We start from the raw sequence: 71,457 nt of genomic DNA, 5'->3' as shown, positions 1-71,457 counted from the left end.
TTAAAAAAATGATTTGATTCAAGTGAAGTCATTTTTCCTGCCACCCAGCGTGTCATCACTTTTCATACTATTCCATGTGACAAGCAATCAAGGAAGCACCTGCCAATCGAGCACCTACTATCAGCTCCTTACCGAAGTCTGATCAGCTGTCACTGAAAATGACAGCCGTCACAATTCTTCAGGTGTAGGATTCAGTATCAGATCTTAATAGAACTGCATGTGTTAATAGGATATTGAGGACATATTTAAAACTGTACTTGCAGATGCTAAAGGGGATAGTTGGCCATAGTGATTCACTTTTATCCAGTAACTACACTGAAGCTGAAGCTATACATTTGCTGAAACACTAGTGGTTTATCAATATTATGCAATGTGATTTCAATTTAACAGGTCGACTACCTAATGTTGGTAAGATTAGTGCTAATTAGATCTGTGAAAGCAGTCACCAATATTTTTTTATTTTATTTTTTATAGATATTATTAATATGTATTTATTTATTTCAATGCAGAAAAAACATGCAGTGAAAAAAGAGACTAAAAACACTGCAAAATTATAAGACAAATGCACTGGCCAATCATCATTAATGAGTTGTTTCTGTGGTGGAAGACCAAATACTCTTCCTAACTTCTTAACACTGATGAAGGCTGATTTGTCTTGTGGTACTCTCCATTCAGCAGGGCTTGAGGATACTGACTCACAAAGCAATTACCTATTGATTTTCCATCAAGGCTCGGGACCTGAGAGAGAGAGAGTGCTCTGTGAACCATTATCTTCAAACAAGGACACTTTCCTAACATGCCTCAACATGTAATGTATATCACAGAATTTGAGCAATTGCCTGAGGGTCAAACAATGTTCCCTTCTCTGGTAGTGACTCCCTCTGTCTCCCTCTGCAGTGGAGGATCCTGCATGGGATTATTGCTACAAATAAATTTGTGAGCAAAATATATCCTACAATAGTAGAGCAGTGCCCTTTTTGTATTGAAAGAGCCACTGTTTACCATGTATTTTGTGACTGTTCAAGGCGTATTCCCATTTTTTTATTTATTAGGGAACATACTCACTGCTTTGGGTTTTGTTTTTACAAAAGAGGATTTTATTTTTGTAATTAAATACTAGGCCAAAAAAAGAGCCGTATGTTGTTTGGCTAATTTTATTGTGGGCCAAACCGAACTTGCTATTTTAAAATCCCACAAGGCAAAGAGAGGGGGGCTGGGCATTCACAATGCATTGTGTATTTTAAGGGTACTGGTCGTCACTAGATTAAAAAATGAATCTGCATTTTATAAAATGACTGGTGACTTAGAAAGTTTTAAAATACAATGGTGCATTAAATGCCCTTTGTGAACTCAGTGAAGAAAATGAATTATATATACATTTTTAAAAGGTTTTTTCTCTGTATCTTTGATATTTATTAAATTTTGTTTTTGTTTATATGATTTATTGATTTAATAAAGAACTTTAAAAAGTAAAAAAAAAAGTCTCAGGAACCTCTCTCTCTCTCTCTCTCTCTCTCTCTCTCTCTCTCTCTCTCTCTCTCTCTCTCTCTCTCTCTCTCTCTCTCTTTTGAAGAACTCTGCATGCAGGGTTTCTGTGGGGTGTTTGTCCCATTGTGTGTAGTCCTTGTTGGTGATTGGACCCCACACTTCATAGGGCAATTGGCTGAATCACACTTTCAAAAATGTTAAGACACATTTTGACGTGGGGATTTATATTATAGAGCCTCCTCTATGGCATAAAAAGCCCTGCGTGCCTTCTCCTTTAATGCATTTACTGCCAGGTTAAAGCTCCCTGAGGCACTGATGGTCAGACCTAGGTATGTGTAGCTGCTGGTGTGCTCTAGGGTGGCGTTGCCTAGAGTGAAGTGGTATTTATTTCCCTGAGATCTGGCTTTCTTCTGAAATATCATGACTCTGGTCTTGTTCATGTTTACTGCCAGGGCCCAGGTCTGACAGTACTGACAGTACTCTGTTGCAGACCCTGCTCTGTTGGGGACAGCAGGACCAGGTCATCTGGGTAGAGCAGGGATTTTATTTCAGTGTCATGTAGAGTGAAGCCAGGGACTGCAAACTGCTTCAACACTGTGTCCAGCTCGTTGATATAGATCACAATGCCTCCATGCTCCCCTCCCCCTCCCCCTCGTGGTGACGTTATATTCCTGTGACAGACAAGGACCAATCAAAACGCGAGACTGTTATGCGGTCAATAACCGGGCGTCTTCATACCTCGGTAGGGATGTGCAGCAGTGTATTCTATCATGGCAGCTGTTTGAAATGTATTGTTGCATATCGTTGCATATCGTGCAGTGTCTGCTGAAGATTTAATTATTATAAATTAAGAAAGGTAAGAAGGCATATCAAGTATATTTACTGTGTATTCGGTACCGTAGCAAACACATTGTAAACAGCTGTGCCATATTGTATTTTTAGGGTTTCAAATTTACGGAAGTTGGCTGTATATATTTTTTTCGTGCGATGTTAAAAAACAACTTTTTATTTATTTTATTATTTATTTATTTATTTTACATTGCTTGCCACCACCACCAGAATGAATTGAATTAAAAAATTTAAGATGGAGAAGGTGAGAACAAAACCTAGATAAATGACTCGCTGACTTTTTTTGTTCCCTTTTCAATTTTACATTTAGTTTTTGTACTGTGTCGAGTAATATATCCCTGAGCTGAGGCTGTTTGCACATGGCTGATAAAGTGAGCACATTTTTACCCGTCGTAAATACAAATATTGCTATATGCATATTGGTTGGGGTTTTCTGTTTCTCTTTCGGAAGGTTTTACAGAGCCAGTTGGATTTGCATTATTTTGCAATACAGCGATACTGTCTTGTTGTTGCCAGGTTGGCTACACGTCACGGTAGTTAGTTTATGCTGTGATCCACGTTCTCAGATGACCGGTATTCTAAGTTGCATGGGTTGTTAAAATAGTATCAGATGTTAATTATAAACAGACGGCACAGTAGATTAAAAAAAAAGTATGTCCCTATAACAAAGTTAGGTAACTTTGGTAATACTGCATAGATTATATTTTTTATTTCTATTTTGTTTTTTTTTATACGACTATATTAAAACGGATTTGAAACAATTTGACATCGAATGTAACATTGCTGGGCTAGTAGGCTATGAATGGGAGCTATTCTGAATCATTATCACGAGTCAAAGTGACGTTGAATAAAACTTGTGACAGACCACATTGTTTAGTAAACCAAACCCATGCGATTCAAATGATTCTTGAAAATACGTGAATCTAGTCCATTAGAGACGTAGAGGGCGCATTTATTTCAGTATCTCAATGTAGTGCAATGCAGAGTGTCTTTATTACAGTCACGCACCTTTTGTTATTTAACCCTTTGTAAAGTGTAACAACAGTAATCTTTTTTGCAGGGATTCTTACACATTTGTGAAAAACAACAACAAAAAAATAGTATCTTCTTTCTGTACCTGTTATATACCTATTTTGGTGATCCGGAGCTTTGTTTTGTATAGCTCACATTATAACAGATTATGAAACAGTGATGATGTTTTTGCACTTTTGTCTTCCAATTTGAAATCAGAGGTATTATGCCAATGAGAAGACTGTTCTGTTCTCCAAAGTATTCTGTATTCAGCATGTTTCACAGAATAGTACAGGCAGATATCTATATTCTCAACACTGCACTGTCTTCCATTTCAGAAAGGAGTATGGAGAATGATGAACTTTCGTCAGCGGATGGGATGGATCGGTGTGGGGCTGTACCTGCTGGCTAGCGTTGCTGCAGTTTACTACGTCTTCGAGATTAACCAGACGTATAACCGGCTCACCCTAGAGCACATCAAGCAGACTCCTGAGGAGCCCCAGCCTGGGGAATCCTCGTGGGCTCACAGCCTGAAGAGCCGTCTGCTCTCCTTCCCCTTCTGGTTATGGACCACCATTTTCCTAATCCCTTACCTCCAGGTCTTTCTGTTCCTGTACTCCTGCACTCGAGCTGACCCCAAAACAATAGGCTACTGCATCCTCCCCATCTGTTTAGCCGTCATCTGCAACCGACACCAGACATTTGCCAAGGCCTCAAATCAGATCAGCAGGTTTCAGCTGATCGATACGTGAAGTAAATCATTAAAAAAAAAAAAAAAAAAAACGACGACCAGTGAAGGATTCTGGCACTTGAGAAAATCAACACCATGCTTAAAGGTCTATTGCAGTTACATTCTTGGATTATGCTGTGCTCTAACTTCTGGAAGACCAGTGTTGACTTTTGAAAGCCAATGAGCCAACTAGTGAAACTGCTTGGGAGAGGGAAGGGGATTTAAATATATATGTAAGGGGGAAGGGGTTACATCTTGTTCTCTGTAGTACCCACACTGAAACATAAGACAAAAAATGGAACACAGTTATAACAGGTCCAGAATTTAAAAGCATATTGAGCCTGAGATAACTACTTACTATCCACCAATTGAAGGTACTTTTGTCTTGTATGTTACAGCAACAGTGAGAATCATTGTTAACTTGTCTTCTGTTAAATTACCTGCACACTCCAAGCATCACATTACGTTTTACCCTTTTTTTTATGATTCAAATTTTTCAGAGCCTTTAAAAACAAAAAAAAAAGGTTTTTTTTGGATGAGCCAAGATAAAGGAGACACTGTCTAACCCACTAGTGTTTTTGATACAATGTAAAGCAAATTTAAAGTGAGGAACCTGATCACAAAGCTTGAGCAGTCTACTAGCCACACTGCAGTGTACAGTGTCATAACCACTAAGCAGACTCCCCAGAATCTCTGCTTTTATTAAGCCTTATGTTTATTTTGTGCTACATTTACTAAGCTTTTTGTGCATCATGCTCTTTCAGGTTAAATAGTTTTCAGCAAAAAAATGCTTTTTAATGAAACATTTAAATGATTTCCCACATCATCATTTTATTCTACTTCATAAAGGCAAATTAGCCTAGTAGCACTTCATTTTGAAAGGCAATTTACGTTGCTACTGTATTTTAGTTCAAGAATAGAATTTGAGATTTAAAATTGATAAAGCAGTTCATTTTTTTTTTAGCAAAAATTATACACTGAACTATTTATTCATTATGACTGCTTGAAACTGCTTACATTGATAATATGAAAAGTGGATAACGTTTGTCATTAAGGGATTATGAATATTTCTATCACTGTCAGTGTTAACTCACCGCTCAACAATTTAGATTTTATCCAGACGGTAGTGTATAATATGGTAAACAAAAAAAAACAAAAAACATAACCATGTTTGTTTTTCAAATTAAGTAAGTTTAATATTGTTTGCCTCTCTTTTCTGATTGCATTGCATTGGCAGAGAACGGTGACACATTTTGTAAAAGGGTGTTTTATCTGTTGTATAGTAGGGTATGGGAATTCTACATGCTGGTTTTCACAACTGCATTCAAACACAGGGACAACTTGTGGTATCATTAAAGGCAAAAGCCAGGTTTAAACCCTCAGTAGTGTTCATGTGAAAGCATCAATGAGTATTTACTTTTTAAATTTACAATTATGTTTGAAAAAATCTACATTCTCTTTTCTCCTCTTATTTTACAATACTAAAAGCATGAATGTATTGAAATGTATTACCAGTAAAGCAGAGCTATGATAGTTGTTGTTGTTGTTGCTCATTGGGTAAGGGTTCTTAGACATATGCATGAAATTCTGGATTAGCTTTTTTATGTCTAGTATTCTTAGGTGATACTGTTCCTGCTATAATAATTGGTATAGTGGCTGATTTTTCAGTCCCCTGATTCAGACTTATCTGGCTTAGGTTATGATTGTATCCAATTCTTGTGATTTAAGGAACATGCACTACCAAGCAAGCTACTGACTGTTAACCAAGGATGTATAGTTCCCTGAGCACATGGTCAAGGCTGTATGCCAAAGATAATGTGTTTCATCTTATAGTACCATATACAAGCTGCCATTTGCCTTTGGAGATATTGCCCTTTTTTGGTTGGGGGTGGAGGTTTACTGTGGGTTTTAAAGGAAAACCCTTTACCGTGTTGATGCAGTTTATTATAGACTGTCCAATAGAAATCAAACTTCTCTTAAGACTTTTAGAAAAAGGGTTACCAGCAGTGTTCATGATGATAAAGATATTCATTTTGGGGAACTTTGTTTTCTGCCCTTTAAAAATAATTGCACTGTGATCAAATAAAACTGCTTGGATTTCTTTTTAATAATAATAATAATAATAATAATAATAATAATAATAAAGAAGTTTCAGAAGTTTATTTTTTTCCTTTTCTTTTAAAGCAAAGATACAAATCCTGGAAATTCAATATAATACAGGACAGCCCAGTAGTACTCTTTCCTTCTGCAGTTTGGACAAAAAGTAAAATGCCTAACACTTCAATCAAAGCTTGGTAAAAAAGACAACAGGTCTTATTTTCTCAAAATGGCACCGATAAGCTACTTTATTACCCTATTCAAAAATGATTAAATACATGAGGTGCTACATTTGCCATTCCAGATTCAATGCGAGTGTGGACTGGGTGATCACAACATGTAGTTTCCATGTAAACAAGCAAAGTTCAAGAAATTGTGGGGCAAATATTGAAAAGTTATTTGATATCAAGTACACATGTAAAGTATAGAATATTGGTATTAATCAAAGTAAAACGATACAATGCACTGTTTGGAAAAGTTGCTACATTGACACTGCTTTAAAATTTCAACTTGAAACAATGAATGTATGTAATTCAATACTAGTAACTGCTATCTCTTGAACTTTGTTTTCAGGACACTGAAACTACTGTATTTATTGGAAATTACTGGAGCAAAGTTTGCGTAAAAAGGTGCAAATAGAATATTAGTCTAGAGACACTTTACATAGTGGGCCGAGCAAGATCACATTGACCATGTTAAGGTAGTTTCCAATATGTTGTCCAACTCAATAGTTTCTTTTAAATAAACAAGAACATCAAATATGTGTAGATTTGGATTCATGGATAAAATGTTATACATTATTCATGAAAAATGTTTCAGCACTGTGCAACATTAGGCCAAATGTAAATTTACAGGGTAATATGGCACAGTTACCATGGTGACTAGTTTAATTGGCCATTAATTGGAGTGTCAGTAACTAACTGCAGGAATGATCTACAGAAGCTTCTCATTACAGAATCTGAGCTCTTAACTATCCTATTTTTGTGTCCAGTCTACACCGCAATGCTTCTTAATTGAGTTGATGACTTTTGCTAGTCAGTCGTGTCACAATTTATATCTCTATTCAGGAAATGTCTTCATGAAATGAGTTCTGGAGGTCTCACTTCCAAACAGACAGGTGTCCAAAACAGGAGCAGCTATTATTACCCACCTTTGCTGGCATAGGGCTGCCTTCTTTATCCAACCTAACAGAGACACTCCTCAAGGACAATTAAAGCAAACTGACTGTGTACTGCACTTTGAAACAGCATGCACAGTGAATAAAGTGGGGGCATCAGTCTCCAGTGCTGAGTCCAGCAAATATTCAATACAGCAGTAAAAGAAACAAGTCTCCTAAGGCAGTCCCCTGTATGTGGCCACGGTTTTACACCTGCAGATTTTTGGTTCGTTTTGCAGGTGGCTCCAGACTAGATGTTTTGGTCTTGGGTTTGATTTCCTCTTCATCCTCTTCACTGTCACCCTCATTTTCATCTGTAATGGATTCGGATGAAACTGATGTTAGCATTAAATAATGCTCAGTTTTACATTGGATCTGCCTGTATTTGCTCTTTTTCTGGAGCACAGCTTGATCACCTTATGTATTCATTCATTCTTAGGTTAATTATGCACTTATATTTAAATCCCTGTTTTATACAAATGCAGATAGCATAACAGTAACTAATGCTTATTATATAACAATGTAGAGGTTTGTTTGAAGCAGGTCTGATACTGCATTACATAAATAATAAAATATTAGCAGCTATAATCATCCATGACAGGGCAGTGTGCAATGAAACAATGGACTTCCCATCGCAAATGTGGCTCCAAGTAGAACTGAAATACATATTTAAAGTAAGCTAAAGAAAAAAAGACAACAAATAAATACTGTTGTCATGGGGAACTAAATGACTGCTACTTGGAGTATGAACAGTATGAACACTGTGACATAGCCTATAGGATAACATCATTGTGACATCTGAACGGGTGTATTACATCATATTTATAGACAGTGTTTGGAAAGTTACTTACCAGATGTTGCATAATAATTAAACTGTTAATAATTTTCACTGCTTAAATTTGAAGTCGGTCGGTATTCCGATTGAGCACCCTCAGCTCGGAAGGTAGAAGGAACATTTCGAGGACTTCAGGAGTCTTCCCAGGTAGCACTAGTTCTAACCCTATGCGTTTTTACAGTACGTGCCATAATTCACCTTGATGATCACAGTCTTCAACGGCAATGGAACCGATGATAGATCGACACATTTAATATTCAATAGGGTCAGTTTTATTTTTTGTTTGTAAAAAAGGAAAAGAGCGTTAATGTTCATACTTTATTGGGGAAGTACAGAGTGTTGCACAGCAGTGGACTACTGTGGGTTAGCAGCTTGAGGTACCTTTTAAACCCCATACAAATCATTTAGAGCAATGATTTGATACAGATTTTGTTATCTTTTATTAAAAACGCATTATTTATTTATTTATTTGCCAGGTGAAGATAACCCTTGGTATTCCAAATACAATACTTGGATGAGACGTTCATGAAATTGCTAAGAATGTGGTAAAGAGTATTGAAAAAAATAAAATAAAACAAAACGAGTCGTTTCAATATGGGAATATAAGAGCCGTAAAAACGGCACGTATTTGATACTAATTCATTTCGTATCTCAACGTTTACATGCATCCTGTTGAAAAGAAATGAAAAAATGATGCAATCCAAACCTGTATGTTTTTAAAATGCTTTTAGGAGTCCTAAACCGCATGCACTTACCTTCTGAAACGTCATTGCCATTCCGAGAATGTGGGTTCTCGCGTTTTTCTTGAATCACCAAGTCACTGAGCACCACCGACACCTCGTCTTTTAACTGTTGTACCCCACTTAGAATTGACTTTATGTTGGTTTCAGCTTTTACAATGAACTGTTTGGTGTCCCCGTTTCTGTATTTCAGCTCCCCTCGCAGCTCACAGCCTGCCATGATTGTATCATGACCTCTCAACTCTGAACCTTAGCTCCAAAATAAACAGTCGTATTTTGTATTACTATTTTAAATGTACTGGTGTATTTATTTATTTGCAAACAGTATGCACGACGGGGTGGGGGAAGCTGGGGTGTTTTCGGACCACTGGCTGTAAAATGTAAGAACAAGTTTAATGTTCAGTTTTGCAAAGCATAAGGAAATAATGCTTATATTTAAAAATGCAAAAATGTCTAAAAAAGAAAATCCTTAGTTACAAAACACGCATGCGCACACCATGAAAGTACAGTAGTTTAACAAAAATAAAGTGAAATAACAGCTGTAAACTTTTACTTCTGACCTGGAAACATTAATTACAAAAAGTTGAGCGCAAAGTCTCTTCAGCTTAACCCTTGCTATTTTTTTGGTGCGCGCTTGTATTTCTGCGCATGCGCCACAATACGAGCCTGCGCTCTGAAAATAGCAATTTACATAATAATTACGAACTGTCATAATTTGCCAATGTTTCCGTTTTGTTCAAGAGACCGTGTCATAAGTGAAATTTACTTCAAAAGTTTGATGTATTTTTTAACAGCAAAAATCTGCAAAAATTGACACGGCTCCAAGCTCTCTCTATATCCCACAACCCTTTGCGCGCAGCGTGACGGAAGTAAAAGGGGGGAGTATTTTTGCAAATAAAAAACCTTTGATGTTCTCCCGTAGCAGGCTTGACCTGGAAGTACTAGCAGTTTTTTTTCTTTCACTGTTTTTTTAAGGATGGCGGTAAATGAAGGAGATGAGGTTGTTCTTTCTATGGTGGATGTCCTAGAAGAAAACGAAGAGTTAGAGAATGAAGCCTCTGCTGTGTTGGGGGGCAGTGATCCTGAGAAATGTTCATATCCTAAGGTACTGTATTTAAGAAGTTAGCACAAGTTGCAGTAGGTAAATAAGAGTATTTTTTTTCATCTTAAATAAGAGCCCCCTCCCGGCTCTGTTTGTAAACAAATAATTTCCTACTTGATGCCTTTTTATTTGTTTAAATTATTTTTCTTTTAATTTTAGAATAATAAATACACCTATCAGTATTTTATATTCTTAATATTTTTTAAAAAAAGAAAAAACTATTCATTTTCTGTGTAAGCAATTCCTTAATTCGGAATACGTTTTGTAGCAATAGCACACAGCTAGACAACAACTTAAAACAGTTTGGCACCTATTTTGGCGAAGGCACCTCGCACAGTTTTTTTGTACAGTAAAGCGTGAACATGAGGCCCAAGTCTGGTCCTTATACGTGTTGCACAGGAAGCAAACTTGGACTTGAGTGTTTGCTAATGATAGGTAACAAAGTGTTTTTAACGGTGTGTGGTATGCGCATTTTCCCAGCACGTTTTCTATTGGGGGTTCCCTGTGTTATTGGATCCCTTACTTTCTGCCTATCTTTTCTTAAGGGTTACGTTAAGAGACAGGCCCTCTATGCTTGCAGTACCTGCACCCCGAAAGACGAGGATCCAGCGGGGATATGCCTGGCCTGCTCCTACAAGTGTCACGAGGGGCATGACCTCTATGAGCTTTACACCAAAAGGTAAGCTTTACTTCTGCACTGTAGGGTGAGGTATCATGACTGTTATGCACAATGTCAGTGGAAACAGTGTATTTATTATTATATGAACTCTTGAGTAGTCTTTTTGTATCAGCATATGTTCAAATATTTACTGTGTAAAGCAAAACGAGACTAGTAGATATTTGAATGCTAAATTAAAGTTATTTATCTTTTAAACTATAGTATACCTTCTGTAACTACACAAGGACCACTGTAAAAAAAGTCACATTTGTTACACTTATTGGAATAATGGCAAAGCTCAATTTTATGTGGTGATGGGTCTATCCTAATGCATTACGATATACGACCCAACAAAAAAGTCTTGAGCTTGCAAGTAGTCCAAAATGTATAATGTACTTATCCAGTGACACGCTTTACCATGGAATGGCCCATGATCTAATTATACCGTCTGTGCACCAAGGCTCACTATTTCTTTGGTATTCTGAATATAATTTTGGGGTATCTGCTCAGTAGTTAATTTTGAAAGTTAAGAACTGATGGAAGACTGCCAAGGTCTTGTGAATGGCCCCTGCAATGCAGGCATTAAATTAAACTGTTTATTGTGGTGGTTTACAGGTTAAATTCTCCATCTGCAAGAGCCAAGTATGGTTTATCTTTCCCTAGTGTAAACTGTGTACATTTATAGCAGTATGTTGAAAGTACAGTAGGAAAATAAATGTTTGGTAAAAACACAACCCCTCTTGTTTTCTGCAGAAATTACAGTAATCGAGCTAACCTTGTGATCACTGTAATTGGATTGAACAGTACTTCTTAGCTTGGTACTTGTCCAATGAATATAGTGAGCTTGGACCAATGATTGGGGATTTATTTATTTTCTTTATAGGAACTTTCGTTGTGATTGTGGCAACAGCAAGTTTAAAGGCTTTGAGTGCAAGCTCTATTCTGTGAGTACTTTAATTTCCCCCATGCTGCATGCATACGCCAGGCTTTATTATGTTTAGATTTGATATGCTACTGTTATCCATATAAATACAGTTAAAATATCTCCAACTACATATATCAAATGTAAATACATAGATTAACTTGGATTACCTTCTGTTTATTTTTTTTGTAGGGAAAAGACACATTAAATACCAATAACAAATACAATCAAAACTTTGTTGGTTTATACTGCACCTGCAAAAGGCCTTATCCTGATCCTGAAGACGAGGTATGGATTTGTTTCTTATGGTACTATAGCAAGTCAACTGAACACAAGATTTTATATATACAGTAGTAGACCCTGATCAATTTTTTGTATAGGATGGAAATTGTCACATTAGGTTAGCTATATTTACTATTTTTATATACAATACAAATGGGGTGCAATAAGATATAGCGGGTACACCATGAACGATCATAGCAAACTGTAATTATTCCACGAACAATGAGCCTAATAACCCACTAGCCGACATCATATATATACATATGTATATTCTCATAAAATACTGGAACTACAGCACATCACACTATTCTGTTTTAGCACAAGTATTATGTATGAAAGATTGTATGTATAACCCTAGATTTAACAGCTGCGCGCTGCATCTGCTTAGCTAGATGTTTTTTGATGTAACTCAGCTTTATGTGGTGTCAACATTGAAGTGCATTTCTCTTGTCAGATTTCAGATGAGATGATCCAGTGTATTGTGTGTGAAGACTGGTTCCATGGCAGGGTAAGCAGGATTACCTTTCAAGGGGTGTATAATGGAGTATCCTGTTCATCCAGTTACGATGAAACTGATGCTTCGTTCCCCTAATTCCATGGATACAGTTAAACCGTTGATTTGATGTTGCTGCACTTAAGGTTTCTGTACTAAAGGGCAGGTTATGCAAACACAAAGATTTTGGATCAACTGCCAACCTCTTGGAAACTATCACTTTATACTCTTAACACTCACCCTCAAAGATTTACACAACAGTTTCTAATGTAAAACAAATAAATAAAAATAGAATGTTTAAGGTTTTCTAACCTCCTATTTCTATAAACATATTTGCTGCTACAGATGTATAATGAAATTGCATCATCATACTACAGTACATATAGATTACACAGTGATGCCTGTAATGCGTTATGTAAGTTATCGAAGATCTTTTAATTGATCTTTAGTGTCTTTTAAAGAAGTACTGTAACAAATGGTCTTTTACTGTTGATTTCTTGTGCAGTGGTGTTTGGTACTACTTTTAAAAGCTACTGTGATAAATATATATATATATATATATATATATATATATATATATATATATAATATATATATATAGAAATCTATATACACAGTGCCTTGCGAAAGTATTCGGCCCCCTTGAACTTTGCGACCTTTTGCCACATTTCAGGCTTCAAACATAAAGATATGAAACTGTAATTTTTTGTGAAGAATCAACAAGTGGGACACAATCATGAAGTGGAACGAAATTTATTGGATATTTCAAACTTTTTTAACAAATAAAAAACTGAAAAATTGGGCGTGCAAAATTATTCAGCCCCTTTACTTTCAGTGCAGCAAACTCTCTCCAGAAGTTCAGTGAGGATCTCTGAATGATCCAATGTTGACCTAAATGACTAATGATGATAAATAGAATCCACCTGTGTGTAATCAAGTCTCCCTATAAATGCACCTGCACTGTGATAGTCTCAGAGGTCCGTTTAAAGCGCAGAGAGCATCATGAAGAACAAGGAACACACCAGGCAGGTCCGAGATACTGTTGTGGAGAAGTTTAAAGCCGGATTTGGATACAAAAAGATTTCCCAAGCTTTAAACATCCCAAGGAGCACTGTGCAAGCGATAATATTGAAATGGAAGGAGTATCAGACCACTGCAAATCTACCAAGACCTGGCCGTCCCTCTAAACTTTCAGCTCATACAAGGAGAAGACTGATCAGAGATGCAGCCAAGAGGCCCATGATCACTCTGGATGAACTGCAGAGATCTACAGCTGAGGTGGGAGACTCTGTCCATAGGACAACAATCAGTCGTATACTGCACAAATCTGGCCTTTATGGAAGAGTGGCAAGAAGAAAGCCATTTCTTAGATATCCATAAAAAGTGTCGTTTACAGTTTGCCACAAGCCACCTGGGAGACACACCAAACATGTGGAAGAAGGTGCTCTGGTCAGATGAAACCAAAATCGAACTTTTTGGCAACAATGCAAAACGTTATGTTTGGCGTAAAAGCAACACAGCTCATCACCCTGAACACACCATCCCCACTGTCAAACATGGTGGTGGCAGCATCATGGTTTGGGCCTGCTTTTCTTCAGCAGGGACAAGGAAGATGGTTAAAATTGATGGGAAGATGGATGGAGCCAAATACAGGACCATTCTGGAAGAAAACCTGATGGAGTCTGCAAAAGACCTGAGACTGGGACGGAGATTTGTCTTCCAACAAGACAATGATCCAAAACATAAAGCAAAATCTACAATGGAATGGTTTACAAATAAACATATCCAGGTGTTAGAATGGCCAAGTCAAAGTCCAGACCTGAATCCAATCGAGAATCTGTGGAAAGAACTGAAAACTGCTGTTCACAAATGCTCTCCATCCAACCTCACTGAGCTCGAGCTGTTTTGCAAGGAGGAATGGGCAAAAATTTCAGTCTCTCGATGTGCAAAACTGATAGAGACATACCCCAAGCGACTTACAGCTGTAATCGCAGCAAAAGGTGGCACTACAAAGTATTAACTTAAGGGGGCTGAATAATTTTGCACGCCCAATTTTTCAGTTTTTTATTTGTTAAAAAAGTTTGAAATATCCAATAAATTTCGTTCCACTTCATGATTGTGTCCCACTTGTTGTTGATTCTTCACAAAAAATTACAGTTTCATATCTTTATGTTTGAAGCCTGAAATGTGGCAAAAGGTCGCAAAGTTCAAGGGGGCCGAATACTTTCGCAAGGCACTGTATATAATATAACCCCACGCATCCCTAGTGTTTAAAGTACTGGATGATGTTGCTCACTTGCCTTGTTCCTCTTTGCAGCATCTTGGTGCCATCTCTACAGAGAGTGTGGAGCTCCAGGAGATGATCTGCGTGTCCTGCACAAACAGAACCCCCTTCCTCTGGGCCTACGCAGCACAGCTAGCAGGTATTCTAACACCTTCACAGCATGTTCTTGTTCTGAACAACTATAGATGGTTTGATATATTTAAAAAAACGAAGACCCCCCAAAACAGACTGTGGCTGTTGCTAATAAGATGAGCTGATGGAATTTAAAGCCTTGGTTATTCCCCCTAGTCCAGTTGTAATTGAGCTCAACCTGAAATTGGTCTGCAAAACACTGCTTCTCTGCTTCTTAATTTTTCTTTTTTTATTGTAAGTGTAACATGCCCCAAATGCTGGTTCTCAACACCTACAAAAGCTGCACCTTTTCAGGGAAGGCAGAAACCAAGTGTTTCTGTAAAATTTAAACTAAATAAGTAAAATGCTAAATGTTGCTTTCCAGCAACATACCATACAAAATTAGAAAAAAATACAAAAGGCTAAACTGTATTTTTGGTGGTGAACCGCCAGCTCCTTCTATGACTCTAGTGGGCCCCATCGAGGCTGACGTGGACATGAGTATGGAGGAGACTGAGGGAAAGAAGGGGGTCAAGGAGGAGACTGAGAACAAGGCCTCTGAGCCAAGTGCAGAGGAAACTCCCACCTGCAAGAGTGAAGGACAGCAGCCTTCCACCAGCACTGCTTCTGACCAGAAGGTAATATCTATAAAGACCAATTGTATCTCGGCACATATTAAACAGTTTGAATGTTGCCTCACCTTTTTTGTAGGTTATGGTGATGTACTATGAATCTGATTGTAAAGTGCTCTGTATTTCATTTATAGGGAATATACATACTTGACTAGTTTTGTTTTACTCTCCTCCCACCTCTAGCCGGTCATCAATGGAGAGACTGCCTGTAAAAGGAAATTGGATCAAGCCGAGACAGAGACTTGTAAGCTAGAGAAACTGAAAGCAAAGTCGTTTGTACAGAAAAACACTGCCATCTACTTGCCATACAACTGGCGCAGCAATCTGTGTACCTGCCAGAGGTGCAAGGTATTCCTATTGTATATAGTGAAATTACAGTTTGGGTGATCATTTTGACTGTTTTCTGGTAGTGACATCGAGGAAGCTTTCAGAAGGAAGGTGGAGAAGTATATTAAGTATGGTTTTCTTAATTTACTGTTTTCAGAAAACCTATGCAGAATCTGAAGTGCCCTTTCTGTTTGATGAGTCGGACACAGTGCTAGCCTATGAGAAGAGAGGACAGTCCAGTCAGGAGAGTGACACAGAAAGCAGAGATCCTCTTATGGCAGCTTTGAGCGGCATGGACAGGGTCCAGCAACTGGAGATGATATATGGTGAGAAAATGACTGTCTGTGCTGGGTGATTTATAGCACTGGGCTACCATGTGCAAAGTAGCAGGCTTGAGTACCTAGGTAGTTCTGGCCTTTATTTATGCCAAGGAATATTTGTCTTCTTGCTTATACAGATGTTAAAGCTATGTATGAGAGTGTGTATAGGCCTTTATAGAACAGACTTGCACTCAAAAAACAATAAATATTATATTACGAAGAGTCGTGTGCATAATATGTCTAGATTCTGTGCAAGTTTCTTCCTTTTGATCCACCTGTTGCTCCCTTTCCAGAGTACAACGACCTGAAGACTGAGTTGAAGGATTATTTGAAGAGGTTTGCCGATGAAGGCAAGGTAAGTGGAGAATGCAGTAATTGCACATACCTGTAGATACAGCAAATGGCATAGAACCCTGACTTGAGAGGTGTCATGTCACTGCACAACACAGTCCCAGTAGCTATGCACCATTAATATGAAGTCAGATTAAAATATGAAACCAGATGCACTTCATATGGTTACAGTATGTATAGCTTCTCAAACCACAAATATACTCATTACTATATTTATGGATCAAGTAACATTCAATAATGAGGCAGAAGATGAAATTGTTATTCCAAGGAAAAGTTTGAATTTGTTGTTTTCATTGCTTTTCTAGTTTTATCTTGAACAGAGGCCCTTTTGGCCTGGTCTCCCCTTTTTAGCACTGTGGATTTAATCTCCATGGCACTCCCTGGATAAGTGACATGTATAATAACTTTGAAACACACAGGCAAAAGCCAGCTCAGATTAAAGATTTGTATTCTATTCTCTTCAGGTGGTAACCAGTGAGGACATCCAGGACTTTTTTGAACAGCTACGGTCTAGGAAGAGAAGAAGGGTTGATAACAACCACCATTACTCCACTTGAACAATTTCTTTCTCTCTCTGGCATTCAAGCAACACTTTCAAACATTTCAGATTCTTTTCAGGCACTTTTTCCTAGTCTGCTCCTAAATAAAGATGTCGCAATAGGAAATCGAATGGTCCTTCAGGTTTCCTGTTTAATATTTTGAGCCAGCACTGGTTTTTAAAGACTCTTTAGTTTAATGACTTGGTGTAGGGTATCTCAGCAGAAGACATAGAATGCATCGATTATTAGAATCTCCTTTCTGCTTGGTAGGCTGATTTGTACCATGAGTGTACGGGCTGGTATGTGAAACCCAGTGTGACACCGCACAGCACTGCAGAACCTCTGTACCACAGTACAAAATAGAACTTGATAGCCAGGATTTATAGGTGGGCATATGAGTTTAATGTGTACCTGGTTAATGTGCGAGTAGCACATACTATATGTGGTACTGTCTTTTGTTTTTAGACATTTTGAGTCATTCTTTTTTTTTATCTGCTTTTGTTCTTTTAAACTTTTTAAATCTTTTTGTTGTAGGAAGAACATGTAATGCTAGATAGATCTTTGGTTCCTGGTTGTATTTTGAAGGATTGAGACCTCTTTATCTAACAAGCTGTTTTTGTCTTTTCACAAAGTGTGATCTACAAGAAAGTAGAAGGGGTGAAATATACTGTGACAAAAAACAGATGTCTGAAATTGCACAAGCAAACAAAATCAACAAAATGTAACTTAGCCTGATAAAATGCATCTGTGTGCTATCCTATATTGTTTGATACTTGTAATTGATTTAAGAATTTTCTTATTTTCATATTTCAGTACTTTCAGTTTAGACATATTTGTTAAATTGATGTTTTATTCCCTCTCAACTGAATCTTCTTGTACTATTTGTGTAAAACAGCGAGATTCTAATTTGGTTTAAGTACATCACTTATGTTGTTCATAACCATTATAAGGCATAAGTAGTTATGAAATAAAGTGTACATTTTTTGTCTCTCTTGGGTTGCCATGAAGCTTTTTACTTTATTACACCATGTAACAATTTTGGTTCCTGGGTAGTAAGTGTTATTTCCTAATTGCTTATGCCTCAAAAGTATAGAAAACGGCTATTATTCCCCACAAACTTTGCTTTTGTGACCAGGACAGATATTTTGAAATTTACCTATTTTCCAGAACGTTCCAGATAGATTCAGTGCTGAGTAAACTTGGAGTAACTTCTAGAACTTTCCAGTAATATAAATAGTATAAATACAGGGGCCTTAAGGCCACCAGTTCAGTTTAGTTCCAGCTGCCTAAGTGGATACATATCTGCATTTTTCTGAGATGGCATCAAGGTCATAGGAGACTTCAAAATGGTGGCATTCCTGATGGGTCTCATAGACGGTTTTACCAAGTTTCCCTGCTATCTTTGCTGTTGGGACAGCAGGGACACCAAGGCGCACTACCACAGGCGGGACTGGCCACAGCGGACAGAGTTCTCTGTGGGGAGGAACGTCGTCAAGTGGGAGCCACTGGTGGACCCCCGGAAGGTGCTGATGCCACCACTGCACATCAAATTGGGCCTTATGAAACAATTTGTCAGAGCTCTAGATAAGGAGTCGGCAGCCTTCAAGTACCTTCAAGACTTCTTCCCTAAGCTGTCTGAGGCAAAGGTCAAAGCCGGTGTCTTCGTCGGACCACAGATAAAGAAGATCCTGGAGTGCAATGAATTCCTCAAGAAGCTTACTAGTAAGGAGAAAGCGGCTTGGAACAGCTTTGTCGCAGTGGTTCGGGGCTTCCTGGGCAATCACAATGTCGAAAACTATGTGGAGCTGGTTGAGACTCTGGTGAAGAACTACGGCACAATGGGCTGTAGGATGTCCCTCAAAGTCCATATCCTTGATGCTCATCTTGATAAATTCAAGGAGAACATGGGAGCGTACTCGGAGGAGCAAGGCGAGCGCTTCCACCAGGATATACTGGACTTTGAACGCCACTACCAAGGACAGTATAACGAGAACATGATGGGAGACTACATTTGGGGGCCGATTCGTGAAAGTGATTTACAGTATAATCGTAAATCTCGAAAAACTACTCGCTTCTAAATCTTTTGTAGTCATTTTTGTATTACTTTAGTATAAATACATGTTAATTTGGATTCATATGTTGTTTTTTTCTGACTTTATGTGAACGAAAAGACACAAATTCGCCCGTTTTCTCATTGGAAATAGGTAAATTTCAAAATATCACTGTCCTGGCCACAAAAGCAAAGTTTGTGGGGAATAATAGCCATTTTCTATACTTTTGAGGCATAAGCAATTAGGAAATAACACTTACTACCCAGGAACAAAAATTGTGTTACATAGTGTTATCCCCCTCCCCCTCAAAAGACCTTTTAAATCCCACCGGATGCTGTCAGTGAAGAAACAACTTAATTTTTTTTGTGTGAAGTTTTAATACTACATTTTTTTGTTCCTAAAGAGTGAACAGGTGTAGCTAAAATCCCATGTTGCAGTGCATTTCTCTGTAGCACCAAAGTGATTAACAGTATGACAACTCTCTGCTCAGATGTAATGGGGTAGAAATATACAGAAGAATTGACACCAGCACAAGGAGCTTTCTATAGAAGCAGTTTATTTTCAAAATGCCAATTAGTTGCAGATTTATTTTTATCACTGTTACGTGCCTTTTCTGGGTAAACAGTAGAAAAATAGAACCAGTTAAACTTTGTACAACCACCTGTGATGGTAATCTACAAGAAATGTTTTATATATATATGTACATATTTATATATGTAACCACAAAGTCTGGAGGTTCTGTTCAGGAGTACCTAAAAATTAAAAAATACTATCTCTCAAAAACACTATATACATTGAAGCATACTAGAGTTTACAAATAACTGGTTATGCAAGTTTGTGGAAAACACTTGCATAGGACATAAGATCACTTCAAGAAATTTCTGAGCCTTTTATATTGAAGGCACTTGGACTATAACAAAGCAAAGCAAATTAAAAAAGAAATGACAAAAAAAAAATCATTCTGAAAACAAAACATCCAAAAATCTTAACAAAATAACCAAGTTGCACATTTTTAATAAGCATGCACAATGGAAAAAAAAAATAGCTTTATCCAGCTGCCACGTCATTGAAGTAACACTGTAGCTACTAGCAAAATAAACTCATTCTTGTAGTCTAAACTAAAAAAGGATACTTGATAATGCTTGAAATGTGCTTAAAAAGATAAAGCAACCTAAAGTAAAATTCTGTTTTGCAATGAACAACTTGACAAAGTGAAATGTAAAAATGGCATATAGGAATAAGACAATTACATTTAGTAATTTATATGGGAAAGTAACCATGAAGCGCAACAGAAGTTACATAAAGTGTTTTGTATAAGATCCTAATTTCCAAATGCAATTTTCTTTTTCTCTAAAGCCTTGTAGTACTGTCTGGAAATACAGTGAGGTGCTATGCTAATTGTGTTTATTTGAATAGAAAATGAACATTTTAAACGTTAAAAGGGAGTTGTGAAGAGTACTGTAGGTGACTAACAGACATGCCTTGTGCTACCATGAGAAACAAAGAAGCATGCATGATAGATGCAACTTTACAAGTAACACAATGTAACACTTTAGCCAGACCACCACATATACTAGGAAGCTCTCTGCGGTTTGCCTGCTCTGGAGCACACCCAACCACAACTCACAAGGGTACAAAACCCTCCTGCAAAAAAAGAATACAGTGGGGATGCATTTCATCGGGTTGAACCCATCTATGTAAACAAAATGGGAGGAAACTGGAGGATTTAAGTTATATTGGTGGGAAAAGGTTAGGCTTTGTCTGAAAACAACACCTACTTCCCACCCCAAACTTTCCTCTGCCTCTACATAAACAGACACAGTACCCTTTTCAGTCACTCAGGAGAGATATTTTACTTCCAAGTTTGAAATTGCCATGCAATAGCTTGATCATGTAAACTTATACATGTTGGAATGAAATGAGTATTGACAGAAAATCAAAAGGGAGTCTCCTGCTCAAAACTAAAACCCACACTGGTTTTTGGCGCCATTTTCTTGCTCCGATTATTCCAAAGTTCATTTCGAAATCCAAGTTCACATCTAACTAGTAATATTCTGTTTTTGGTGAGTTTATGTTTGATTATATGCATGTTCTTCTATCCCTGTTTATTATTTAAGAAAACCCCTATTGCTAATGTGTGCAGCAAAGAAAAACAAAATCAATTGAAAGATCATACCATATTGCATAAACAGTGTAATTTACCTATCTGTTCATCTTATGTTGCAGTCTGACTTTGTTATATTATAGTAATTGCTTTAAAACCTAGAATGTTTTGTTTTGTGTGAAGTCTTAGAACCAGCAATGGTTACTTGATGTTTTCTGTTCTGTGTTGCAGAAGCTCCTACTGGGTGGTATTGGGTTCTTTGTTGCACATAATTGTATATATCCTTGGGCAAGTGTAGACTGTAAAAGCATTAAGATTGTCTTAAATGAAAAAAATAACAACAAATACAAATACAAATATGTGTCACCTGGGCATTACAATTCTCTGTCTTACAATTTAAAAAAAAAAATACTGAACAAGGTGATGTGCCTTATCAAAGCAAAGGTAATAGAAGCTTGACACACAATACACCTTTCCCCCAGGAGACAGTTGCCTGAATTCCAGATTTGAGACAGCACTCTATTTTACACTATAAGATTAACAGACCACTATTAAAAAGGGTTCTTTCTTGTGCTGTATGTTTTAGCATGCTTTAAGATTGAGGTTTTGCAGCAATACTGAGTACAGGTCCTAATATATCTTATCTGGTCAGGATTTGTTTTGGGGACATCAATGTGTTCAGGTATCCGAAAGGTCTCCTGTATCCAAAGCAGGCAACAGATAAGCAACTAGATCTAAACATCACCACAGCCCAGTATCCAAGCAACAACCTCAACCCATAAATATATCCAAGCACAATTCAATTTTAAAAGCAAAACGTGTACTTATGGAAGCGATGGCCCAAGGAAGTAACAGAGATGACTAATTCATTCATTATGACCATGATGTTCCGTTATGCAAAGGCAGTTTAGTACAGTGCTTAGAGCTATGAGGTCTGAAGATTATCCTGGTCACTCATGTGGGAGATGACTGACAAATGCATCTGAGCCCAAGCAGCTGTGCTGAACAGAATTACAGCAGGAAACAACTAAAAATGGGAGGCTGCATTTCAGTTGAGACACTGTTGATCAAATTATATTCATGAACAAAAAATGTGGTTCTATTATAAAGCCCTACTGCCAACAGTAATTACAGAATTACGAGAAATATATTTAAACTCTGCAGGTGCACAGTTCATTTAGCAAATACTGAAGGAGTGCAGACGAGACCGGTCAGCTGGGTTTGTTGGCATAGAGGATTTTGGATAGAGAGGTTCAATTTTGTTTGAGGTATACAGTTTCAGAAAGAGCTGGCTTAGCCACCTGTCCAGAGAAAAAAAAATAAGACTAGACTTTGCAGGGTGAAGTCAGTCCTCTAGATGGTGTTAGAGAGCCTATTGGGTGTGGACAGAAGCATGATTCTATATAAATTCATGAATCCCCCTCCCCCCTAGAAACACAATTATAGTAGATTTCTGCCTTCTCCTCTTCCTAGAATGAGGATTAACAACCTGTAATATATGCAATGAAATGAATCAATATGCAGTGTTTTCAGCAGTACTCAGCACTGTGGGCTGCTGAGTTAACTATGATATTAAAAACAAATAACTCTGATGTGCTAAGAACAAATACAAAAAGCCTAATAAAAAAAAAATTAGTCCAATGAAGGGTTTAGTTAAGTAATTGAGAGCTCAGTTGGAACGAAAACCAGAAGATACTGGGGTCTCACTGACCCTGGTTTAAATCATTAAGATGTAATCTTGTTCAATTATATGTTTTTCAAAAGTTATCTACTGTGAACAATTATCCAGTGAAATGTCGATTTGAGAAAGTTGTCTATGCAGAACAACAAATATATTGGGATAATGGTTAAGATGAGCTCTGGTGCCAATTATCAAGCTGTTTAAGCATTGAGAACTCATACAAGCCTTGTCCTCTCCTATAGACCAACATTAACATTTCAATAGGCCAATAACTGCATGGCATTTATTACTCTATTTGTCAATGCTTTTCCAGACAACCTAGAGTACAGGCACAGCAGAGGACAGTGTGTGTGTTTCAAAAGATTTCATCAAGTGCCACAAAATTAAAATGACACTCCTCTGCCTGCTTTCAGGCAGCAGCATGAGAAGGTGAGCAAGCAGATTTCAGTAGAAAAACAAGGTTTTCTGCCGAGAACTTCTGCTCCCCGTTAAGATATTATTTAAACAATACGCTATTTGGTAAGGCTTTAAAATACTGTATACAAATACAAATGTAAAGCTGTAAAACCCAATATAGGATTATAACTCCCATTAAGCAATACATTAATTCATGATTCAATCCACACTTCAAAGACTCCATAATCCCAAATGTATCATTATTAACAGGCACTTGAATGTGACTGTACAGTCTTTTGACAGCAAACGTTTCTCATCTCACAGTGTAAAAGTTATTTGTTTGTTTTTGCTACTTTACTCCCACACTAACAAAATACCTACTGACTGTGTGGACCATATGCTACATGACAGCTGATATGAACAGCAGAAAATGGCATTCTAGACCTTTGTGTTACAATCCTACCAAAACGTCTCTGTTTTAGCCAAGCCCCTCCACCCTTAACCTCAACACTGCTGTGCATTCTTAAAAGCACAGCAATATTTACAGAAACCACTGAAGTCACGGCTTCTGCTGAATACAATACAAGGGATGAGACCAGTGCCAGTAAAAGAAACACTAATGGGAGTAACAAAAAAAATGGTTGGATGTGAAACACAAAGCAAATACTCACAACGCAAAGTAAAACACAAAACAAAGTGTCAAATAGCATGGAGGAAGGAAAAAAAGAGAGAAATAGTTAAAGAATGATAAAATAATAATATAATAAAGTAAATGCTTTTATGCTGGCGTGTTCTGTGAACCTCAACGAGCTGGTTTCCCCTCTACATTCTCAATTGGGAATGATTGGAGAGTATGTTTTCTGAAGTTCTTGGCAGGTCTGACCCTTTACTCCTTGTTGACTGAAACAACCTGTAAGAACTAAAACGTTTTCTTTTCACACGGCACTAAAGACTGTGATTACACTGTACCCGTGTGTCAAAGCAGAGGTTTTCAAACCTGGTCTTCAAGTACCCTCTAAAGTATATATATTTTTATAACCACAGACTGAATATTCATTTTAAACATGAACGGTTCTCCAGTGCACAGAAGACAACACTTACATTTGTAAGTAAAATCTGTAATATTTCTAGTCCATAACAAATCACCAGACTGAACTCCAAATGAAAAGAGAACAGGTTGAAACAAAAACCTCTACCATCGGGGGCAGTTTGAGGACAAGCATTGAAAACCATGTTGTACAACTCTGTTATCGTTGTGGATATTACTTTTTGAGCAGATACAGCTTGTTTTAGAAGATGAAAAAAATAAAAGCATTTAGCTTTGATTGGTTTAGCCGAGATTGTTTTTTTGTTATTTTAATTTTTTTGTATTTTTTATTGAAAAACTAAAAACTTTCATAAAACTCATTAAAACAGCAAGATAACAGAAACGTGAAGTGTTTTTATGCCAGCTGCTCCACAATACACTTGCATCTTTTGGGTAATTTATTCTGTCAGATGCATTAAGTATGGTAGAGTGTACAAATAAACAAGCAATGCCATCTAAGGATACTTCTGTGAACACTGTAGGTGCTGTCAGAATGATTCTGCAGCAACATATAGCACACTGGGCTGTTTAAATCTAAATCTTTACCAAACCAACCACACAATAAAAGGACTGCATATCATGCACTGTGTCAGAAATTATGTATAGTGCCATGTGAGAAGAGGAGTCAAATTGACTGACAAAAAAACCCGAAAATTAAGATTGGGTGGCCCTTGTCAGTAAAAATAGTTACTATTCAGAATATTCAAGCATTACAACTCTTAAATGACAAAAAGCATCCAAAGAGGAAAGGGTCAAAAGCCTTACAGATTTCCTATTTTTGTTCTCATTCATTATATATATATATATATATATATATATATATATATATATATATATATATATATATATATATATATATATATATATATATATATATAAGGATTTTTAAAGTGCAGATTTCTTGTACTGGTAATCAGGCTTGTTTGGTGACCTGCGCTCTCTGCTGGCTATTGCCTCCTCACTAGCACTGTTCCTATGTGGATGCAAGGCTCCTGCAGGCTCCAGTGGCCCCCCTGTACCGTCAGGGGCTGACCTCCGGCCAGGGGGCCGCTCCTCATAAGTCTCTGGGGCCCGCCCAGAACCCAGACCACATGTCAGGTCTGTCTCGTTTTTGGACCTGACCCTGACCACCCCGTGGGCCCCAGCGGCAGAACAGTTCTGTGCCGCCAGGGCCAAGTCAAGCCGCTGTGGGGGCTGCTCCAGCACGTCCAGGTGCAGCGGGTCAGGGCCAGGCCTTTGGGAGTGCATATCAGGGAGATAAGAGGGCGGCAGGGAGCCCGGGGAGGGCCGGCTGTGACTGTAGAGGTCAGGCCCGGCGTACGTTCCCTGTGAAGGGGAAGGTATATGGCGGCTGGAGGCCGGAGTGGTTGGCCGACAGGTGAAGTCGTAAAGGTCCGGGTACTCCTGGCGGCTCTCAGCTTTTTGCTCGGCGGCGTGTTTTTTTCGGGAGTTGTGACCGTGCCTGCTGGGGTGGCAGATTGCAGAAGGTTGATAATGTGAGGCGGCTGCTGAGGAGGAGGTCTGTTGGTGCTGCTGCTCGGCTACCCCAACGTGTCCTTCAGCGTCCACAGTCAGCTCTGGCATTCTCCTCTCTTTCAGGTTCATGGCTGACACTCCCATGGCAATGTCCGGCATGAACTCGTTGATCACAGGCTCCATGTTCTGTTGGAGGAAGACGGTTGTTAGAAAACAGACTAATCTTACATACCACTTACTATACTTGACTTTCCTAACGAAGCAGGTAAGTAACATATGATGTACGGTAGTAGTACTGGCTATTGTAAATATATTTTGTTTGATGAGAAATATAAAAATATCAATAGCAGACTCTTTACATTAGTAAATGTTTTAATCTGTACTTACGCCCTGTTTCTCTGGATGAAGGGTCCTTCCCACTCCTGCTGTGTTGGTGCAGTCAGGTGGGATGGCTTTGACCCCTGAAGGGTAGGTGGGGACTCCATGCTTGGACGAGGGCCGCAGGTGCAGCAGGGAGTGGTTACAGGGGTAAGAGAAGGAGCGTGAGGGGGGCTGGCTGGGGATTCGAGGTCTCCACCCAGCCTTCAGCTGTCCATGGCTGGGAGTAGCAGGGGGGTGGTAGGGAGGGGGAGGAGGGGGCAGTGGTGGGTGGAAGGCAGCGAAGGACTCCAGGTCAGTAAACATGCTCTCCACTGTTGGAGTGCTGCTAATCCGACAGCGGCCGTGCTGGCGTACTGTGAGAACTGGGCTCTCATCGCCAAAACGCTCCTCTGGGAAGAATTTATGTGGGTTCTGTAAAGATAACAAGAGAAATGAAATTAAGTTCCTGCTTTTATCAGGTGAAAGTATAACCACTGAAAGCCATAATCGTCAGCAGTAGAAAACCGCTGTACAAACTGGGGAGATCAAATCTGATTTCCTGTTTTCTGTAAGAACATTAGTGGCTGCAATTTGTACCAACTATAAACTATTTAGGCAGGGTACTTGCATAATGCAGCTTTGCAATAAAAAAGGCAATCTTATTTTCCCTATCATGTCAAAAAAATTCAGAGTTTCTAAATATTGCACATTGACGCTTATTTTTTTCTGTCAAAGCTGATTGCGCTCTATCAGTACCTAAACTGATTTTCAGCTGGTCTACTAAGAACACATTTATATATTAGATTCCACATTCTCTGAAATTCACTCTTGCAGGAAACTGGGACATTACTGTCTAAATTTAGTCTTTCAGATATTTCATTTTAAAATAAGTTTTAAAAATATTTTACATTTAGATTGTAAATATCTTATTCACAAAAGCCATTTCATAAAATGTATGAGAAGAGAGAGAGAGAGAGAGAGAGAGAGAGAGAGAGAGAGAGAGAGAGACAGACACATACACAGCTTCAAAATAAGAAACATTTTTTACATAAACATTGTAGAAGCCATATCATTTAAACTTAAATGTTGCTTGTGTATGTTGAAAAGCAAACTATATACTGAATCGCTTCGTTCAAGCGTTCAAAACTTTGATTTGATGACTTCCATTGGTATTGATGGTTAATTTGTGCAACGGCACAAAATGAACACACAGAACCGGCAGACAACCGTGTTTGACAAGGAGCTCCAGTTTAATGAAAGCGGCCTACAAAACACTGTTCGTCAATATGCCGAGAAACGAGGAGCAGCTGTTAGCTAAAACAATATTGATATAATAAGGAAGGAAACAAGACTCGCACTGCATAGCAGTTTGATCCATTCCCAGTTTTACAGTGAGTTTAATAAGACACACCTGAGCTTGATACCCATACACTGTGATAAATAAAGCTCATATTAAAATCTAGAATGGGTGAAACACCTATGCAACAGGGGTCTAATTTTCAACCACGATATAATAATATAATATATATGGTAGGCTGCACGGGGTGGTGATTGATAATAGCTTCTTGACATGTAAAAGCTTTTTTCACAGGTCTTTTGCCACGCTACTGAAGTTCCGTTTCAACTGCTCAATACTTGAACACTCCTTTTTTATAAACTTGATTCAGAACTGGAGTCTGGGCGATGGACCAGAAGAATCTGGATGCTTTCACCCATTATAAAACATTTAATTAAAATCCACATTTATGGCATGCTTCTCAAGGGTAGCCATTTCCAGGGTATGTCCATGCTATTCCTATCAATCTTATTTCATCAGCACTGAACTCTGAAAACTGCATGGCTTGCGTTTGGACAGGAAAGTTATTGCAGTGCTCATTAGTCAAGAAAGCCAAACAGATGCTTATTTGTATTAAAAATCCCAACAGCTACAGGGTGTGTTAAATGTTCAGTGTGGGTTCCTGTGGCCTTCAGTCAGCTGTCACAGTACCACTGAAGTCTGATCCTGTCATCAGGGGCAAATCAGGCACAGCACAGCACTTCTGTAAGCGGAAAATAGAGCGGGCCAAAAAAGGACCAAGGAAAATGAATGCGCAATATCTCCTTTACAAGTAGCACAAATCTGAGGGGCTTTTATTTACACAGTGTCCTCTAAAGACAGTTCAAAAGGAAATGTGCAACAATATGTAGTATATACAATGTAGCAACAGGGGCTGTTATAAAAGACTTTCACTAAGGCTTTCAGTGTAATTTTGAAGGTTGACAGAGCCTCAAATGTCAATGTTATAAAACATTCTGGCCCAAAGTGATAGTGATGTAACCTGCAAGGGGCCAGGACACAAAACCCTGTGCAGAGGAGCAGAGACAGTACAGCATCACATGCTTTGTTGTCAGTCCCTCCCTTACCTGCAGGAGCTCTGCTGCAGCGTCAGGTAGCCCAAACTCCCGCAGGACTCTGATCTGGAGCTCGTAGCTCACCGTGGCTCCCTCTCCACAGTTCAGCGCGTAAGCTCTCTGAACCTGGTCTGTGTGTCGTAGCTCCTGTAGCCTTCGGATCATGTCTTTCACAACTTGCAGCTTGGGGACTAAAGGAACCAAAAGGAGGAAACATGTCTGACCATTTCAAACTGGATAGTTATTTAAGAAAATGTATAGCCATTTGTTATTTTTAATTAACAATACAAATCGCAAGATTTTTTACAGCCAATCATAAAAAAAAATAATAATAAAATGCTTCCAAGCTGCCACGGTTTACACGATCATACCACAAGGCCAGCTTCTTGATCCAGCTTTTGATTTAGTCAGTGAGAGGAAGGACAGATGTATCACGTCCTTGGAGTGACGTGTTAATGTTTAAGTGATCAAAAATATCTGCCAGGTAAGCAAACAAGCAAAGCCAGCCATTTTATTTTATTTTTTTTACTGCTGATCGGTTCCTTGTTGTCAGCACTTTTTGCTGTGGTGCCACTCGATTCCCCTTCATTACTCCAGTTTTCTGTCACTTTCTAAATATTTATAAAGCAACTTTTTGAACTCGCTTCACAACAAAAATCATAGAGGCTGGACTAAACCACACAGAAGTGCATTCCGCTGATTAGCTGACATGGAAAGCTGGTTGCTAGGTAACCAGTTCAGAACGTTCAGACAAAGGCTGGTAGGGCGAGGGACCCATTGGGAGTAAAATTAAGTACAAAGTGCAAACAATAATAAAATTAACGTAACTGCTGCTTAATTTTTTTATTTATTTTTAAATTGTGAACAGTTTGAGAACTACTGCTATAGAGAATCAAGAGCGTTTTAGGGCCTCTCACCAGTAGGGCAATACACATCTTCACATCTTAAATCAAACTCACCAGGTATTTCATTGGCTACTACAGTGGGAGGGCTGCACTGGCTGCTGCTGATTTGCTGGTGGTTGATCATGTGGCAACATTGGGGCACTGCATTGTTCACCATGTATAGAGTGTCAGGCACGTTAGACATTCGCACCATCCGCAATCGAACCAGGTCAGTCTGCTCCACCATAATCTCATCTAAAACAGCCTAAAACAAACACACACCACAACTAAGATTCTTGTAAATCAAAGAAGCCTGGAAGACATACAAAAAATGACACCATGCTAATATCTATCCATGTCTAGCCACTGGGTGTCGCTATTTCTAATTTTTTCTCCAATAGTAAATATTCAGGTCCTGGCTATTTAAACTACCGATTATAAATCACCTTGTAATGTGTTATCATAAAACATGTTATATAAAAGATGCTATATAAAAGATGCTATATTAATCCCTATTTTAACTTGTATGTGGGTATAAATCAATATACACATTTTAGAACACAGCATGTGTGTGTGCAGCAGGTCATCACTGCACCAGCTCTGTGCTGCTGCTGCGTTTTTCACTATTTTGTTAAACAAAACACATACCTTGGCCTCTTCTACGTATGGTGAGAAAAGCCGAGGACGGACGTAGATGCCAGCGTTCTTCTGCCGTAGCCAGGCATTGGCTTTCCCCCCCTCAGCCGTGGGCAGCATGTCTGATGGAGGAGTGCTGATCAATCCTCTCTTCATCTAGAAAAAAGATACATTACAAAATGGGATCCTGTATGGTGTGGCACTATGCAAGTACTTCAGAACAGGAAAAGTACAAGTAAAGGTTATTTGGAATACAGCTATTCATTTTCTTCATCTGTGTTTTAGCTTGCTGTTTTTACCCCATGGTCTTTTAGTGCTTTATTTCCCAGAACTAAAATTGGTTGGCTCTTAGAAAGGACTTGGAACAGGAAGATTATTTTTTCTTTTTAATTAACTGAATCCACTTGCAATTGTAATCTAAAACTGTAACTACCTACCTGCGAATGACCAGTTACAAGCATTTCTCATCTCCAAGAGCTTTGCATTGGTTTCACAGACCCTGATTAGGATAAATCGACTACCTTGGAAGTATGACATTAGTCTTTAAAGTCATTATTTTTAAAAGAAAGGAACTTTCAAGTTGTAAACCTCTTCTGGACTTCCAGTTATCATAATTTATTTTGCACAATACATAGTTAGATATAGTTTTGATTGATCATTTTGGTAGGTCATGTTTGGTCATGAAAACGAGCTTATAAAAACACATCATTACCCTTTCCTTTGTGGACAAGGCCTCTGGAAATGAAGAGAAACCTTGACCTCTCCACTGCAGCTTGGAGTGTTCTTTGTACAAGATGATTGTATTTCAAATGGCCTTCCTCTTAATTAAATGTTACAGCCAACAGGGCTGAGCACAGCTGTGCATCTATTTTTTAGCTGGGCACTAGTAAGAGTTACAGTTGCAATGTCAGTATGTGAAGCACTCACAGTGTCTGAGAGGACCTCACTGTTGGTGGGCAGTACGTGCGCAATACGAACAAAGGGCAGCAGAGACGACAGAATCTCCTTCAGCTCCTCAATATCCAGATCTCGCCGCTTCACTCCCCGCTTGTTCACACTGTGAGCTGTGCCACTCAGCAAGTTGGGTTCTGTGTCAGGGGAGAGAAAAACAAAAAAACTTTAACCCTTTGCGGTCCATTTATTAACTGCGCGTCAGGCACGCCAGGTCTAATTAATTTTCACACGCACAGTTAATTTTATACGCGCTGTTTAAAAGTATTTTTTCACAGTCAAACGGGTTTAAATGGCCCTGCATATCAACAAAGCACTCACTAGGCATCTCCAGCACCGCCCCACCCTTTTGTTTGCTATAGCGTTCACCTATGTAAGAAATAAATAATAATAGTCGTACATACCGATCGATCATCTCCGGATCACTCGTTTTATCACCAAACTCCTCAATAATGCGATCAAAGTCATTATTTTATTATTATAACATCTGAAAAAAGCTCTGCAAATGTCCATGATAGTCTCTGTGCGCTGACGCACTCAGCCAGCTTGTTTACTATGAACGCCCCATTATCTGATACCTGATACCATGTATGACTATTCATGAGATACGCTTTTTTTTTTTTTTCCCCCCCGACTTGTCTCGGCTCCTGTCGCTCCCACTCGGCAATTGAATGGTTTTCTCGGCTTTTTCCGGAGAAAAAACGACTAAACACCCGTTTATTGCGTTGCTATAATGATGTCGGACCCAGTCCGACAAAGGACCTGTGAGGAATAATTGCAATGTCGGACCCAGTCCGACAATGGACCGCAAAGGGTTAAGATGATGCCAATAATAAAATAGCCCTTGGGGTCCATTTACTTAAGACTCAACTAGGCAAAAACACTCAAGCCATGTACAGCATGATTATAAAAGTCATTTTGCCAGTGCTTAGTATTAGACCCTGGGGAAAACAAACATTCATGGAGGCATACAGATTCACATCCACATCATAGGTGGTCAGAATTCAACAGATTTAGCCTGATGCAGAGAGTAACTTTTGTACACCTGTCCTACAAGAATGGATAAATGCTCCTGGAGCATACTGACAAAAACCTTTACCAAGGCTCCTGCAGTGGAGAAACCACTCAGTCATATGATTGAATTTAAAGAAACTGATGCCCTAAATGCAACAAATAATTGCATCTGGTGTGGATCAGGATGTGATTACTGGTTACACAGGATCCACATAATGAACTTATATTTCACTTATGAAGACATGAAGAACAGTGGCACCCCCTTAAAACATATATTCTCCAGGTTTTTACCTAGTTTTTTCATACTCGGCTGGCCAATTGAAGTCATACTGTAGTTCTTTCCATTGAAAGTCTGCACCAAACAGATACTGTACGGATCAATTAAATTACTGTATACTGTAAATCAAGTTCCAAAATCTACTGTTAAGTGTCTCGAGTTATGTCAGTTAATTGTATCTTTCAAAATTGTTGTGTTGGGGAAAGGTTGCAATAACCCTGACCTTTACTCAGACCGGAAAGTAAAACAAAAAAAAAATAGTAAAAATAAATAAAAGATGAAGAATGAAGGAAACACAAGGGCACCGTCTTAAGGAGGCATGTCTCAGAATCCTGCTACTCAGCTTCAGGGAGAAAAGTACTTGGAAAGTCTGACTACAGAATCCATTACCAACTGTTCTCTGTCTAGTGGATTCACACACTCCGTAGCGGCGATGCTCGTCTAGTTCATTACACTTTGCATTCAAGGTTCATTTAAAATTTTAAAAAAAAGTTCTTAATAGATGCACCTTAAATCAACCCAGCTAATTTTTTTCTTTATAAATTAACCTCTGAAAATGGTGTTTCTCACCTCTGTCTGCCATTCTTTTTATGAGCTGGTGCTCTCCCCACTTGATGACATATTTGAGGATATCTTGCTCACTTGCCTGCAAAGAAATTTTTGTTTTCATTTATTAATTTTTTTTTTTGTATCATTATTGTTGAGATATGTTGTATTAAGTGACAAGATGGAATCTTTGGAAGAGAGTGCATTTACAATGTATTGTGGCGATACACTTGCGGCTCTTTACTTTGTTATCTGCATATTCCAAACAAATAAAATACAAATCAAAGCACCAACAGATATTCAAGAAGTGGGTGAGATTCTCAATTTTCAACCCTAAAGCGCTCCATTAACAGTGGTGTTAAAGCCTTGATTACCCCTTTACCAGGTCCTTCTGTCCTGATCTACTATTAAAAGCAGGTCCAAATTATAAACAGTACATACAAGACTCTCTTCTGTAGCCTTTTCATCATGCATGCTCACATTCTTCATAGTCTAAAGATCATTCACCTTCAGTTAAAATAACTGTCTGTGGAACCCAAGTACAGTACATTCATCCAATGGCAGTATGGGGTATGTCATTTTAAAAGATTTGATGCACCACAGAGAACTTCTTTTGCAAATGTAATAATAATAATTATATTTATTCTACAGTATAAAATCTAGGGAACATAATCAAATCCTTATGGGTAGTCTGGCAAAGATTTCTCATTACCTGTCAAAATATAGGACATATTTATTGGAAAAATACCAAACAGCTGCCAATTGATTTTTATTGTTGTTTTCTAAACATAATTCTAAGAATGTATTTAGCGAACACGTACTGCTAATAAAATGCCCTCAACACTAATTGTCTTGTCCCCAGCTTTTCATTAAAAACAGAGCATGAAACCAGAACAAATAATGTATTTGTCGTCAACCTACTGTAGCTTTATATTCTAAATGCATTTAACAAAAAAAGTGACTTAAGAGATGGTTATATTTGGTACTTATTGACGAACATCCTTCAGAAACAAATTGAGCTTCCACAGACCTCAAATAAAATAAATATGCAGATATAATTCTGCAGCATTCTGCTGCCAAGAAACAAGAGCATTCTACATTAAAATACCACAGTGGCAGGAACCAAAAAATACAATGATGCATGAGAAAACCAAGAAAAACACAAAACAAAACAAATTAAGAGTTACTTGGACGCCGCCGTGTTCCTAATTTTGCCCAAAACATCTGGTAAGCAGTTTTGAAAACATCAGTAAGCAAAAGCTAAGTACAGCTGTCTCGGATGCCTGCAATGGAAACTGTACCGTCATTACAGTAAAGCCTACTTGGCACTAGAAGACAAAACTGAAGTTTCTACTGAACTTAAATACATAGCTTTCTGCTTCATGCACTATCCAGTGGAAGCAAATGGAAAATAAAGGAAAGCAGAGATTAAGAGATGAATGAGATTACTCTTGCAGTTAACAGGAAATGGCTCGTCGTTCAGCTTTGCAAAGCTAGGCAGTTTGTTTATTTATTTTAACTTGGTATACCGTTGAGGAACAAAATTTCAAGTTTGAATAAGTTGAACAGAGAACACAGAAGGACCATAAATCTTAACAAATGTAGCGAGATTTGCCAGTTGCCTTTGCAAGCAACAAGCAATGGCTGCATCTTTTGCACAGGGAATACATTTCCTCATGTTTCTTTACCACCACTGGTCAATTAAAGGCTGCACAGAACAGTGGCATTAAAAATTTGATGCAATAATCCAACAATTAACAGTCTGGACAAATTCTTAAGTGTCTGTTCTGCATTCTATTTGCCCTACTGGCACCTTACCTGTAGATAGTCAGACTGGATCGCAGTAAGCAAGTCGTCTTTATTGAGCTCATAAAGAACGTCGGCGGTCATGACCTGGCTAAACTCCTCGCAGAGGAAATGAAGGGCCTGTCGATAGACCCACTTCGACCCGTAGGGCTGAGAACTCCACCTCAGGATGACGATCAAAGAATCAAGAGAGATGCTCTCCATGATGATATCTTCACAGCCTGGAGGAAAAGTTTCAAAGCACAAACATTACGAAGAGATAAAGTGTTGATACGAATTACAGATAAGGAATACAGATTCAATCTCCTTTATTTTACATGATTATACTTCCCAATCTAAAAGCATATCATTCGCTTTTGCACTTATAACAGAATTCTCCAAAAGTAGCTTCACCTCCCCCTTGAAACCTGCCTGACATTAAGCTACTGCTGCTGTACCTCTTGCATCAGAGTTTAAAAATAACATATTCAAGGTCACTACAGATCAGCAACAAAAATAAAAGGAGATGCAGTTCCCCCCCCATAACAAAAAGTTGTTTGTTGTACTATTAAGAGTTTCTACACAGCTGATATTTGCAACGCATGACTTTAACAAGCTGTTTAAATATGTACATTTATAGGCTATGCACTACTTAACTAGACTTGTTTGATTTGATCACTGGAGTTTATTCACTTCTATTGCTTTGTAAAGCTGTCAGTAACTGACAGCCATCGAAATGACAGAGGCAACAGCAAAACAAACCAAAAAAAACCCTGTGTTTATTTTATTGATGTCAGCAGAGCTGCCGAGATTACGTTCTTGTTCCTCAGGTGTATGTGTTACTGTTACTCTTATTCAGTTGTAGGGCTTTGCGTCCTCAGCAGCTCATAAAAACAAAAGAAATACAGGAATAAGGGCACATTTAGTACAGAAAAGCCATCAAAATGTGTATTATAAAAACTGGAGGCAGATACAGGTACTGCAGGGTCTGTGGAAGTGCATTCTGGTTTGGGTAGTCTGGGGTTATATTAAATCATTAATAAGACAATAATAAAAAGCATATATAACAGGGATGGAAATAAGATTCCTATTGCATAGAAGTTTCACCCATTCCAGGTTTTAATACAAGCTTGATTAGCCCCAGTGATTAACAAGCTCATGTGCGTCTTATTGAACTCAAAGCAAAACCTATAACGGATTAAGTTGCTATTCAATAGGAACTTTATTTTCATCCCTGTACAAGATCATTTCTGGAACACCAGCTTATACTGGTAACTTTTCACATAAAAGGTATTTATTTACTTAAGATTTGTCGTTTTGTTTTTGTATGTTTAAACAAGCACTGATATATGATAACATTGAATTGAATCAAAGCTGAATATTGTCTAAACCTTAAATCATATCCCTAACAAAACAATCATAGTTATAGCCAGAATTCTAAGTTTACTGTAAAAAATATATTCATATGTTTAAGTCTAACTTTTGATTGCACTTGGATATGAAAGTAGTTGTTTTGATGGTGATATAGAAGGATATTGTGGCAAAACCCTAGATTACAGTAAGGTATTTTTACACATAGCTAAAGGCGTGTCTTGAGAAACATGCATTTGGATACCTTACTTGTCGAGATAGCGCAAGGATTTATGTTAAAATTACTTCATGAATCAATCCCTCCACATAATTGGGGGCTCATTAAATTATCACCACAAAATTATGCAAATTATACTACTGAAGGTTCGAACCCTCCTACGGTAATGTGTTCCGAAGCTTGGAGGTCAAAATGTGCCCTTCGTTGCAGCCCTATTTAAATCATTCGAGCACAGCCGTAATAATTACAGCAACAGAATACCAGACAGGAGAGAACAAGTCCCGGAAAAAAAAAAAAGTTTGTGAACTTAAGGGTGGGTACCCGTGCCACCCGTTCATAAAACATCATAAAGAGGTGATAAACAGTCTTTCAACATATGCTTTAATTAATAAAGACATGTCTGAACTTCTGGTTAACAAAGGCTTTGCTCAGCTTTTTAATGAGATGCAAGATGTTCCTAAATGAAACAAACAGGATCAAGCCGGGAGATTTAAATCAGTACCACTGCTCATAATCTTAACAGGGGCTGTCATTGTAAACACTCTTGATAACTTACAGATCAAGACAGGATATTAAATTGGCAAAATCAATGTGGAAGGTCCTGTTTCTCCCCCCATGCTGCGCCCCCACTTCAGAGATGTTTTTCTTTTTGTGCTGCGCCCCCCTTCTAGTAAACAGTACAATATTTGGAAAAGTATGATTTTCCTAAATTTACATATGGTAACATCACGTGTGAAATGAAAGCAGGCTCCACACAGGAAGTAGCTTTGTGCTCAAATTCAGCAGTTTATTAGCACAGGACAAATAAACAATTAAAAAGGACCAAGCCAAAGCAAAACAATATAATAAAAACCTATCTGTGCTAAATTCTACCTCTCACTCAGACAGCCTCTGTCACTCACTCGCTCTCCAACTGCACTCAGGCATGCACTCCTATTTATCTCTTCACATTAAACCACACCCTCCATCCACCTTCACCAATCCCTGGCATTCCATTCGGACTCCAATCTCCCGCTAGCATTGCTGGGGTACAAATGCATGTCCAGGATTGGTGAACCCGCACAGACTGGCAACAAACACCCCCCCACTGCTAGCTAGTGGTGTTGCACAGCAAAACATTATGTAATCCAGAAACATAAAAAGCCAAACAAACAGGACAGTCAATAAGTGCTGCAACGATGGAAATCGGCAGGTCATTGTAATATTGTAGCGTTGAGCGAGTTGTAGGTTCTACCAGGATACAGTGCAGCTGGGTCAGTGGCAAAGGTGCAACATTTAAATAAGCGAATGAGCTTTAAAAAGGTTTATATATATATATATATAATAAAGTTCTATATATAATATGTAGTTCTCTTGCCAAGCCAAATTTCAGCAAGTTTTGTTTCCCCTCCATACGCAGTAAAAAAAATAAAAAATCAGTCAGCATTTCAAAGCAGCAGGCATCTAGCAGTTCCGCCCAGAACATCCCCACAAGAATGCCTTTGATATGAGATCACACACACTGTACAGCCCTCCCTCATTCAATGGCAAAACAAAGGAGAACAAACCAATGGAAAAGAAAGCAAATAAAGCTAGAACCCCCCCCCCCCCCCCAATGCATTTCAAAACAATGGAATTTGAATTGGCTGCAAAATGTGTCATAACAAAGTGATTCAACTGTTACAGATAAACCACATTCAAATCAACAGACAAGATACCATTTAACCATAACCCATGTACCCTGCACCTCTGTGTTCTGCTGCAGTAGTCCACCTTTGGGCTACTGGGCCTGAAGCTTTTCCACTTGGGCATCAGGTCCCGTCACATTACCCAGCTACTAGCTGGATTGGACGCAAACAGCAATCTGACATTTTAAAGAGAGGATTTCAGACCAAAAGCACAGGTCTACAGCAATGAGGTCTGAAATCAACTTCACAATCCAGACGTGATACACTGTTTCTAAATGTCAAGTCTGTTTACTCCATTTGCATGGGCTCAGTAAAAACGGAGCCTTTGTGGCTAACTCGGTTCCTGCACGGTCAAGGGAGAGGGTTCGTAAGTTATGCTTTTCTATCCCTGCAAAGTAAAGGATTATTAACTCTAATTTTTTTTTTTTAACATCAGTTGTATACCAAAAAGGAGCTCAGATCCAAGTCCGAGGTAAACAAAGCTCCCAGTTTGACAAAGTAAATTTGCAATCCATTTAAATTAGTAAAAAGAAAAAAAAATAATAATTGACTGCTGATTGAAATGCGCATTTCCCAACTAGTTACAGAACATGTAATTGAATTGCCAAATCAATAAATTAAGTTAAAAGGACAATCCAAAAAGCAAATTACAATTGACATCATGCTTACAGTATATGTTAGTGGCTTTGTTTGGTGTAATTACAGTGTCTCACAAGCAGGTGCTGATATTGCATGTCAACCTTGGGCTAATAATTTATTGAATTTGGATTGAAAACATGATGCACTGCACGTGAATCTTAAATCAAATCTTGATTGACAATGTTATAGGCTTTCCTTTATGTTTGGATTCATCCTTCAGATTTACTTAATTCCCCCCAAAGGTCATTTCTTCCCTACTAAAATTCTGAAATAGAAAAATAACACACACAGACACACAAACGGACTTTCTCTTATTTTACACAACTGTGTGACAGCATAAATTTAGAAAAAATGGCTGCTAGAATGAAATTCTCAGAAGATATTAAAACAGCTAAAATATCTTTAAAATATCTGTAGATACAAGAACACATCTCTGAAAAATGAAGCAAATCTTAATGGTCAATATCCTATGTTACATGCAATAAAAGTCCCACCATTGAAAAGGCATAGTTTTTTTTTTTTTCTGCGGCAAAAAGTTGATTTTATACTGTACTGTAGTGCTTGTACTCTCTGTGAAAGTGCAAGGAACAGACATTTTCAGAAAGAAATGAAAATGTGTTATAACCCTTTCCTCAGCAGGGTTCCAGGACAGTGAACAATAGCCATCTTAATTGTTACAGCACATGAAGGGTTTGACACTGGAGACACAGCTGGAAATATAATTCAATTTAAGCGAAAAAAAAAAAAGTACTTCTAAATACAAACAAATTGCATATAACAAAGGTTGAGATTGTATTAAGTTAAAGAAGCAGGTATGGAACTGCAGAATGTGCCAGTCTGCTTTTATTTATTTTTGTCAAACTATGTTGGTCACTTCGCATCTCTCTCGTGAGCATCCTGGAACTGAACAATTGGTTTTTATATTGCTTTCTGGTTTTCACCATTGTATTGCCTGTGATTTCCCTGAAGTTCACTCCCCACTGAGGCAGTACCAATTGATCTGATTCCTCGTGTTTCTTTTATAATAGAGCAGCTCTTGTCTCTCATTTCCAAAGCTGGTGAGCACTTAAATATTGTCAACTTGTTTTCTCTAGTAAGGGAAGGGAGGAAGTCTCCAAGCATAAAACCAACAGGCATAATTGACTGAATGAATGATTAAAACTCTTTGGAGATTTTTTTTCTTCCCTTTTCATATAAATAGGTGAGGAGCGATGCTCTTGAAAGGTGATGTGCTCCCAGCACTGGGAACTGAAGTGCTATTAGGCATCAGCTGGGCATGTACAACATGGGCAGCTACAGAGAGAGCTTCTCCACAGTGTCTAAATCTCTAAGAATACAGTACAATTTACATTATCCCATAATATGATGTGCATAGGAAGCAGAAACACAATAAAGCCCGGTGCATCTGCAGTTAATAACGCAGCACGGGGTCCCTGTGGCATTTTGTTAATTACCTGTTTGTTTATGAATTGGATGATAAAATTAAGTGTTTGCAAAAGATCCCCGATTGAGACCACAGGAGTCTGAAGATCCTCTCGTTAGCTATACAGCAGGTATGGGACAGAGAGTTGAGCTTCTCCCATATACTGTAGAAACAATGCCCAACACATTATGCTGTAGGATTCTCCAAATCATACCTAAAAAGAACCATCCTTAAGAGAAAGAGAGGGGGGTTCATTCGGTCTTTGTACAGTATCTACTGACTAAAGTATCTATAAGTGATTAATTTACATATTTGTCTTTTATTCTCCATTTGCAATCCAACGAATTTTGCATTGTTCATTTTTTAAAACTATATTAAAACAGCACCTGAGCAAGAACCATCCTGACTTTCGTTTTAACAGGCTTGTCATTGACTACACCCTTCACCCTACAGTACTGTATGCTCTCCCATGCAGTGCTGTGTAAATGCTCTACCTTCCAGCTATACAACTAAACATTTATATACCTATTACAAATATATACATTTCTCTTCAACAAAGCCAACTTACCAACGTTTCAGTATGTTTAACATACATTTGTCAAGGGAAAGTGTGTTTCAAAAACAAACAGTGGAGGTACAGTACATATAGGCTTTTGTTGCTATGGTAACTACTCACATTTCTATATAAATCTATGAATGTGCTTGTGGGGGGTGTGTGTGTATATACACACATATATATATATATATATATATATATATATATATATATATATATATATATATATATATATATATATATATATATATATATATACACACACACACACACACACACACACAGAGCCAGGTCAATCAAGGTGTGGATGGAGGACCACCAGATCAAGACCCTGTCATGGCCAGCCCAATCTCCAGACCTGAACCCCACTGAAAACATCTGGAATGTGATCAAGAGGAAGATGGATGGTCACAAGCCATCAAACAAAGCCGAGCTGCTTGAATTTTTGCGCCAGGAGTGGCATAAAGTCACCCAACATCAATGTGAAAGACTGGTGGAGAGCATGCCAAGACGCATGAAAGCTGTGCTTGAAAATCAGGGTTATTCCACCAAATATTGATTTCTGAACTCTTCCCAAGTTAAAACATTAGTATTGTGTTTGAAAATGAATATGGACTTATTTTCTTTGCATTATTCGAGGTCTGACAACACCGCATCTGTTTTGTTATTCTGACCAGTTGTCATTTTCTGCAAACAAATGCTCTAAATGACAATATTTTTATTTGGAATTTGGGAGAAATGTTGTCAGTAGTTTATAGAATAAAACAAAAATGTTCATTTTACCCAAACACATACCTATAAATAGTAAAACCAGAGAAACTGATAATTTTGCAGTGGTCTCTTAAATTTTTTCCAGAGCTGTGTGTGTGTGTATATGTATATATATATATATATATATATATATATATATATATATACACACACACACACATATACATATAAAACTATATTTTATATGTATATGTGTGTGTGTGTGTGTATATATATATACACACACAGACACACACACTATTAATAATGTTTTTTCGGGGAAGGGGGCGATGCGATACTGTAGTTCAAGCAATTTAAACTTTCAAATATTTCCTTAATTGCTGCTTTGATGTGTGTGATGATGATGTTACAGAAATAATTGACAAATAAGAAAAGTATCAGGCTGCTGTACAAGCATCTTCATTTAACAACTGTATCAGAAAACAGTGGAATAATTCAACCCCCTTAATCCACTATACTAACCTCAAGATACAGATGAAAGACAGGGGGGCAAGGGGGAAACAACGGAGGATGACTGCCATAACGAAGAAAACAAACAGCACACTGCCCTCCAGCCTGCATGCTCACTTTCAGTATAGTCTGAAGCCTCTTTCACCCTGTCACGACAGGAATCTGTTCTACAGGGGCTGGATTAACAATTATTGATTCCTTGAGCTTTCTCCCATGTTATAGCAATGCTTTTTGTTACGCCCTGTATCCCAATTACATTTTAGCTGCGTTTTCCAAGGGATGTGTCAGTGTTTTTGAAGATCAAACACAGACTAATGAGCCCAAGCAAACGCCTGCCAACTGGCTGTTCTCACAAAGCCCAGGATTATTCCTGTAGAAGCGCCGTCATTACTGCGCATCTTTTAATCCAGCAGCCAAGAGGGTCATTTAATACCTACAAAGGGAGCCCAGAAAACAGGGCGTTTCACAAAAGGTGAATAGGGACGCTTTGGTTCAAGACTGCATTTGTAAACCTTTCCCATCTGCTAAATTACAGGCTAGTATCTCATAATTGCAAGGCTACAAATGCTCTTATTTCTTGGCAGTTTATTCAGGATAGAGGGCATTAAAGGAGGCTGGAAGAAGAACCCAATTGAATTCCACTGCACTTGGATTCAAACTTGTCGTCTTGTTATTATTAAAGGGTTTAATGGTGTGGGGAGGGTGGGGGGCTACAGTAAAGCAAATGTTACCAACAATTACAGTAACATGTGTAGTATGTAATGTATCCTCTGAAAGAATGTTTCAAGACGAGACAATTGGTTATACTGGGGTCTGTTTTAACGATCTAAACAGCACTTTATTGAAGACCAGTTTCCACTGTATTGTAACATTTGAAGTTGCGGCTTTGGGAAAACAGCAGCACGATGCATTACAGAGTTAACGGGTAGTTCTAGACAATACACCATTCCCCACTTTTACCAAACATTTCACATTGGTATGATCTCAAATTATTGTAGCTACAGTACCAGTACATTAATTGGTACTACTATTTCCATAAAATTGTCCTACAAATCAAAAAACAGATTTAACGCTAAATTATATTATAAAAATTGACACTTTAGTTGTTTATTTTACACTTTGGGAAATGACAAGAAAATAGACTGATAAGTTGACAGCCTTGGTCAAAAGAGACCAAGGGCACATCATGGGCACATCATGGGCACATCTGCTCACATGGCAGGATGAGGTCTCTTTTTTAATTAACTTCATTGACCACTACAGCAGTGAGATAGGATGAGGATATAAATACAGAAAAATCCAAGAGCAAATTTCCATGTAATAAATACCAGCTCTTACTGGGTTTTTGTCAATAATATTGACTAAACACATGCACACTTTTAAAACCAATAGATATTTTATAATCTAAAACTTAGACAAATGGGATTCAAACTCCAAAAATTTAATGAATGCACTTACTCACTTTTTTTATGCATCTTATTCTAACATTCAGTAACAAAATATAAGCACAAGTATATGAAATCAAGTTGGAAACTGATGTGCTCTGAACAACTGTGACTTCTGTGCCAGTCAACACCAGCTTGCTTGGTTCAGTCTGTGAAAGGATAGAAAACAACGGGTCATCTGGACCTCAGGTGGTCAAAGGTGCTTTCTCACTCTCAGCTCCTGCTACCCTATGTTGTCTCTGCAGCTGCATTTGTCACCAGGAATCGCTCTTGGCCTGTATCATAGCTCTACTGTATCATGTATCAAGGCCAACTTGTGCTAGCTGGCACCATGCCTGTAACTGGTTCATCACGGACTGAGGTACCCAGTGAGCTGCAGTGTGATGTGTGGCAACTACAAATCGGTGACCTTGAAAAAATTGCATCTCCATTAATACCAATAATGCATGTGTTTAGTTAAACAGGCAACAATGCAAAATGTTTAATCTTGGAGTACTGGGGGGAAACTCACTGCTGCATTACAAAAACAGCCAATATAGAGGACAGGTTTATTGTGAAGTTTCTTTTGCTATAATATTCTTTTCATTCCCCTACACAACACCTGCCTCAGATCCAGAGAAACCTGTCATACAGTACTGCTACCAGTTTATGGACAGGATGCATGGAACTTCTGTATAGTATAGAGGCAAACAATTATAATAAACTGCTTCTACGGTTACCCTTCGTAACTTCAGTATGACAATACCAAGCACTACTGAATAAACCCAAAAGGAAGATTAGTAATAAAAAAAAAATTATAAAATCTATTCTGAAACTGTTCAAACCGTTCCTAGCTAAAAACAGTAAAATGTCTCAATAGTCCATTCACACAAAAACTAAAATGAAAAATCAAGCAAAATCACATCCAAAAATAGGTTTGTTTTCCAATGGACAGTGTGACGGTGAAACTACACTCTTGATTTCAGGACAGTAAGTAAAATTCTAGAAAACAAATGCACATAAAAAAGGTTACATTTAAAAGAATGCCTTAATGTTGGATTGTTGTAACTACGGGAGTATACTTACCTACGCCCAGGTGACTGGAAGGACCTCATTTCTTTTCTTTCCTATTTCTCATGTTGGCCAGCAGCTTCTCTTTCTGAAACTTTTCCTTCTATTCCCTTAATTTCTCCTTTGCAGTCTTTTCCACCTCATGTTACCAGAATTATTTTGTGCATTTTTTTTTAAAGGCCTACAATTAGGGCATAGGGCATCTAAACTTGAATAGGAGATTATTAGCTTTACAGTCAAAATGAGAAGCGTAAGGTTATGATTTACAATGAAGCACTACAGCCATTTTTTTTTTTTTAAATGATGGCCTACATATTTAGGGATTGTTTGAAAGAAACCATGTTAGTGCTTTGTACTATTATATTTGACTATTACAAGGAGTGTTTTGGGAGTGGTTTGAGGGAATGCTGGGATTGCTCAGGCCTATACAGTCTGTTTGCTGGCATGTTGGAGTTCCTCAAGGAGTAAAGGGTGTGGAGAGGTAAGCAAAGTTCCCTAGCTATAGACGTTACACTAAGGGCTGAAAGTTGAAAGCTGGCAAAAAATATGCCATTTGCTATATGGTTTACAGAGACTATTAAGCAATTTTCTTTTACTTATATGTTATTGCTGTCTAGTTTTTATGTTTGGGTACAATGAATAAACCAACCATCCATTTTGCTGAAAATAAGCGAGTCATCTGGACTTGCTTCATCCTGGGCATCTGACCCAGCAACAGACAGCAAACTTGTTTTAAATAGCCACCAATTGCAACAGAGTCATGCTATATCAAGTCATCCAAGTCATGTGCTGTGAATCAAATTTTGCTGATACTCGATGCAAAAGTACTTACTAGCCAAGAACCGAAAGCACCAGAAAACACCTTATATAAAAAGGGCGAAATGTAATCGTGACAGCAGAGAAATTGTTATTGCCTGTTGGCTTATTCAAGTTACTGAGTTACAGACCTCTAAATGTTACAGTACGGTATTTTCTATATAATTGGTTTCTCCACTACATTCTAGATAACTTACTTATACATACAAATTCATTAGTACAAAAAAAAAAATGACCCCCTCATTTTCACTCTGTGAAAATAGGTTAGTGACCCGCACTCTCCAAATTGGCTTTTAGCTTCTTCTACTCTGCATTTCAGTAGGGTAGGCACAGTAATAAGTTGGGTCTGCAAGAAAGTGGTTTGCCCACAAACATTGTGTTTTATACCGTATATGGATGTGCCGATACTCATCACCTCTCCCCCCCCCCCCTCGATTGAATTTTCTTTTACCTTATAAAACTATCCCTTCATGCTGTCTGTCTCAAAGTTATCTGAGCGATTCCTCAAACTATACAATAGGAGTGGTACAGTACATCACTGTGCAATAACAGGAACGCCATGAATCACCCCACTTAGTTTTACTTCAGTTACCTTGTCTTCAGTTGAGAAGCTCTGCTTTGGTCTCCCTGACAGTTCATTTCATTTCTGATTGCTCCCACGCCACTGCAGTAGATAAAATTGCCCCACACTCTACTTCATGTTTTCCGCACTTTTGTTAACAGAACATACAAAAAGCTGGACAATGTACTGATCAGGATTAACCAGAAACATTTTAAGTCAAGCCAGTACTGTAAGTAGGATCTAAAAGCGAATTATCAAAAATTCTATTTACTGTAGGTCTATTTATTTATTCATTAACTACTGCAACTTGGACAGCTCATTTATGAAATTCTGGGATGTCTTTCCCCCAGGGTGATTTCTCCAATACCCTCCCCTACACAATGCATGAAATGAGAGGTTAACAAACACAGAACTGGAGCTGCAGGAAAGACAACTGTGGTATTGCTGGAAGCCAAGCAAGATGGTACACCACTCGCTTATAACTGTTCTCTGTGGAATCTGCAAGCATGCTCATTCGATTTAGTTTTGCTTTGTTCCAGAAATCTGCTTTCAATTACGGGCTCAGAATTGTACAAGGGTGGGGGTGGGGGGGTGGGGGGGTTGCATTTAGAGCTCAGCTAACAGCCATGGCTTTGAAACAGTCTGGATCGATGCCATTTAAAATGAGACACAGAGAAGACCAGGGCTGTAAACAGTGTCCAATCAAGCTACCTTAAGATTACAATTCTCCTTTCGTGGGAGTGGCTCTACAGTATAATATTTAGCTTGTGGTACACAGAATCTTAGCTTACTCCTGTTACCCAGTTGGTTGCAACTTCTAGGTGTGACTATGCTAGCAATTAGGTCAACTTCCTAGTTTTTTTTACAGATGGAATTATGGAAGATTGTTATTAGGTTTTAGATTCTATATTCTTCCATCAACTGACTTCTTTATCCTACCCAATAGCGCTACCCGCCCCGTTTACCCTGCAGTGGATTCTCATAAACATAAAATTCTGATTAATGGCTTGTCATCTCCTAGCCATAACAAAAAGCCATCGAACTGTAATGATGGAAGAACATAATTTAGTCATACGCCACACAGTGATAAAGCTTAAGTTAAACTTAGATATCTTCATAACAAGTCTGAATGCTCACCCATAAGAAACCATGGGTAGGCATTCTGAGTCTTTGGTTGAAGTCAATATCCTAGCATTGAAGTTAAAAATAAACATCTGTATTTTCTGCAGTAGCAATAATGGTCAACCAGTTACTCCGTTTCAAAATCAACAAAAAACACCACCACAGGAAATTGCTATGCAGCATCCCAACAAAACGAACTAATGGTTACCATTAGCGTTTTTTTAAACTGGAAGGCTGTGGGTGCATAGATACTGTACCCTGCTGGGACAGACCGTGCAGAGACTAGCTGGTGGACCAGAGCTATGCACTCTGTTCCCCATCGGTCTTGCTAGAAAAAAAAAAAGAAACACTGCACAATGGGAATCGGCTTACACGTAGAAAAAAAAAAAAAAAACATTGTGTAATGATGAAAAGATCAGAGGGAGGGGGGGGGGGGGGGGATGAAACTGCACACCAAACACATAAGAACACTGCAACTCAGCAGTATGACTAAAAGTCATAGGCCAAAATTCCAACCCCAGAACTATTCAAACAGCGGGCCAACTACACTACTGAATAGCAAATCAACAGTCACAGTAGCCAGCATCTTGTAAATTAATTTAGCAGTAAACATAGCCAAGCTGGAGATGGGGGGTAGGGTACCGTACCTTGTGCCAGCATGTTGAATTCCAAGAAGAGGGCTATGTGGTACAGCTCCATAGCTTCCTCGGCCCGGCTCATGTTCCCCTTCCCTGCCACCAGGGCTTGAACTTCACCCAGGCTACCGATCGAGGGGCTGCAGTGCAGGACATAGGATAGGTCCACTATGTCGGTATACATGCAGTGCAGGATGACCTTGGCGTACTTCTTGGGGATGATGGACTCATCCAGGATAATCCTCGTGGGAGTCTGCAGTGTCCTGTCTGTAATCTCCTCTCCGGTCCGTATCCTCCTCTGGAGAAGGTTACGGAAAAAGGGAGAGCGAGCTGAAAGAACTGCCTTGTGGGCCCTCAGCTCCTCGTCCAGGCAGCCCTGATTCCCCCCATAGGCTTCCACAAGCTCAGAGTCCGATGAGAAGCTGAGGACGGAGTCGTAGTAGCACATGTAATCGAAAAGGCCCCGCATGTCTACATCCAGGGAGTTGGGCGTCCCAAACTCCTCGCTCAGCTGTACCAGGATGTCCACGTTCTGGAAGCGCGAATCCTCAATGCCAAACTCCCCTGTGTACAAATAGTGCAGCAGTGCAGAGAACATGGGCATGTCAATCCCGGCTGTGTTGATGTCCATCACGATTTCTGCCCCGTACTCTGGAGAAGAGGAAAGCAAGGACTTAAAAAACGGACACCGCGCGGCCAGGATGGCCCGATGCACGGGGAAGCAGGTGTCCTGGAATAACAGGTCAACATCGGTGCAGTATTTGTACTCGTAAAGATAAGACAGATCTTTCTGCAGCCTAAGGTTTTCTGGCCGGGCCAGGCTGGCTTGGAAGTTAAGCTCCTTAAGGGCAGTGGTGCCCTCGTACTCCTCAACCAGGGCATTGGCATCCCGCACGTCCCAGCCAGAGAGCAGCTCCCGCATCTGCTTGGCATGGTCAGCCGAGCGGCTTGACTTGCGCCTCTTGATGAACTTTTTCTTGAGCGTGGCCAGCCCAGAGGACTTCTTCTTCTTGTCCTGTGGTTTCTCGTGCCCGTGGTCCAGGCTGTAGAGCTTCGACTCGCAGCCATAGCCCTGGTGGGAGTAGGATGAGGTTCCTGAAGAGAGAGACAAAAGAAAATAATAAGCGACTGTGAACCTCTTTAGGAACTTGAATTTTTAAGCGGGTACGTTTGTGGCAGATGGCTGTAAAATCCTGCATGTTAAAACATTGATGGGGATAGAATTTAAATTATAGACTTATACCCTATGGAGATTATTGTGCAAAGAATAGCATATTTTTGCTATTCAAAAAAATTTCTTGGGTATAAAATGGAAACTACTACTTCAAAATGAATTCATATTAAATGTTAATTCACCAGACACGTGCAACTATAAACAATTCTGTAGAATCAATTCTCAAACATTTCACTCAGGTCCGTACTCTTACTTTCTAAACGACAAAAAAATACATCTGATAATAATAACACAATTATTAAAATCAGTAGTTTAAAATGCAATTTCATTTTTTCTCAGGAGCAAATTGCAAAAAATCTCAGAACATGCAGAGCTACATTAGATGTCAAATTCAAGTATTGACCCTCCATTAGCTCCCTCTCCATAAATGCACATTTGCCTTGATACACTGGATAGTAATTAACTGCTAATACAGTATACACCTAAACTGTACCTGAATGACAGAAAAATGGCATAATGCCTATAAAAAATAGGATCAATGGTATCCAACAGCTTTCCTGAATGACACAATCTTTGCAGCGCCAAACATTATACAACATTATTAGTGTATTTCATCTTCACATTTTGTTGTTTGCCTTCTATGGCTTTTTTCTGGATTACAAAACTTTACTATCTCTCAATTTTCTCGTGTTAACATTAAAATCACTCTCAGAAATCAGTATATTCTAAAATTAAGATGAGCAGACCTGAAATCCGAAAGAGTGTGTTAACTCTGGTTAATTAATTGTATACCACTTTGTAAACAGCATGAAGAGGCAATGTACTGCAAGTCTTAAGTAAAGAACTACACGAGGAGCGACTTTGACTTTCAACCACTGTGTCTGGACAAAGTTCTACTTTTGCAACACTATTAAAACAGTAGAAACACATTACTGAGTTATATTCCCTTAATAGCACTTCTGGACGTCTCAATCAAAGGTTTAGATTTTCATTTGAAGAGGTAATTGAACTTCATTTTTGAAGCACGAATTAGATATTTCTTTTTTAAATGCAGCTTAATGACACCAAGGTTAATTACCATTACACTATTAGGAGATCAAATTAACTTGTTTTACTTTGATTAAACACAGCTTTGAAGAAACGTCCCTAAATGCTCCCAAAGATGTAAACACTGGGTTCTCGAGTAGAGTGAGCTTCCTGCTCAAACCCCAACAAGTTTGCCTCAGATAATGCTTTCTTTCACCGTGTTATTCACATAGGAATCACAAAACTATGAATTTTGCACTATCCAATACAGAGGTAGAATTCCTGCTTACAGGACACTTATGTGCAGAGAATTCTCCTAATGCGAGAAATATATGCCAAGTGAAAATGACAAGCACCCATCATTATAAGCAAGCAGATCTGGATGAATGGCTGACTATTAAAACGGCTTGGATTTCCACCAGCTATCTACCATGGTTTAAAGCTATACATTCTATTTTTTTAATTTTTTTTTTTTAATTCTTGGTAGTTATTTTTCTGTATGCTTTGACATTTGGGATTTCTGTTTGCAATTCATTTGGTTTAAACTGTGCATCAATTCCATTAAAGTTAAGTAGGCTGGCCCCTTTTCCCCTCCTATCCCCCTCCCCCTCTCCTATCCCCCTCCTCCCACATCCTTAATGTTTAAATATTCTTATTTTCCTGCTGCATGACTCATCTGGACCTTGGAACCTAAATCAAATCTCCATGCATCAGCCATTTTCTCCCAAAATATTTGTTGAATTTAAAATGATAAAACCGTTTCTGTGAACTCTATGGGGTATGAGAAGTTGCCTTGTCAAGAAAAATTATGTATTATGAAGTATAGCCTAGATAAGATTCTTAACATGGTAACATTATACTTACAATTACACCGGGGAAATAAGACAGTGGCATATACAAATATCAACTGATTGCTGTCTTACACAAGTGAATACATTAGGGTGGAAAGGAGCGGGGTAGGGATGAAAGGGCTTTACTGTACCTATAAATGTCTGCTGTGTCTGTGAGTTTCCCCCAATCCGAGGGGAGCACGAGTGAGGGTAGTTAGATGCATTAACACCCATTTTCTTCACATCAGCTGCTGGGTCCACTCCTTCATTCTGCCCAGTGTTGTTTTTGACTTGCTACTGTATCCATGTCATCCATTTCTGAAAGAGTTGGAATAAACATTTAATTATTTAAGACAACATGATGGGTGTTTTTTACACAATAGGCCATGTGAATGCTCCATTGAATTAAACAAGAAAAACACACAACACTTATCCAATTAAGTGTTCAAAAGAATAAAGTGCAATAAAATGACATTTACAATTTCAAACTTCCTTCAAAAAGATGCTGCTAGTTCCTTGTACCTAATCACTGCATGTGGACAGGAATCAGGATGCAGCAGTTTATCTACAGGGTTGTATTTGAAATGTTTGCATATACTGGTTAAAAAAAGGGAAAACATTTAAAGAATCAAAAATATCCTCGGCACAATAAAATAGGGAACTGAAATACTGTTAACACTGTCAACATAAGAGGTATTGGTTTAAAAGCATTAGCTAGCTATTAACTTTTAATAATTATTTTCTGTTTCCCATTCTATTGACGTTTTCAAAGGATTTCTATTTTTAAAAAGCTGCTGTTTTATTGAGGCCAATTGTGATGGTTGTTTTAGGAACAGTATTTTCACTGGATTTGGTGTAACTAGCTGTAAATATTGAAGGATACATCTTAAAAAAAAAAAAAAAAAAAAAACACTTTATGGAGGTTCAGCACATTGTAGAACTGGGCATCCATTATTGACTGCCCACAAACTACAACACAGTTTGTTATATATTGCCATGAAGTTGTTACAAGCAAAACTAAGCATGCTCATGTACTGCACTTAACTCATAAATCCTTTATTTTAGGGCCACAGAGAACAGTTAGTTCATCATGGTACAGTATAAAGTTTAAGCTGGCAGGAATGACAAATTTATGCAGATTCAACTTCTGAATTATGTGTTTGTTTTTCCTATGATAAGCTCACAAACGCATACTACTCTTGAGAGGGACAGTGAGCTTTACTACTGTGTCTGCAGACAAGGCTTGAATTAAAACGCACATCAAGGGCAGCGGTTTAGTCAAAACTGACAGGGTTTACTAATTTTACTACTAGATTTGAGGACTGTCAGTCAAAATGAGTGACAACTCGACTCTCTGCCAGTAAAAGGGCAGTGCACACTAACTGAGGAGGAATGAGAGGTTCTGTTAAAGATGCTGTAGCCTGTGGGAAGCTTTTAACTCCCACTGTTCATGGCAAAGAAAAGTGCTGTTGAATTGTCCCTTAACATGTAAACCGAGATTAACATGGGAAAGCCTTCCTCAAAACCCCACGGCACTTAAAGATCACAAGCCATTAGGAGGTTTGCATAGACTACTTCAAATATCGTACACAAACCCACATCTGAATTAGGTGAAATGCCATTTTTAAAAAACTCCAAAAAAGGTATAAATAAGTACATTTTATGTTAAAACTGATTTTTCAACATTTCAGGGTGGCACTTATCCACTGAATTTGTAGTTGTAACACAGCACAGACACTCAGGACTTATTCACAACGAGCAAGAAATATCACCCGATTACCAGCAATGGTATATCATGGGTGATCAAACAAGTGTGCAAGATGGAAAAAAAAACAAGGCAAAAAAAAACCCCACTGAAAACAAAAGGCTGCCGTGAAGACGATTTTTTCACAAACGTCGTGTTTGTTGTCTGGTAGCGTGGGTGGCCCTGCTCCTTGGCTCATAGCTGGGGTGTCAGATGCTCCGCCAGGACACGCCCACCTGCTGGTTAGGGAGCCACAGCTGACCAATGCCCAGCTGCTTATCCCTGCAAACCAAAACACAGTAGGTATCATGTCCCAGATGGAGCATCTACCTAAATTTACAAAACAATAACACAAAACAAGAAAGGAGAAATAAAACTACACTACACATTAAACTTAGCCCTGCCACACGTCCCACCTCTACTTTAGCAGAACTGATCCCATAGGTTGTGGTACCTATACCAGGAGGAGATCATAGAGATACAAAATTCCAGCTCAAATTAACCATATTCTGGGGAAGGGTTTCCTCCAGTATATATAAAACTACATGTGATGGAGAAAACAGTTCCAGAGAAGAGGCTGTGTGCAGTCTCTATTCCATTTCATTTTTCAGAATATTTTAAGTACTGATTAACATGGCTTACTCGATCTCCAGCTGCAGTAACACTTGAAATTTGAAAGTGATGCCGCATAATGAAGAAAATTGTTTACAAGTCTAGTTTAGACATGCTGTGCACAGCTTTCTTTGTTGGTCTAAGACTGTGTAAAACATCATTTGTGCTAGGATATTGACTGAATACGGTACAACGAAAAATGCTTTTACTGGTATCTAGTGCTGGTACGAACACAGGATTTTCATGTTCGGATATTCGCTCATAGTTTAAATATTTGTTAATTATTTTTTTATTTATTTATTTAATAAAAGCCATTATATTATTCTGAATGCAGGCAGAGACGGCATAGCAGCAAGAGCAGAGGGCATGGCCGTGGACCCTGTGTGTGTGTCTATTGTACAATACGTAACACGTTAAAATAGAAAACTATCCCAGAAGAAGTAAAGAATAAGTTGTGTAGGACTTATTTACCCCAGTGAATTACGTACAAAACAAAGGATGCCAACAGCAGTTCAAGTTAAACATTGTTTTGTTTATTCCTGAAATAAATCTAGTGCTCCCTCGCTATAACGCGGGTCTCGGGGGACACACAATATGAGCGTTATAACCAAACAGCATTATAAAAACGGGGGATGGGGATTTTGTTATGGCAAGTTATGCAAGGTGCTATTCCAGCTCGGAGAATGTATTCTCATCTATTTAGACACAGATCAGGTAAGTGAAGGAAACCACAGCACTAAGCTTCCCTGCACAATGCCTGCACCAATAAGCATCAACCTTGCCCTGGGCGAACCCCTCAAGGGAGGAAATTGAAAAGCTTGGCTTTCAAGTGAATTTAATCTTTGGCTTTACCTCTTTGGTGTCTGATGGTCTCTCAATATTAGTGCCAAATAAAATAGTGGATTTGGAACATTGACTGAAAGCACACACAGTACAGTCGGCGCCACTTTATCGGGACACATCGGGAGAAGCAAAAATATCCTGAAGAATGAAATAACGTCACATTATGAGTAAATGTTAAATACATCATTTAAAATACTAGTCAATTGTTTTTTTTTTCTATTCCTAAACAAAACAAAAGTTTTTCTACATTAAATAAAGAATCCTATCTGATCACAAGGCGAGGCACTGCGATGTCGACACGCCAACTTTCTTTGCAACAGCAGCTTGAGAAATCAGAGGACTCGGCTCCCTCCAGAGTTCAGCGTGGTTTACACAATTTACGTAAGTCACAGAGTAATCACGTACTCACTGCACTGTGCTACGCAAACCTGTCTTCCTATGAAAAGCGATCTTCGTTTATCAATTGTCCAATAAGCTTCAATTTCTCTTTGACTTGGTTGTCAAAAAAAAAAACAACACCACCATCACAAATTGGAGCTGACAAAGTTAAAATCCTTTGTTTAAAGGATATTTTATCTTTAACTGTGTATTTCTAAGCTCAACACAAAACCACTGACTTGTATGGATGGTTGGAGGCAATGCTATTTGAAGAGATTTCTCAGTTAACAGGCCTTTACACAAATCACACCAAGAGCTAGTCTAATGTTGCAGCGGCTTGGACGAGGGAAAGTCCAGCAAAACTGCTTACTCTGTAGCATTAAACTGAAGAAACCACATGGGGGGAGGGGGAGAAACCATGGGGATTTCTGTATTTTTCAATGTACACTAGAGGGCAAGCATGTCCTTACTTTAGTACTGTATTTCAATCTTGTCTAGTTTGTAAATGTAATCTTCGTTTTGGGTGTTCCCATTTATTGAATCTATATTAAAAGTGTTAATTATATAAAAACATGGGAATATAGTACATGCAATCTGGTCAGCAAAGCACGTAACACACCTTTTTACGTTATTTGGTTGCACCAGATCAGACTTGTTAGCCTTTGGTACCTTTGTTGGCACAATCAAAACTGGATGGGAATGAACACTTGCCTAGAGACTTCATGGATTCTCTGAAGTTCAGTTGGAGGCTTTTTATGAATATTTAGTGGGGTTTGAGCACAGCAGCTGCTTAACAAGTGTGGTTCCTAACAGAGACACTCTACAAGGCATACTTTATAATCACAAACGTCCCTGCCCTCAAATGGTATACATGTATTGATCCTTTTTGCAACAACAACTTCCCAGGCCTGTAAACAAACACAGTTGCTACTTAATAATCCCTCCATAAAGGCCCTACTGTTAAATTGTTTGTTTCTCCATGTTCTCTTTGCACTGATCTGATGGCCTGTGCTCTGTGACAGATTCTCAACCGCAGAGACAGCCTGGATTACGTGACGCTAATGAGAAGTGACAGCTCACTGCACCACTGAGGCAGCTGTGCGCTGACTAATACCCTAAACACAGCTCTACGACATTCCTGCAACAAGACCCTCCCCGCACATAAAAATAAAAGCAGTTCACATGGCCCTGCCCATGGATTCTGTGATGGCAACATGGAAAAATGGGGCGTGTGCACAGAATGAGCGGTCTTCCATTCATGTTTACGCAGTTTTGATTTCAACACCTATACACAGAGCTCCTTCTGTAGCATGCAATGTTTAAGTGCTACCTGATCAGCAATGGGTTTCCTACTAATCATGCAATTTTTAATTTATGTACGGAACAAGCACAATAAAGCGTAAAATTAAAAGCCATGCAAGTTCTTCCTCTCGCAGAAAGAAAAAAAAAAGAAAAGAGGAAAACATAAAAATACTTAAAGAACATAAGAAAGTTTACAAACGAGAGGAGGCCAGTCGGCCCATCGTGCTCGTTTGGTTGTTAGTAGCTTATTTCAACATTACTGGGGAGTTGGTTCCAGACCCTCACAATTATCTGTGTAAAAAAGTGCCTCCAATTTTCTGTTCTGAATGCCCCTTTATCTAATCTCTATTTGTGACCCCTTGTGAGTCCTTGTTTCTTTTTTCAGGTTGAAAAAGTCCCTTGGGGCAACATTGTCAATACCTTTTAGAATTTTGAATGCTTGAATCAGATTGCTGCGTAGCCTTCTTTGTTCAAGACTGAATAGACTCAATTCTTTAAGCCTATCTGCATATGACACGCCTTTTAAACCTGGAATAATTGTGATCGCTCTTCTTTGCACTCTTTCTAGAGCAGCAATATCCTTTTTGTAGCGAGGTGACCAGAACTGAACACATTATTCTAGATGAGGTCTTACTAATGCATTGTAAAGTTTTAACATTACTTCCCTTGATTTAAATTCAACACTTTTCACTATATATCCAAGCATCTTGTTTGCCTTTTTTATAGCTTCCCCACATTGTCTAGATGAAGACATTTCTGAGTCAACATACACTTCAATTTCAGTATCTCCCATATGATATTTATAATGCATATTTTTATTGCCTGCGTGCATTACCTTACAATTTTCTCTATTAAATGTATTGCCGGATGGCTTGTATAAGTATTCATTCAGGCCCCAGAACTGCAAGTCAAACTCTGGGAACAGTTTATGCAGGAGACTTATTTATTCTATTTTTTTTTCTACTCCACCATAAATAAATGTACTATTTTCGAATACTAAAAATGCTTTGGCAAATAAATGCTTTGTTTGAAATCACTCACAAAAAGCTATTTAGCGTACATGATGATGAGATTTTAAACTTACGATTACCATTTTTCTTTTGATATTAGTTTTTATTTCTATCCTACAAGTAATAATCTTTCTTCATAATCTTGTTTTAGTTTAGACTGGCACTGCATATTTCAGGGTACGACTGCAGTACATTGGTATTCAATCTTCCCTATACAAAAGTATTTGATTTGAGTTACCTAATATTGTATAGAATAATTAAAATATGTACTAGTTTAAGGATAATGCAGAAGGACATCTAATAAAATACTGTAGTAGTCCAGACCCAGGCTGTTTATCAAATTTCACAATATGGAGTTAAACCCAAGCCCTTGATATAATCATCCATACAACTGATTTCCATTCCATTTCAGGAAATCATTAAGACTGGATGTCGTTGTTAAATCTGGTTTGTATGGTATTGAAATGCTATGAAATACTTCAGTAACATAATACACAATATTGCAATATTTCCAGCTTGTTGATGTGTTGTAGTGTTGAAACCTTTATACAAATAAAAAATGACTTTTAAGCATAGCAAATGAAACACTGAAATTCTTATTTTGCTGTGGTATTTCTGAGCTACTGGAGCCTATTCTATTTTTATTCTCTGTTTCAGCTCAGTCCTCTTAAAGCAATAGAGTTTGTCTGCACCAGTAATTCAATTGAACTTTCAGAGCCCACTACCATAACTGTGTACATAGGCTTACTGAATGGGGTTATTCAGGATATAGTGAAGACCATATCTTAAAAGCGGATTGTCCTGGCTGGGTCCATAGCAGTTTCCTGGAACACTTCCTTAGAACTTCAGACGGCTCCGATGGACAGGGAGACTGCTGTCTGGGGGGGGGCGCAACACACTTCCTAGCAGACTGTTAAGTGTCCTGTTGCTTATAGAAAACAGCAAAGGGTGCAGTCTAGTATGCTTCCATTAGTTTAGATCGGAGGCTCTTGGTGTGTCTAGAGGGAGTTCAGGCGAGTCAGGGTATTTTCAATGATTTGCAGAAAAAAAAAACAAGCTAATAAGATTTTAGCTATGATCTAGTTGCAATACATATAAGCAACATTTCTAAATAATAATAATACTCAGTAGAACCACAAACCTTTAATGTTATTGCTTTTATAAATTGACTCATTATTACCAAAACTGTACAGAATCACATCCATGAAAAGTAAGCAGTTTTAATGAAAGTATATGGACCAAAAACATAGGTCTTGTTTATTGAAAAGCAAACAAATGCCATTTCAGAGTGGAGTACACTACAATAGCACTGTGCAGACATGTAGATTACAAGCTTATCAAATTCAGGAACGGCGACTCAGGCTGACAACAGCATCCCAGTAAAGCCTGAAAAATCTGGAATGCTGGGGATCAAAACAAAGAAAAGCCTTTGGAAAAATAAAGCTTTCCTGTAGGCTGTTGTCTGCAACAGAACACCTCTGCTCTCCATTTAACTTTCCAGAGCAGCCATGAATGGTACTCAAAATTCATATTGAGAGGATGGCACTACATGGAAATTCAGGACCACAAACTCTGCACTTGCAACAAAAGTCGCCAATCAGAAAATAAATAAAACTACAACCACACCAGCATTAAAGTGATGGATTACATCTAACAATTGAAAAGGAGACCCCATGACTTAGGTTTGTTTGGATAACATTTTATTTAAACAAGACCTTATTATGCATTAATAATGCAATATATCAATTTAAATTATTCATTGAAATCGGGTAGTTATACAGTAAATATCTGACAGATAACTTTACACAACAAAACATATAATTAAAGCACAGAAATGAAATGAGAATATTTTACAAATGTATTATTAATGAGAATTCGCATCATTTCGTACAAAGTGTATCAATCATTTACTGTCTATGGATCCCTTTATCTTAAAGGCTATTATGAGGAATAAGGTGACAACAATGCTTTATCTATATATCCACACATAGCTTGCTAATATTAGAGTACTGAATTTTGGTACTGGAACACAATGGTTCAAGAAAATTGCCCATAAGGGGAAACTGTTAAAAACCACATATGAATATTACAGTTAACTGCTGTATTAGCATTGCATCACTCAGTGATTTCAACACACCTTAATTAACCGTATGATATTGGTTTCAATAGTGTCCCCTAGTTTATGTACATGTTTCTTCTCATTGTATTCCCAAGGCTTATTCTGTGTCAAAATCTAGCACTCTACGTCAGCTTTATAAGCCACAGCACCCTAAGCGATGGGTCAGAAAATACATTACTGTTCACCAGTGTAAAAGCACAATGAAAGTCACAGGTCAGCTGTGTAGTAGGGGCAAATGGCAGAGAATCTCTCAACAGTGGGGGTCATACTGTAGAGTGAAGAGAGTCCCATGTGTGTCCATTTAAAGGCCGTTGTAATAAAATTAGTTCCATTAATACTTGATAATTAATTTAATTTATCCTGTGATCATTGCAGACATTTTTTTCAGTTACTGGAGCATTCCCTTGAGTTGGTCTCGATTTAAAATTCTGTGGTAAATCAATTCCATGTTAAATTGAACCTTGTTGTGACTTAAAAAAAAAAAACTCTACAACTGCAGGGCTCAAAATCAACGCCGGCAATTGCCACGGATGCCCCTCAAAATGTATGTCTATTCATGGCCATTATGGCCGCAGTGCCCTTTCAGCTACAGCAACTAGAGATGCCTGGATCAGTGTTTGGATCCAAACAAGAACATGATAACGCAATTTACGTGGTTAAATCACATCACCAGGAACAAAAACAAAAATCAAAACAACGAACACGACCCTTTCAAGCACATGGATTTCTACCGTGCATAGTAATAATAATAATAATAATAATAATAATAATAAATAAATAATAATGCCATCTCAGAAAAAAAGACCAGAAAAAACATAGAAAGCCTTGCACAAATCTGCAAAACAAATAGCAAAACTTGGTAATATTTTCAAGTCAGTAGTTATATTTACAATTACTTACATAAATAGAAACACAGGCTACCTGCTGTTGATAGGTCGCAGCAGTGCATTATCCATAGGGCAGCAGTGCGGAGTAGTGGTTAGGGCTCTGGACTCTTGACCGGAGGGTTGTGGGTATAAATGGGTAATTGTATGTAAAAATAATGTGTAAAAAATAATGTAATTGTATGTAAAAATAATGTGATATCTTGCAACAACTGTAAGTCGCCCTGGATAAGGGCGTCTAAGAAATTAATAATAATAATAATAATCCAGGACCTCTTAATCCAGGCATGCAATTTATTTATTTTTTTAATTTAGTAGCCAGCAATTGATTTTACCCCTTTTTTCTCCCAATTTGAAATATCCAATTGTATTTTAGGCTCAGCTCACTGCTACCACCCCTGCGCTGACTCGGGAGCAGTTATTTCAGAGCACACCAATAACAAATAAATCATTTCGCCCCTCTGCCACAGCCTAGGGCTTGTGTTAATTTATGAAAAAACATACGTTACAGCTGTACCTGCATTGGGGCAAAGATAACTTAATAGAAGAATGATGTACTACTTATAAAAATGCAAAGACAATTGGAACAAGAGAAGATTAAGCTGCAATTATACAAAAAGAAAAGCATCTCAGTCTCTCATGCTCAATGAGCGACAGAAAAAAACCTGCTGGTGCAAGCATAAAACCTAGTTAAGTTTTATAATGTAATAAAAAGCACCAGACGCGCTTCTCAGCTTAAGCTACATCCGAGTAATTTATTTATTTATTTTTTTATAACCCTGCACATAGACAATGCATAGTGATTAAATTGCAAAGCGAGATAATAAAACAGGACAAAGCAAAGATTACGCTCCTCTTAGGGGCTTAAAGTCAGCCAGCATGAACTATAACTTCACGTAATTGTGGGTCAAAAATCATTTGCGTGGGTCAGTGGGCATCAAGGAAAAGCGCTCTTACCCACCGATATACTCTTAAGGCTGGTTGTTTTACTGTGGTTCCAAACATGACAGGTCTGAAAACATATTTAAAATGGAGCACTTTTAGAAAGAAATAAAAATAAATAAATAAAACAAACATAATCAGCTCTCCTCATCCATTAAATTCTGAACATCCTGTACTTGACCCCCTTCTCTAATTCAGTCTAATGTTACCATAAGCTGATTGTACTGCTTAAAAAAAGACAAAGACATAAGAATTAGGCTGCCATGATTATGGCTACAAGTCTTTGTCATGCCTTCATATGGAATTCACTTAACATGAAGAATTATTTAAAAGCGAATCACTGTAACTGTTTAGTTTCTAAAGCCAGTAGCTTTGTCAGTGTCTATTACTGTGCATGCTGTACCAACTTCCCCTCTATGAGTGATGAGACCTATTTCTGGACTTGTCAAATACACACGCCCTCTTTTTCACAGTCCTGCTTGCGTGCTGTGTTTACCAAGTCAAGCTGGAAACAAAAACAAAAGAAAGGTTCGTCTGCCACATTTCCTTTACAGAGGACATGCTGTATTAACCCCATACTGCTGACGTCAATGCCATGAAAACATACGGCACGATCTACATACACAGAACATACTACTGAGGTGACTTCTCATCCAAACTGGCCATTTTTTAACCAAGGAAACTCAAATTCAACCATTAAGCTGCAAGACCAACAAACTTAGCATATCTTTCAGGATTTACATAAAAACTGTAGGGGACAGGTCTTTAACACAATATAAAACGGTACACAGAATTGTTCAATTGTTAATCCCCTTCACGTTCATTCTTGTCCGCTGGAATTTCTCGCTGAATGGATTATTTTATAATACATTAAAAGGTCTCTGTTTTGCTGCTGGTTCCTGTACATTCACAAATGCAACAACCCTCATAAAATAATCCAATATGCTAATGTCTGGTCTATCAGGATAAACAGCTGCCCAAGGAATAGCTTTGGAGCTGCCATTGAATTTAAATTAAAAGATGACCTCTGTTTTAACCCGGAATCTCCAAATGCAGCCCATGCAATTACACAAAACATTCTGCAGAGCCACTGTGTCGCTCTAACATTCACAACTTTCTGGTGCTGAATGGATGTGAGCGGTAATCAATAGTCCCAGCTGCCATTAGCTTTGCACCACCCAACCCACAGTCCCAGGGGTTCTGGAAATGAAGAGCCTGTCAACACACGCTATTAAGTTGGTTACAATCAATCAAAATCTTCGCAATATTAAGAACTAGCTTTCAGTCTCTATAGAATTAAACTGAGAAAAATTGCATCTGGATCTCAAAAAAAAAAAAAGGTTTTATTGGCTGCTGTTCAAGAGTTTGAGGCATTTCAGAACAGTAGGAAAGGATTTTTTGTTGCTGAGGAATACAAGTCGACCGTACTAATGTAGCTATTCTCGATCCTCGATTCTGAAGCACTCTCAAAACTCAGCTTTATCAATGGACTTGTCACTGTGATTGGAATGTGTGCTGCTGAATTTCAGAGCGGCACTATTTGTCAGTTCCTGTTCATAGTTCACTGATTTGGTGTCATTCTGTAACCAGCTCAGTTACTTACCTATTTTAGTTTTGATTGCTTCTATTTGTATTGTAAGACTCTCAAATTGTGCTTAAATGTTTGAAGTGAATGATAAATTCACTTTTCACATTGGACAGCACTTCTTAAACTGAAATGCAGTCAAATTAGATTGAGCTCAGAACCAAAACATACCTCTCATGACAAACCTGCCCAATGTTATTTTCTGCTACAACAGATATTATTTTTTGTTATGACATGTCGTGAGCACAAACATGGTCTATCTATGAAAATTAATTTTCACATTCTCTGTAGAAACATATTAATTAAAAGACCAGATGACACAATGGGAATTGAGCCAGTCATTGTTCTGTGCATCATTATCTCAAAGGTTTAAATAATTCAGTAGCATTATTGCCCCTGGTAATCATTGACAACTGTTTGCTGATAGCAACTTCTTCAGACAGCTTACAATATTTTAAGAAAATTGTATTGCAGCTTGCAACCTGGCTGTTACCCTCATCTAAATCATTTATGGACACAAAAAAGCCTATTAACCTCTCGAAGATGAGAAGTGACAATAGTATGACACAGCTGGCGGCAATAGGCAAGAATAAAGAGACAAATAAAATACAGCACTGATTTGAATGTTTTTCTGGTACTGACTATGCTTCGCTTCACACCGTCACAGGAACCGATTGAGATTCCCTTTGGGTTCCAAAGCACTCCACATAAATGTTCTTCTTAATTACAACAAGCAGTTCTGTAATAGAACTTTAGAACAGTGATGAAAGCTGTACAAATGAAGACTGATGGCTGAAACAGAGCAGACACGAGTGTTAGGTTGCAATTCAACTATTTTATAGGCTAGCTTTTCTATTTCACTTCTTCTTGACCAATGTTATAAAACTCACTTGTTCCAAGAATACTGTACACCAGTCCTAATCCCAATACACTACACAGTCTCAAGGAAGAAAATCAGCTGCTGCAACTCCATGAATAAGAGTTACTGTAGCCCCACCCAAACCTTGACAGAAAACTGGAAATGCAACACAATACAAAGACAAAATCAAACCTCTCTCAAAAGATGAAGTCAGGGTTTAAAAAAAAAAAAAAAAAAAACACTCATGGCTGCCTCCTCCCCAAGTATGCCATTACATTCAGCTTTCAGATTCTGGGAAACGTACATTTATTTATTTGTTTTTATAAAAGAAAAATTGGTAGGTAAGCCAACATTTAAGTAATCATTAAACTTAACCGACATTTGAGAGTTAAGACAGCTTTTCATGGAAGTCATTTATACAATTTTAAATGCTCCACAATTGCCAGACATCCAGGTCATTTCTGTAATGAGGTCAAGTGGTCTAGCAGATTTTGGAAAGTGAAATTTATGCATTTTGTGGTGCAATTTTACTCAATTATGAACCTACAATAACAGCATATCTACAGTGATACATATAACTTGCAATAAATGGAAGCAGTGGTCTACGGTACCAAATCCAGAATAATAACAGCAGCCCTTTAAAATGTAGTAAAAAATTGATGCGAGTTTTGGACATTAGCGAGATAGACCCTACATGTCTGAGCATCAAAAGCCTAAGCAGTTCTAAAGCAGAAAAGACGAACCTAGAATTTCACTCTCACCTCCGCCTGCAAGGGCTTCTTTTTTCAGACCAGCCGCCAACAACACACCATTTCACCATCCAGGCTGGTGGGGAAGAAAATAAATCCCGGATTATTCAATGCCTGCAACTGAATCCACCTCTAAAACTTACAAGTGGCAAAACACAGCATACGGTAGAAAATGGAATTGATGTTAAACTTAAGGAAGCACTCCTTTCAAATACCACACAGTACAAACAAGAAAGAGAGAGAATTTGATTTGGATTAGTCTTGTTTGGACATTTACTTGTTACAGTAACCAGAGTCACTTATGAACACATTAACGTGTTAATCCCTCAGGGATCAAAGTGTCTGCCTGCTCAAGTCTGCACTTGTGGACTTGCTATGAAGTTACAGTACCTGTGGCACGCCCAACTAAGTTAGGCACTGTGAGAAGCACAGCATATACTTTGTATTGCGGTATACAACTTTAGAAATGCACTGCTTTTACTGTTTTGCATTTTATTCAAGTGTCCTGGTTTTTACTCTGACTGGTTGGATTGAAACTTATTTTGTTTTTTTTGCTTTGACCCCCAACTGGTACAAATCAACACAAAAAAGGTAAAAACAATAATTTAATATTTAATTACTAAACTGAAGTTTTATAGCGTCACTTGCAATGTTACACAGTAATCCACAGCCCCCATATGTATTACTGCTTTTTTCTTTTTTTTTACCCTTTCATAACGTTGATTAAATCGATGCATCTGCTTTTTTGGAGAATATCTATAGTGAAAAATTAGGCATCGCCCCAGCCTTATTAAAAATAAAGCCAGTTTGAAGAATCGCACAGTAATTACTTTAAAGTGACAAAACTGCATATTGACTGCTTCAATTCAAAATGCGCAACTGACAGACAGTTGTAGTTGCTGCCCCTTCACGTCTTTTGACCTTAAAAGTAAATGGTTAAAAAGGGATCAGTAAGTGTGCACGCATCTGACAACTTGGCTGTGACAATTTCATTGTCCTCCAGTGTAAAATAAAAAATAAAAATAAAAAATACAATGAAGGTCAAAAATCAGCCAGGAAGTTGTACTTTAAGATCACTACATAAATCATGTATCTTGTTCCATGTCATTTTACAAGATGACATTGCAAAAACCTACAGCTCATTTAAAAAAAGACAATTGCTTCCATATACAGGACATTGATAGGGGTTCCATATGGAATTTTACCAGCTCAACAGTCATTGTTCTGCATGTGACACTCTAATGAGAATTGCTGTACAAGGATTTAGCTGTCTGTGTCCGTGCTCCACAGCGTCCCTCTCAATGCCCGCCGACACTCTGCCTTCACAGACCATTCCTGCTATTTCCTCGCAGTGCTCATTCTACATTAACACAGCAATGCTGCACAAATCATGTTACCTTCACACTGCATGTACTGTGAATTAAAAATGGATATATACTGTAACACAAATATGAATCTGCACTACCTATTCACCTCCCTATGAAAGTTCAAACGCTTAATAATCAGGCTGCGTCACGCACAAGATAAGGGTTGACCAAAAAAAAAAAAAAAACACAATGGAATGATAATTTTTAATGTTGATCATCATTAAAAATGTACCAGTAAAATCAACAATACCGACATATCGCCCAACCCTAGTTTAGACCTACCGCACCCTCTCAGACATACAGGATTACAGTACATGGTGCTTATAATGTGATGGTATTATGGGCTGCATGAACAAACTTGGATTGGCGATACACATCCTATGTGGTGGCATCATAAAGTCTGCCATGGGAGGAAGGGCATTTAGATATAAAACGAGGAAAAGAATGGGGTAAATGGCAGCAAGTTTTGTGATCTTACTGATGTCAAGAACGAATGTCACTTTAACAAGGGAATTGCTTATGACCTTGAGAAGAGTTATAAAAACTACTCTTCCGGAATAGCAGAAATATTTTGATTGAATGCAAAGTGACTCAAGATTTTCTTTGACCTGGTAATAGATGGAGTAGGTTGAAAAGCACAAAGTGTGCATGAACCACTGACAGTAAAATACTGCAGTTGGTTTTAATATGCGAGTCTCAAGTACTGAGACCACAGAAATAACTAAAAACATCCAACAGTGCTTGTCCCACGAAGCCTGTACTGTTTAAGGAAGGATTTAAGAAATTGCATGCTGTTTTGGATGTGGTACAAAACTTTCTGGAACAATAAAAACTGTCTTCTTGCATTCTTTTAGTACAAAGGAGAAGCAACTACTACTTCAGCATGCATCCCAAATAGCTGACAGCTGACTTCAGAAAACAAAAAAATATGTTTTTATTATTTACTCTTTTTTTGTTAAATTGTCAGGAGTCTGGTGCTTTTAAAAGATGACAGGCTGTCTGCATTGAGGATTAAAAAGCCCTCTATCTGCACAGCAGGTACACAATCAATCTGCCGTACAAACTGAAGTTGGTTATAGTTAGATTGGAACACAGCAAAAGACCATGTGAACAAAATCAGCACCAACAAATACACAGCTACTGTATTAGACAGATTATACTGCATCTTTTCAGAATAGAGGACAGTTTGGAATCAACCTTGACAAACCGACCTCCCTTATCAAACATGCATTTGTATCCCGGTGGCATACTCTCCAGCAAGGCGAATGACAACTCTGATAATGGTTGAAAACATCCAGTAATATGGGGGGAAAAAGTGTAGTGTTGTCAAGTAGTAGTACAAGAAATCACTACTAAAACCATGCTTGTAGTGGTGTCTTTGATACTCCTGCAATACTTATATTTTGAGAGAGAATATTCTACAACTGGGGAAAAAATAAATATTTGGGCTTAATTCTTCATTGCGAGTATGAAGGTCATTTGTACAATGTTTTGCTATTGAATGATGCATAAGCTCAGTCTGGCTTTGTTTGAAATCTTAATAAAAATTATTCCTTGCATATTTTGACGATATATGGGTTGACAAAAGATGACCCATTCTAATTCCTTATGAGACTAGGTGGTAGTGTGTATTGTCAAACAATAGAACAAAAAAGTATTCTAAATGTTCATGGCTCCCTACATAATTCAGAGGTCATGCTAGCTTTTCTGTTCATGCGTTCCTGAAACACACATGCCCTAAATTTTGCTTCCCATCTATAAAATACTAAACTATTGTTAAAACAAAGGCTAATAAACTCCAGGGATGTGACTGTGGTACATTTTTATGAATGCTTGAACTCTATGCCATATAGTAGTTTAAACAATCTCTTTTTTCTTTGTTATACAATTAGAAAACGATTCAGTACCGTTAGCCAATCAGCTTCCAGCTCTAGCAGGCACTAATAGACAGTAGATGCGCGCTGGAACATCTCAGCACCAACTCTGAATCAAATTTAAAATCAATCCACGCAAGCGCTGGCTTTCTTTTTGATTTTTTGCATCTTTTAAGGGTAGTTCACGTCTATCGGACAGTAAACACTAAACAAAGGCACAATTGGTCCAAATTAATTTATTATTCACCAAAACCATTTATACGTATGCCATCCTTGTTTTTTTTTTTATTTTAAAATATGTTCAGGACTATTTTCTTAGAAAGTCTTTACTCAGTGGAAAGGTACCCGACAAATCAATACAAGTTCAAGGTAAACCTAAGTTTTATTTTTCAAAGAAAACAACGGTAAAAATAGTTTTCTAATAGCGATAGTGCCCTCTCGAAGAGGGCTCTACCGTCTGATAATTGACCTTGACTTTTGTTAGCGCCCTCGCCTTCGGCTCGGGACACAACTCCTGTTGCGGTCAATTATCTCACGGTAGAGCCCTCATCGGCAGGCACTATCACTTAAATAGTAGACCTTTCGCATGACAATGAGACAGGATTTTAAGCACTGCTTGTTGTCTTCATCTATGTGTGCTTTCATATTTTTTCTGCATTTCAACAGTATCGCCGTGTCTGTGTCTTTTAAGCGAAGATTCCTGAAAATCTGTACATCCGCGTGTATGTGTTCGTTATTTATTTTTTTGCCCAGCAGCTCTTTCACACATACAGTACATCTTGTCGCCTTGATAAACAAGCCACGGATACTTCATCTCCCATTCAAAATTATAAGAATTTAAATTTGAGTTTTTCTGCATCACTACTGTCACTGTAGCACACGTACAGTCAGAAGTAGATGGCTGAAATGTGTGATCTTCATGAGAATCCCCTGAAGATGCTAACTGCTTAGCAAAATGACTTCAGATTGACAAGTGACTTGCTATCGTGTACACTCGAACCAAGTATTCATTTTTATGCTTAAAAAAGAACATGTCAGGACATCCCTGTTAAACTAGTGAGGAAAATAACAAAAGCACAACGTTAAATTAGGCAAAAATGAAATGCGAGTTAAAAGTAGGATCTGGGATGAACAGTTCACGTAATTTGTCAGCTCCGTTTGAAATAAAATTAAAAGGGACCAGAATTAGGCTCAGGCAAGATATGACAGTAAATACTGGTACTGGAGTGCTGCAATCCTGCAGGTTTTGTAGGTACCTCTTAATTATCAATTGCTAAATACCTGGAAAACATGGTAATTCTGACCAATTAAGCCAATCATTGAATCAATTAGGGCTTGGGTAAAACAAAAACCAGAAGTGTCTGCAGCACTCCAGGACCACGGATGCCTGGTTGCCATTGTTTACTTCTGCAAACATAGCTGGACACCAGCTGCATGTGTTGTGGCAGTCAACCACATATTATTTTTATGTTACTTTTGGAGCTCAGCATTGTCCACAGGTAATCTGAACCCGAGCAATCCAGAAAGTAGCAGATCCTGCAAGCAAGCACTCACTGGCTGACTGACTGACTGACACACAAATGTAATTCGTACTTGTTTTTCATGAAAGCTTGCCATTGTTGACAATGAGCCACTCAATTCCTGCTACTATGGATAACTAAATAAAAGTATGACTACAACAGTGCTTAATCTACAAACGGTTTGGTTCTTTCATTATTTCATGTTAAACAAAATACCAATTGAAAGCAGATATAGGGGGGACAGCTGTTTTGAGCTCAGTCATGTAACAACTATTCTGAAAGGCAACTCTTGTTTAGTGTTTTACATATTACAGTCTTTCAGTACTCCTAAACTGGGCTCGCCACTGTCTTAACAGAATTATAGGCAGAAATGAAGCCCACCCAGGCAGCAACAAAATCAAATTATTTGGCTACCATCTGGAAAATAATCCAGACAGTCTTCCAAAGCACACTGCTGAAGCACTCCCTCCACTATTTGCTCAAGTTAATAGTGAAATTGGATTTTGCATCCCTGTTTAAATACTGCATGCAAAGCTGCACACAGCCAATCGCATGCAAACTGTCCAAGGCGAAATAATTTTGAGAGGGCACAAGGCGTTTTCTGAATGACTGCGGCAGGGCTCAAATGTAAAAATAGTAAAAAAAAAAATAAATATCAAGTATGAATCAATGTATTTATTAAATCATGCGTCTTTCTTCCCATTCTGTGATTCGGGGCTGATTCCTATTACCGATATTTCATATCAATAATTGGAAGATACCAATTCAGATACACTTTTTTCATTATTAGTAATACAATTGTAAACCATCACAAAATTGTAATGTGACACTTGTACTTGTACAAATGTACTTAAGATTTAAACTGAACACATCACAGATTGGACTAATTGTATGCATCTGCCATAAGTGAATTTTGCAAAACACTGGAAAATCAACAGCATGAGATGTTTACTGCACTTAAAAACATCTATACATTCGCTGAAGGGTGGATTTACAAAATTGTGGTGTATATATATTAGTACAGAGAATTCAAAAACAGCTTTATATCCAAGGAGAATCAGGATCCAACAGTATACTCAATCACTAGAAATACTTAAGGAAGAAGAAAAGTAATTGATTAACTGAAATTGATTGATTAACTGAAAACTTGCTATTTTAAATGATTAGCTACAATGTTTCAGCTTCTGCCTTATTTCTACCAAGGCGGAAGCTAGTTATTAAAATAGTGACTTTATCAATTACACACACACACACACACCCACCCATGTAACAATTGCACAACAAATTAATTAGGCACATGTTGGACAGCCCATTTAGTCAAAATGTTTTGCAAATGTTTGAGCAACCCCTGTAGGCAAAGCAAACTCAAACAGTAGGTTGTAATAAAGACATGGACCATATTTCAAATCCCTGTAGGGTGGGTCTTTGCACATTGCATAAGGAACAATGTAATACAGCGCTACGTCAGGCTTTTAATGTTAAGAATTGGTGCAACTACAGTAAAACCATGGAGGTGTGCTCATACATGGGGCAAATGAAACAAACCCTGTGATTAAAACAAATGACTCACAGTTCAGTCCAGCACATCAGCTACTGACATTCCAACAGGCAACAAAAATGCGATGAAATGACACCAGTGGTTTTACTTTACTGCAAGCAACTGTACTGTTAATCCGATAGTATGCAACGGGTACTACTGTGCGATGCATCTTTTATTTATGAAGAGACGACAGAAACCTTGTCCTTGTGAGACTATGCTACTCTGTATTTGCTCAAGACAAACAAGTATTGACAGGGGCTAGGAAAAGCCCATTGTCTTTCAGAATGTCGGAATTTGAGTTAGTTGCGGTTTAGGTGTGTAAAAAAATCATATATTTAAATTGGAATTAGCACTTTTTGATCAACCCGCATACTTATTCATATTTCCCCGAAAGTAAAAAAAAAAAAAAGGACAACAAAAAGGCACACCACCACCCTCCCGTCAAGGGGGGAAATATGTGTCTCACGTTTTGATTGAGGGGGATTTGAGAAGTGATTACATGTCTCCATATACCCTCCAAGTTGCTTGGAATCCGTAATGCTATAGAATGGGTATATTATTAACTGCTGCTTAGTTATTTGCGTTACGGTTCGTACGCCCACCTTATTATGCTATATTCTTGATACAACAATCATTAATAATAACACAAACACAGACAAAATAAGCACAAGTTAGTTTGCGTTTCTGTTAAAAACCTGTCTAGCTTATTTGAAACGAGATATTCGCACATATTCCTACCAGGTTTGAAGTTTGAAGGATCCACGGTCTCCTTTCCAGCCTCCCCCCTCAGACTCTCGTCTGATTCTTCTTACTCACTCACTCGCTAGCTCTCGCTCTCCCTCTCTATCTCTCTCCTTTGCCAGACAAGTTTTTATACCTCCGAAAAAAAACACAAAAATCCAAGCAACGGTCCTCAAATCTCAACACACGTCCTCGGAATCCCACTCCGGGGTTTCCAGATATCTCACAGGTTTGTTTTATTCCACTTTGATTCGACTTTTCACACGATTATCTAACCTTTTGCGTGTAAAAAAAAAAAAAAGAAACTCAAAGCGGAGGGGGGGTAGTGGGGGCTCTTCTCCTCGGCTTTATTTTCTTCAACCCTGAACGAATCGCGGAACCTGGTTGGAGGAATGCGGTGGCCTATCCTCACGCTGCTTGCTGGCTGATTCAGGCCCCTGGCGATGCCACGGATGTGGAGCGAAAGGCTTCAATCCCCGCACTGCCCAAGTCTCGCTGGTGCTGCCATCATCTGGTGTGGAGTGAGATACATTGCATCACCTTTCGCTTCAGACAGTGTAGGTTGTTTTACAAACCCGATTCGTATTAATTTATTACCACATACTGACACATTCATACAAATGGTGCGGTTTGGATTATTATTTTTTTAATAGGAAGAAGAACAATATAGGAAGAACAGACCCATATATAGGGTCATTGATAGGCCTATATTAAATACATTTCCTTTTTGTGATTTGCTAACACAACAATATATTTAAAATCATAACACAGCGAACTATATATATATATATATATATATATATATATATATATATATATATATATGTTTTATTTACCTTGTTCTGTTGATTTGCAACAAACATTAAACAGAACTGGTGTGGTCATACTGATGGTTTTAAACCAGTCATGTTGCTCCAAGATGCTGTCCTGGTTCAAGAAGTAGTAACCAGTAAATATGTGTTCCAATTCCAAACTATGTCATCATTGCAGGAGACCATTCCATTGGTTAATCTGCATAACAAAGCTCAGCAAGTTCCAGCTTCCTTTATCATCTTCCACATGTCGTAA

At 38.2% G+C, this 71,457-nt stretch overlaps 3 protein-coding genes across 7 annotated transcripts; 2 read left to right on the top strand and 1 right to left on the bottom strand.

Annotated features, from left to right (window-relative positions):
* Window positions 1-2,196: 2,196 nt before the first annotated feature.
* LOC117424223 (lysosomal enzyme trafficking factor) lies at window positions 2,197-5,614 on the top strand. Of its 2 annotated transcripts, XM_058991534.1 has the most exons (3): window positions 2,197-2,344; window positions 2,548-2,581; window positions 3,687-5,614. In XM_058991534.1, the coding sequence occupies exons 2-3, from the start codon at window positions 2,573-2,575 to the stop codon at window positions 4,098-4,100; spliced, it is 423 nt and encodes a 140-aa protein (XP_058847517.1). In that variant the 5' UTR covers window positions 2,197-2,344; window positions 2,548-2,572; the 3' UTR covers window positions 4,101-5,614. The 2 variants fall into 2 exon arrangements, with proteins under 2 accessions (XP_058847517.1, XP_033896291.1); XM_034040400.3 differs by lacking the exon at window positions 2,548-2,581.
* Window positions 5,615-9,781: 4,167 nt separating this feature from the next.
* Window positions 9,782-17,919, top strand: LOC131698658 (putative E3 ubiquitin-protein ligase UBR7). The gene is made up of 11 exons (XM_058991532.1): window positions 9,782-10,011; window positions 10,554-10,687; window positions 11,550-11,610; window positions 11,781-11,876; window positions 12,325-12,378; window positions 14,681-14,786; window positions 15,212-15,396; window positions 15,574-15,738; window positions 15,875-16,043; window positions 16,331-16,392; window positions 16,853-17,919. The coding sequence occupies exons 1-11, from the start codon at window positions 9,883-9,885 to the stop codon at window positions 16,943-16,945; spliced, it is 1,254 nt and encodes a 417-aa protein (XP_058847515.1). The 5' UTR covers window positions 9,782-9,882; the 3' UTR covers window positions 16,946-17,919.
* Window positions 17,920-25,129: 7,210 nt separating this feature from the next.
* On the bottom strand, window positions 25,130-70,916 carry LOC117417123 (BTB/POZ domain-containing protein 7-like). 4 transcript variants are annotated; one of them, XM_058991530.1, is made up of 12 exons: window positions 70,387-70,916; window positions 63,342-63,423; window positions 50,473-50,638; window positions 47,303-48,385; window positions 34,600-34,808; window positions 32,806-32,881; window positions 30,921-31,081; window positions 30,006-30,149; window positions 29,433-29,622; window positions 28,486-28,664; window positions 26,110-26,514; window positions 25,130-25,908 (listed from the first exon to the last, which is right to left on the bottom strand). In XM_058991530.1, exons 3-12 carry the CDS (start codon window positions 50,552-50,554, stop codon window positions 25,132-25,134), a joined length of 3,306 nt encoding a protein of 1,101 aa, XP_058847513.1. In that variant the 5' UTR covers window positions 50,555-50,638; window positions 63,342-63,423; window positions 70,387-70,916; the 3' UTR covers window positions 25,130-25,131. The 4 variants fall into 4 exon arrangements, with proteins under 4 accessions (XP_058847513.1, XP_058847510.1, XP_058847512.1 ...); XM_058991527.1 differs by having other exon boundaries at window positions 63,360-63,423; XM_058991529.1 differs by lacking the exon at window positions 63,342-63,423.
* Window positions 70,917-71,457: the final 541 nt, after the last annotated feature.

The sequence above is a fragment of the Acipenser ruthenus genome, chromosome 18 (assembly GCF_902713425.1).
Source record: "Acipenser ruthenus chromosome 18, fAciRut3.2 maternal haplotype, whole genome shotgun sequence".
Lineage (NCBI taxonomy): Eukaryota > Metazoa > Chordata > Actinopteri > Acipenseriformes > Acipenseridae > Acipenser > Acipenser ruthenus.
Note: the sequence above shows the minus strand (reverse complement) of the source record. Positions and strands in the feature narration are given on the sequence as shown.

What these genes read in the sequence shown, in the direction of transcription:
- LOC131698658 (XM_058991532.1), top strand. Translation starts at nt 9,883, where the DNA reads ATGGCGGTAAATGAAGGAGATGAGGTTGTTCTTTCTATGGTGGATGTC. An exon ending in TATGAGCTTTACACCAAAAG is followed by an intron (nt 10,688 to 11,549) that starts GTAAGCTTTACT and finishes TTTTCTTTATAG; the next exon opens with GAACTTTCGTTGTGATTGTG. An exon ending in GGTTTGCCGATGAAGGCAAG is followed by an intron (nt 16,393 to 16,852) that starts GTAAGTGGAGAA and finishes TATTCTCTTCAG; the next exon opens with GTGGTAACCAGTGAGGACAT.
- LOC117417123 (XM_058991530.1), bottom strand. Translation starts at nt 50,554, where the DNA reads ATGGGTGTTAATGCATCTAACTACCCTCACTCGTGCTCCCCTCGGATT. An exon ending in TCCAGTCTGACTATCTACAG is followed by an intron (nt 32,882 to 34,599) that starts GTAAGGTGCCAG and finishes ATTTCTTTGCAG; the next exon opens with GCAAGTGAGCAAGATATCCT. An exon ending in GTGAGGTCCTCTCAGACACT is followed by an intron (nt 30,150 to 30,920) that starts GTGAGTGCTTCA and finishes TCTTTTTTCTAG; the next exon opens with ATGAAGAGAGGATTGATCAG.